Below are 72,089 nucleotides of genomic sequence, written 5' to 3' on the forward strand. Positions count from 1 at the left end.
TACAGTTAATAGGAACATCAACTGGCAGTTTTTGGAATCCTCTCACATGATAACCTAGAAAGATCAAGCACCCAAGATTCTGGCTAGATGGCAGATGATATCCACTCCCTCACCTGCTGAGGAGCTATTTGGTTGGGGAGGGAAAATACACCCTTTTTAATGGTTGTGGCCTCCTACTGGTTGATTCTCAGGCTCCAGTGGATGGCCTCTTTGCACAGCACTAATCCGACTTAGTGGTTTATATATAAGAAAAAAAGACATGAAGTTGAAAGGGACACATGTTGAAGGAGATATAAAGAGGAATTTCAGGGGAATGGTGGATAGATTTGCTTCTATTTCATCGTATGTATATGTATGAAATTCTCAAGAAGAAAGAAATAATCTTGGAATTATTGTAGATATATAATTATGTCTGCATTAAAAGAAGGAAGCTTGACTTTAATGTGATGACCTGTGAAAAATCTCTTATATAAAATGGATGGTCTTTAATTTACAAATCATAATACTGTGTGTACATCTTTGCTGCCAGTATTTAGTTCTTTCATGAAGAGTTAATGATTGTTGTGAAGAGAGTTAATGTTTAAAAATCTTGTCATTAATCTAACTGACTTATGGCCTAGGAACTTTGAGCTTTCACCATTTCATGTCAGATAAGGACAAGGGCTGCCCCTGACCTGTTTTCACAAACAGTGTAATTTGTGGATACTTGCCTTCCATTGCAAGAGTAGAATTTAAGTGTGTCAATGCAAGCTACAGTGAAAATCTTAGAAAATTATTTTAATAGCTTTTCTTGTAGAGAAAAAATTCCATATGATTTCAATATTGAATATAGATAGACATTAGTGTGTCCTCTGTGTCTTTACTGGGGGAGGTTTATGAAAAAAATCTCTTTCATTTTTTGCTAGTTTAAATTTTTTTGAGATTATTATGCTTATATATATGTTTCTCTCTTCTTTTTTTTCCTTTTAAATCTTCCTAATGCTGTGGCCCTTTAATGCAGTTCCCCATGTTGTGGTGACCTCCAAGTGTAAAATTATTTTTGTTGCTACTTAAAAACTGTAATTTTGCTACTGATATAAATCATAACGTAAATATCTGTGTTTTCCCATGGTCTTAAGCAACCCCTGTGAAATGGTCATTCATGTCATGACCCACAAGTTGAGAACCATTGCTCTAAACCCTACAACACACCCCTTCAGCTGTCCTCTAAATTCATGTCCTTTTTTCATTAATTCTTATTGCATGCATGTATGTAGTACACATATAGTCTTTAATATAAGCCACTTTGTTCATATAATGTTACTTGCATACGTGCGTATATATACAAGTGAATATACAAGTTTTCACTTGACAACCTGTTGGGGTGCTCTTTCCTGGAGAAGACCAACTGTCAGTCTTCCATCTTTTCGAAGTTGCTTATACTTCTTTTTGTACGGTTGAGCTTCTTTCTGTCTAGTTTAGTGTATCTATTGGCATCATCCTTGTTCAGCTTTTGTTTAGGCAGTTATGTTGGTGAGACTTTATAGGTATATCCTCTGATATTCCTGGGAGACACAATCTCACGGAAATCTTCCTGATCCTCTAGCTTTTAAAAATCTCTTTGTCTCTTCTTCCACAATGCTTCCTGAGCCTTAGGTGTTGGTGTGTTTATATGTATATGTATTTTGTGTATCATATGTATATATATAAAGTCAACTGGTACTGATATCCACATTTCTTGGAATTGGTTGTAGTTTAGTGGTCTCTGTCTATTGTAAAAAGAATTTTAATTGAAGAGGGGATCAAAGACAGACACATAAAGATAACAAAAATCTCTATTGAGAGAACTTCCCTATTGCTGAAGATATAAAGTACTCATGTCATCAAACATGAACAAATCAGCTGGTGCTCAACTAAGAACATCACCTCTACTGACTATCATTCAGGGTACTAGAATGTAGTTTGGATCCTACTAGAGATGAACATAAACATCAGTATCACCTAGCTAAATCAGTGACCTACAAACAGTGACCAACTACTTTTCAATATTGGGTTTAAGACCCACTCTATGAGATGGAACCCACACTTGGCTTTGTAAAAATGGAAAAGAACTTTTGACTAGATAGGTCAAAGGCCCTAGGGGAAATTCTACTATTATTGTTAAAGGACATAGCAATAAAATGACTCCTAATGACAGATTTCTATGCTTAATAGGTTAGTTCACCAAGGAGCCTTCATCAGAGATTCTTTTTTCTTTCAGCAGTGTGATTTTTTCCTTTATTTATTTGTTTTTTTTTTTTTTTTTTTTTTGAGGCAGTTCTGCAACTTTATTTGACATTCGGTAGGTTAGCTCTCATCTACATTGACTGTCGATTTTTGAGTGTGGTAACAGGCACATAAGTTACCAATGTGTAGAGCTTGTTGGATGAATCCTCATCTTTTTTACATTTTCTGGACAAATGTACTTGGATGTGATATGGAACATTCCTTACTCCTTTGGCCCAGACACTTTTATTGAGACTGGTATCTATGGGCACATTTGGAGTCTCCATCTCCTTCATAGCATACTTCTGAATTTCTTTGTGCCCCAGGAACATGCTTCTTGAAGCTCACTACATGGATGTGCTTGTGAATGTCGGTGGTGTATTCTCAGGTCACCACGTCGTTGAAGGCAGAATGACCCTTCTTCTCCACCTTTTTTTTTTTTTTGAGGGAACCACTCTGATTGGCTGACACTGGAAAGGACTGGTGTGAGATTGTGGGAAACTATTTTTCCTTTACTTACTAGCAATATCCACTTTTAAGTGAATTCACATAATGTTTGTCCATGGTTTGTGGTTGCCTCACTCTGGATGATTTTATTCTAGTTCCATCTTTTTGCCTGTAAAATTCATGATGTTGTTTTTTCTTAACAGATGAGCAATACTTCATTTTGTAAATGTACTCCATTTTCTTTATTCACTCTTCAGTTGAGTGACACCTAGGTTGTTTCCTATTTCAGGCTCTTATGAAGAAAGCCACGATGAACATACTTGAGCAAGTGTCCTTGTGGTAGGATGGAGTGTCCTTTACGTATGTGCCCAAGAGTGGTATAGCTGGTTATGGAGGTAGATTAATTGCTAATTTTCTGAAGAACTAGATATTGATTTTCATAATAGGTGAATGTGTTTGCATTCCTTACAGCAATGGAACAATGTTCTCCTTGCTACATATCCTCGTGAATATAAGCTGTCATTTGTGTTATTGACCTCACCCATTCTGACAGGTGTAAGAGAGAATCTCAGGATCATTTTGATTTGCATTTCCCTGATGGCTAAGGATGTTGAACATTTAAGTGTTTTTCAGTCACCTGAGATTCTTTTTTTTTTCAATGCAGTTTATTCAGGAACCTTGAACAATCATCTGACCCTGGGGAAAGCCAGCCCACAGCTTAAATAGCCTCTGGGTAGCCAACCCAGGCGTGCCATGTGGGCAATGCAGATAGGTCCACATACATGGAAGCAAGCCAGATCCTCAGCCTTAGCCAAATGTGGAATTGTTCGTGACAGAGAGCACTCATCATCACCTGAGATTCTTTAGTGAGAACTTTTGGGTTAGAGTTGTACCCTATTCTTTAAGTTAGATTGTTTGGTTTGTTGATGTCAAGTTTCTTGAGTTCGTTATGCACCTTGGATATTAGCCCTGTATCCAATGTAAATTTCGTAAAACTCTTCCAATTTGTAGGCTGCTGTTTTCTCCTGCTGATACTCTAATTTTCCTTACAGAAGCTTTTCAGTTTCATGAAGTCCCACTTTGTGCCTACACTCTTGGTGTTCTGTTTAAGAAATTGTCTTCTGTGTTGATGCATTCAAGGTTATTCCCCACTTTCTCTTATATCAGGTTAATTGTCTTGTTTTATGTTGAGGTATTTGATCCACTTGGACTTAAGTTTTATATAAGGTTCTAGGTATGAATCTATTTGCATTCATCTATATGAGGACATCCAGCTTGATCAACACCATTTGATGAAGATGCTTTCTTTTTCCATCATGTATTTCTAACTATTTTTTAAATATAAAAAACCAGATGTCCATAGGTGTGGATTTACATTTGAGATTTAATTGAATTCCACTGATCAACATGTCTGTTATTATACCAATACCATGATGTTTTTATTACTATAGCTCTGTAGAAGAGCTTGAAATCAGGAATGGTAATACTGTCAGAAGTTTTTAAATTGTTTGTTATTGCTTTAGCTATCATGGGTTTTTTTGTTTTCCCATAAGAAATTGAGTATTATTGTTTTCAAAGTCTGTAAATAATTTTGTTGGAATTTTTAATGGGAGATTGCACTGAATTTGTAGATTACTTTTAGTAGAATGGGATTTTACTGTGTTAATTTTTAAATTTTTATATTTATTACAATTTATTAACTTTTTATCCCAGTTGTAACCACTCTCTCATCCCCTTGCAATTCTGCCCTCCCTCCCTCTTCTCCTCCTATGCTCCCCCTTTTTTACCAGTCCATGAACATTGGAGATCATTCCATTTGGTATCTTTTTCAATTTCTTTAAAGACTTGAAGTTTTTGTCATAAAAGTCTTTCATTTTCATGGTTAGGGTAACTCCAAGATATTATATATTTAAAGGCCTTTGTGAGAGCTGAATTTGAAACAGGAGAATCATCATGAATTAGAGGCTAGCTTTGGTTATAGAGTGGACCCTTGACCCCATAATATAAAATAAAATTAAAAAAAAAAAAAACACCAAGGAAGCAATCTCGTGAATGGACTTCTGTTCTTTAAATTTTATACACAGAGAAGTTTTTAGTTATGTGCTTTGTAAGGCAAGGTTGCCCACTCTTTTCATATCTCTTCAACATAGTACTTGAAGTCCTAACTAGAGCAATAAGACAACTAAAGGAAATCAATAGGATACAAATAAAAAATGAATAGGTCAAAGTCTCACTACTCGTAGATGATATGACAGTATACATGAGTGACTCCAAAAATTCAATCAGAGAACTCCTTCAGCTGATAAACACTTTCAGCAAAGTAGCTGGATACAAAATTAACTCAAATAAAAAAAATCAATAGCCTTCCTGTATACCAAACACAAAAGGGCTGAGAAAGAAATTAGGGAAACAACACCCTTCACAATAGCCACTGATAACATAAAGTACCTTGGTGTGACTCTAACCAAGCAAGTGAAAGACCTGTTTGAAAAAACTTCAAGTCTTTGAAGAAACTGAAGAAGATATCAGAAGATAGAAAGATCTCCCATGCTCATGGATAGGTAGGATTTACCTATCCATGAAAATGGCTATCCTGCCAAAAGCAATCTACAGATTCAATGCAAATCCCATAAAAATACCAACTCAATTCTTCACAGACCTTGAAAGAAAAATTCTCAACTTCATATGGAATAACAAGAAACCTAGAATTTCCAAAACAATCCTGTACAACAACAGATTGTCTGGAGGTATCTCCATCCCTTATCTCAAGCTGTACTACAGAGCAATAGTAATAAAAACTGCATGGTTCTGGCATAGAAACAGAGTGGTGGATCAATGGAATTGAAAAGAAAGCCCAGAAATAAACCCACATACCTACAAATACTTGATTTTTGACAAAAAACCCAAAACCATACAAAGCAAAAAAAAGACAGTATCTTCAACAAATAGTGCATGTCTGACTGGATGTCCACATGTAGAAAAATGCAAAGAGATCCATATTTATCACCCTGCACATAAGTAAAGTCCAAGTGGATCAAAGACCTCAAAAACAAACAAACAAACAAAACAAACAAACATTGGTGAAGAGCCTAGAACTCCCTGGAACAGGAGACAGCTTTCTGAACAGAGCACCAACAGCACAGGCTCTAAGACTAACAATCAGAAATGTACCTCAGGAAACTGAAAAGCTTCTTGCTATGGCTGTATCCAGATTTTTAGGCCCAACTTCAAAGGCCTCTGATCAAACAGGTAAGATCAATAACACTGAAACTTTGGTAGAGTTGAGCAATATTTCCTAACAGTTTAGTTTTGGCAATCATCATATGTTATGTTTATGTTAAAAAAGAAATTTTCAGGACACTGTTTGAGAGGGGGAAAGTTTTCCACTACTGAGACTCTTTAGGAAGCATTTCCCTATGTAGATACAGTGAATACTCATTTATTCTTCATGTCTCAGTCAACTATAGGCAAGCCTTCTCAAGTTTCTTTTTATTTTACATTCTTATTTTGATGTTAAGATCTCCAGAGAGTGTCCATGCCTTTGTCCATCAGGGCATTAACCTGAAGAGCAGGACTGGCAGCCATAGGTGTGTATGTAGACCAGGTAGATCTGCATGGACTTAGCAGGTTGGGGCAACAGATATAAAATAGAAATGGATTGATAACTAGGAGATTTAGGCCCAATCTGTGAGATAGCAGATTGCTTTCCTAATGTTTTTCAGAAATATTTTCAGAAATGAACTGGAAGTCATCCAATATTAGTCATTATGAAGTCATAAACACTCAAGTGTGTTTACGGAATTTCGTGAATATCATTACTAGATTCCTATTCTTTCACAGATGTTGTGAATTTTACTTGGTAGAAAAGTGCTTTGGACCCAGACCTCAGCTCCTGGTGGAGATTTGCACTGCACATTTGTAAGAACTGCACCTGTGTCCCTGAGTATTGTAATGAGTTGTGCAAAAAGAAGATATACTATGCCCTTTGCAAATGGGCTAGTTCAGTTGTCTATATTTCTTAAGTTCTAACTTTTGAGGATAATTTATTTTAATGTTTAGTAGTATATATATATATATAATATAGTACATATAGTAGTATACACACATGTATATCTACAGAGACTAAATATATTACATGTACATACACATGAACAAGCTTGTTGTATAACATAGATCATTGTGTTAAATATCAAACTTTATAACAACAACCACCACGGCAAAACCAACAAGCAAACAGGTATGTGGCATTTCATAGGTTAAGAGGTTATTAGTAATAGTTCATCTATTTGAAACAATTTAACGGAATATATGAGTCTAATAATGATATATGATAAAAAGATTAGTCTTTTCTGAATCATCATGTAGCCTGCTTCCTTCCATTTCCTTTCTCCCCTCACCCTCTGCTTCTTTCCATTTTCTCTCTCTCTCTGTTTTTTTTTCTCTATGGTGGTTGGAATGAACCCGACATCATACACATGATAAGCAAGGTTTTTGCCACTGAGCTGTACTCCCAGCTTTTAATTATCTTAAGACTTTCTCATTTACTAAAAGTTGGAGTTGGAGGGATGGGTCAGAAATTGAGAGCACTCACGGGTTTCTATTCCAGAGGACCTGGGTTTGATCATCAACACCTTCATGGCAGCTAAAAACTATCTATAACTCCATTTCCAGGGGCTTGTATGCATTCCTCTTACCTCCGTGGGCACCAGACATACATGTGGTGCACACATATATCATATATGCATATATGTGTCTAAGTATGCGTATATGTATATATACACGCAAAATACCCATAAACATAAAATAAGAATAAATAAGTCACAACGATTTAAAGTAAATGAACTTGTTTCAGTTTCCTCTTTAGGTTGCAGAGCTGATTTCATTTATTTTCTCAATTTGCATTGGTTATTCATTACAAGAAAATCTGGGGCTAGGCCAATCATTTATTTGCTGTCCTGCAAGAGAAGAAGAAACGGTAACATCTTAGTTGGAGGACCGAGAAGCCATGAATTCTTTTTTTTTTATTATTTTATTTTATTATTATTTTTTTTATCAGTTACATTTTATTAACTCTGTATCCTAGCCGTGTCCCGATCCCTCATTCCCTCCCAGTCCCTCCCTCCCTCCCTCATCTCCACCGTGCCCCTTTCCAAGCTCAGTAACCAAATGGTTTCCCAAAGTGAGGGGAACAAGGACTGTTTCTAACAGGAACTCAATGACTGGCTCTTTGGTCTCCCCACCCCCGAAGGGAGGAGCAGTCCTTTTAGGCCACAGAGGAGGGCTTTGCAGCCAGTCCTGAAGATACCTGATAAAACAGGATCAGATGAATGGGGAAGAGGTCGCCCCTATCAGTGGAAGCCATGAATTCTAAGCAGCAGACAGTGAGACTAAGTGATGGCCACTTCATCCCTATTCTGGGCTTTGGTACCTATGCACCTCAAGAGGTAATGGTGGAAGCTGGGCTGGAGGGTCCAAACAGAACGAGAGCTTGGATGGGTGGGTCTGACATGGTGTGTGCAGTCATTTGGTTTTGAGTGATCCTATGGGGCTAACCTGTTCCTCTGTTTTACTGTACTTGGCAGACAGTACTCAGCATGCGGGGCTGATCCAAAAGCTTGCTTCCAGATTATTGTGGGCACTAGTTTTTTTTTTGTTTTGTTTTGTTTTGTTTTTTTTCTTTAAGTCATCTCTATTGCAATTAGGCAGAAAGACTGAAACCAAGCTAGGGAGAGCACTGCTTGATGAACACTGATACTGAGGATGTTTTTAAAAAGTGCTTGTCAGTCACTTGCAATTCTTCTGTTGAGATGTGTGTTTGTATATTTACTCATTTTAAAACTGCACTGTTCTTGTTCATGTGCTGGTTAGTTTCATGTCAACTTGATACAAGCTAAAACCCTCTGATAGGAGAGAACATCAATTAAGAAAATGCCTGCATAAGATCTAGTTGTAGGGAATTTTCTAAATCAGTGACTGAGTGGAAGTGTCCAGTCTTTTGTGAATGATACATCACTGATTTTGTAGTCTTTGGTTCCATCAGAAAGCAGGAAGAGCAAGCCAAAAGGAAAAGCCAGTAAACAGCACTCCTCCATGATCTTTGCCTCACCTGCTCCCTGCAGGTGTTTCTTGAATTTCTGCCTTGACTTTCCTGAAAGATGGTGTGTGACCTGAGATTTATAAGATGAAATAAACCCTTTTTTCTACAAATTATATTTTGTCATGTTGTTTTATAATAGGAATAGAAACTCTACGTCAATGAATATTGGAGAAAAATATTCTACGTTTGCCTGAATTGCCTTCAATTTTATGTAGTAATATAAATGTTCTTATAGGTTTACTAAATTTCCATTTCCTTTTCATCCTTTACCTAAGGACGTTCTATATCTTTAATTCAAATTTATTCAACAATACAAAAAAACACCTTAATTTCAACTTCAATCACAATTCCCACAAAAATTAAGAAATTGTAGCTTAAAAGAGGGCGTGCCCCTGAATTTTTTTTTCAGTACAGTGTTCTTAATTTTCTACATATGGATTTCTGCCTTTGAATACATATCTTGCTGATAGTTTTTATTTTTGTTATGCAGATAAAATGGCTGTGTGAAAAGACTTTACATCATACTACTCAACTGTATACTCAAGTTCCTTTTGGGAAACTGAACTTTAGATGATCCTTAGAAATACTGATATCTTTTGATTTCATGATAGGAATGAAAGCTTTCCATGAACTGCCTGTGCAAAATGTAGAGCTCATATGTGTGTATATGCTGTCATCTGTTATACATTATATCAGGGTGTTTATGTAACAAGATACAAATGGACATCTTAGAAATGAAGACTCTAAAATGTTTTTGTTTAAACACTTGCATCATTGCAAATTCGGTGTTAGAGACTTTGATGTATTTTCTGGGAGAAGGGTCCTAGAAGCATCTATAGTGTTTCTTCTTTCTGTGGTCTCATGCGCTTTTGCCTGCGTAAATTTTGTGGCTTCATCTACCTAAGAATTCTTCCAGCAAATATCAGTTCCTAGGGTGCCAGTGGAAATCCCTGATGCCAAAGACTAATCTGTAATTGACTAAAGTGGTTCCTGGGGTGTCCTACTATTGTGACTCAGTGGGGCAGGTACAGGCAACCTTGATTGGATTCTTCACTGGAAATGGACACCTCACAGAAGGCATAGGGATACTAGATGCTGAACAAAGGTGTTTCCCTTGTTGTTGTTCTTTAAATTTCTACATCGTATCTATCTGTAAATGCTGCTTTTGGGTGTGATTTTAGGTACCGAAGAGAAAGGCTACAGAAGCCACCAAAATAGCTATAGAAGCTGGTTTCCGACATATTGATTCTGCTGCTATGTATCAAAATGAAGAGGAAGTAGGACTAGCCATCCGAAGCAAGATTGAAGATGGCACCGTGAAGAGGGAGGATATATTTTACACAACAAAGGTATTGGGCATATGGTGTGCAATGAATGGGCTGTGTTGTGTCAAAATAATCTTTCTCTGATTAGGGCAGTGAATGTTGGTGAAATGCACAAATTAGCTCATATTGTTGCATACAATGCTAAACACAAAGAAAGCTGGTAGCTTTAGTTTTCTCATCAGTGTCTTTATATTCATCAGTGGAATGTTAACTATCTTCTTTTATGAGTCTCAGTTCACCAGAGATTGATTCAGAATGAACTAGAAAACTCTTATTTTTTTCCCTTTTGATTGCCTGAGTACTATAAAAACTTCTCATTGCTCTGAACACTATTTCTCTCATTCATCAAGAAGACACAATATTATATGGAAGACTTTCAGTGTTAAATAAGATATAAGTAATGTTTCCTCTCCTATATCTAGGAAATAAATGGATGTTCAAAGTACTTTCCATTCAGATATATAAATTAGACATGATTTCTTCCAAGTTTTGATTGGTTAACCACATTAGAATTTTATTTTTCTTAGCAAAGATTTTGTTTTCATACATAAAAAATAAATACTAGAAAAATATGAAAATGCATTCATAAGTTAGCAGTTATAATCATTATTTATTATTAGATGCTGTATATAATTGTGGTCCCATACTTTTCTGTGACTGGGACCATCACCACAACATGCTGAGTAATATGTTGTGCTACAATGTTATGCTGGCTATGAAGTCACTAGGCAATGGGAATAATTCAGCTCAATTTTTAGTCTCATAGACTGCCACTGTATTTGTGATTCATTGCTATCCAAAACTTTGTTATGTAGCATATGATCGTGTGTTCTATCACTGTGTTTTGGTGTTTCTTTCCTAAGTGGTTTCCTATGAAAAACAAAACATCATTTTTTAAAGCCTCACATTTATAAATAAAGTAGATATTAATTTTTTTTGTTGTTACTGGAGGACATGATTTCAATGTGAGAAGGCAGAGCAAGTCAATATGTTGATTTTTAATTATTCTTACTCATTTAAAGAACCTTGGAGAGACACTGTTCATTATGTCCCTTTAGTAAAAAGAAATTGGAACATAGAAACTGGAAATACCTACATCTTAGTCTTAGCCTCCAATAATATTTCACATTCTTCCTAAATGCAAGTTCCCTGACTAGCAAAGTTGCCTAACCCAATTTATAGCTTGTATTTTCTTCTCCCATGTGTGATTCAAAAAATTACTTTTTTATTGTAAGTGTATTAGTGTCTTGACTACATAGATGTATGTGTACCATGAGTAAGTCTGGTACCGGAAGGGAACATCAGTTCCTCTATAACTAGAGTTAAAGAAGATTGTGAGCTATGATGTGTGGGTACTGGGAAGCCAAGTATGGGTTATCTATAAGAGGGGCAAGTACTCTCTGGCTAACACATCTCTAACTCTCCATGAGTTATTTTAAGTTTGTACACTTTGATTCAGCTTCTCTCTATATAGACATAGCTGCATTGTTTCCTGTTCCTGTGAAAGTTAGTGAAGCTTGAAAGCACACATGGCAATCAATCATTGCTACCTTAGCCATTTTACTAAAAAGACTCATGACTTAAAGTTAACACCAACCAAGAATTCAGAGTCAGAAAATGCAGGCCACCCAATTTTGCTGCTGGTAATACACTTTGTTATTCTAGAAAGAGTTCAAATGGCCATTTAGACCTAGAGGAGCACAAAGCATTATATTGTAGAGAACAATTCCTTCATTGCTGCTGTTTTTTAGTAAAGTGGCTTTTCCCATAGTATTCTTGGAAAGCCTGGGACATCCCCAAGATACTCAGACAGGGGTAGTGAGATTATTTACATTGTAAACAGTAGTTCAGGGTGAGGTAAGAGTTTTTACATATACATTAACCAAACACAACACATCATAATAAATTATATGTATGAATAGTAATAGTATATTAGACTCTTTAAGTCTTTTATACATTATGAAATATAATGTTGATGGTAAACTATTATTACTTGATGAAAGTTTTGAGACTTGAGTAGTTTTCTAGAATAACTCACAAAAAATAAATATTTAGGAAAGTTCATGGCTTTATTGGACAGAAAAAATTCAAAAGAAAAATGATTTTTTTTCTCCCACAATTGGCAATGTCACACTATTCTCTGTGTTAGTAAAGTAATACTGAGCAAACTCCTGAAATTTGATGTCAGTTCCATGTTTTTAATTGTTGTAGCTTTGGGTTACTTTTCATCGTCCAGAACTGGTGCAAGTTTGCTTGGAACAGTCACTGAAGAAACTCCAGTTGGAGTATGTGGACCTGTACCTCATACATTTTCCAACATCTCTGATGGTATGTAGTTTTAATCACCAAAAAAAAAAATCATCTCTAATGTTAGCATTTAATTTTCAAAAATACTTCAAATGTTTTACACAAAGAGTTGATAGGATTATATAAATGAAAAGTCTAAGCCATGAATAGTGTGGTACTTTAAATAGTCTTAAAGATGTCTCTGCTTTTCAATTCCTGACCTATGTATTACTAAAAATTTGCTTAGTTTTTTTATTAATTAATTACTTAATTAAATCACTTTACAGCCTGATAGCAATCTCCCCTTTCCTCTCCTCCCTGTCCCACCCTCCTACTCCTCTCCCTTATTCCTCCTCTCCTTCTCCTCAGAGAAGGAGAGGTTCCTCATAGGTACCAACCCACACTGGCATATCAAATCACAGCAGGACTAAGTGTATCCTCTCCCACTGAGGCCAGACAAGGCATTCCAAGGGATCCAAATGCAGGCAACAGAATCAGTGAGAGTCTCACTCTAAATGTTAGGGGACTCACATGATGACCAAGCTGCACATCTGCTACATAGATAGAGGGACTAGGGTTGGAGGTTCAGTCTCTGTGAAGCCCCTTTATGCCAGGTTAGTTTACTCTGCAGATCTTCTTGTGGTGTCCTTGACCCCTGTGACTCCTTGGTCCTTCCTCCCACTCTTCTGAGCTTGACCCATTGTTCGTCTGTGAGTTTCTGCTCCTGTTTCTCTGTTGTTGTTTTTTTTTGTTTGTTTGTTTGTTTGTTTGTTTCATTTGCTAGATGAAGCCTCTCAGTAGACAGTTATGATAGGCTCTTGTCTGCAATTATACCAAAATACTATTAATAGTGTCGGGGGTTGGCTCTGTCCCATGGGTGAGTTTCTAGTTGGGCCTATCATTGGTTGGCCTTTCCCTCAATCTCTGCTACACTTCTTGTAGGCAGGACAAATATTTGGTTGAAAATTTTATGGATGGGTTGGTATCTTCCTCCATCTATTAGAAGTCTAACCTGGCTATAGGTGGTGGCAACTTCAGGCTCTTTATCTCCCACTGCTAGGAGTCTCAGTTAGGGTCACTCCCATAGACCCCCTGGAGGATCCCCCATCTTGCTTAAGGTTCTTAAAAGTTGTTTTTGTTTTATATATGTGAGTGTTTGGTATGCATGTGTGTTTTGTACCATGCCTGTGTTTATTCCATGAGCAAAGAAGATGGAATTGAATCCTCTGGGATAAGAGTTATAAACAGTTATGAGCTGCCACATGGGTACTGAAAATTGGACCTGTGTCCTTTGGCAGGACAGCAAATGCTCTTAACCTTTGAGCAATCTCTCCATCTCCATATTTGCTTAGTTTTTATTCCAGTCAATTCTATTGGTGACATATTTACCCTTGATATAGTTTGAAATTCTAGTTCTTTGATATGTGTTGGCTTCTTTGTACTTCACATCAACTAAGTAGTTTTTAAAATAGAGCAGTCTAAGGTTGGAGAGATGGCTCAGTGGGTAAGAGCACTTTATGGTCTTGCTGAGGACATAAGTTCAGTTTCCAGCTCCCACTTCAGGTAGCTCATAATTGCCTGTAGCTCCAGCTCCAGGGGACTTTACTCCTTCTTTTGGCCTTTGTCTGCTCTTTCATGGTTGTGATATATACAGACACAGAGACACAAAGCCATACACACATACAGAGAAAGAAAACAATGAAACAAAACCAAGCAAACCTGTCTTCTCACCATTTGTTTACTTGCTAGGTCTGAAGCACCCACAAGTGTGTGGAAGACTGATTGTTTGCCATGGGCCAATAATGGAGTTTGTTCATGGTGGAAATCACTGCCATATTCTTGCCAAATTCCTAAGTGAAAGTGACAATGAATAGAAATTAAAGTTAAATTAAGATAGTCTAAGTACCTTGAAGTAATTTATTAAGTTATTAAAAATTAAATTAAAAAACACTAGGATCAGAGGAAAGGGGAGGAGGACCTCCCTTTTCAGTGGACTGGGAGAGGGACACGGGTGGGGAAGGGAGGGTGGGATTGGGATGGGAGGAGGGAGAAAGGTGCAGGGGGGATACAAAGTGAATAAACTAGTTAATAAAAATTACAAAAATAAAAAACACTATGGCACAGAAGGACTTTCTTTATTCTTTACAACTCTACATTGAAAACATATGCCAACTGTTAAATGCAGTATATGATTCACACATCTGCTGCTGAGTTCTATTTACAGCTCGGTCTTTCTCAGTGAGCTTTGTTAATGTGAGGAAATGCATTTGTTGAGCGATTACTTTAACATTTGTCTCTCTACCAGCCAGGAGAGAATTATTTTCCAAGAAATGAGGATGGCAAGTTCATCCTTGACACAGTGGATTTCTGTGCCACCTGGGAAGTGAGTACTTGGATTAGAGAGCACACCCCAGAAGTGCAGAGAGGGTGTGGAGGGTCAGAATTTGAGAGAGCAAGGTGTGAATCTATGTTGTAAAAACTAATGGTTTTTATAAGGGCTTAAGATTTGGGGACCATGCATGACTGTGATGTAATAGAAATGAAGGGGTGTTTGCCTAAAATGATGATAATGAGTCTAACTAAAGATAGCTCAGGGTCCTCTTGATAGTTGATACTATCATTTTCCTTACTGTTCTCATTTTTACTAAGAAGTAATGCCAGGAGGTTTAATTTTTGTTTCCTTACAGTGTTCCTTCTAGCATTATAGTTTTTCATTTAATAATTTAACTATTTCTGTTTTATGTTCATTGGTGATTGCCCACATGCCTGTGTGAGATATGTCTCTGTGAGATCCCATGGAATTAGAGTTACAGATAGTTGTAAGCCACCATGCAGGTAGTGGGTATTGAACCCAGACCTTTGGAAGAGCAGCCAGTGCTCTTAACCCTCAAACCATTTCTCCAGCCCCTAGATTTTTCAATTACATTAGTTTATATTTTGGCATATTTTTCCTCCCTAGGCCATGGAGAAGTGTAAGGATGCAGGTTTGACCAAGTCCATCGGGGTGTCCAACTTCAACCGCAGGCAGCTGGAGAAAATCCTGAACAAGCCTGGGCTCAAGTACAAGCCTGTGTGCAACCAGGTGGGGATTCTCAGCCACTCACCTTTTTTCATTCCTTTCTTCTTCTGGCTGCTGCAGGTACCAATTGGGGAGAAGAATAACACTAAAAACTTTGAGTGAAGCTTAGAGGTTACATTCTTCATCAACATCCTTCAATTTCTCTGGTTTCTGCAATCAAGTAAAGCATGAAAGCACATTTGTTGTGTCCACACTTTGCCCCCAGTTCATTTTTCAGTAACATTAAGGGAAATAGTAAAGTTTCTTTACCATAAACTGTCATCTAAATCATCCTCATTTTTGGTATATGTGTCACTACCAATTTTTCATGTCATATTTGAGTATCCATCAATGACTTTTCTCTAAGTTAATCATTTATTTGTGGTTTGGGAATCATATTTAATTTTTAATTACTTTACTGACATTTCTTACCTGAGACATTCTTTGAAAAATTTAGTTTAGTAAAATTATTCTGACAAGGCAGAGTAAAGTTTAATGGTCTCCATAATCAGTGTTTTGAGAATGAAAGCTACTATAGTGATTGGCAATGACTGGGGGTATGATCTTTGCTTTTTATGTGTGTTTTTCACTTACATCTTCCATTTCCTTTCTTTCCTACAAATCCTTTCATATACCCAACTTTATCTCTTTCAAATTCAGTTCATAAAACTTTTTTTGATTATTGTTCTATACACACATATGTGTGTGTGTTTGAACATACACATATGTATATGTAAATTAATAAGTACAGCCTGCTTAGTCTGTGTAATGTTACTTGTATGTTGTAAAGAGTGTTCGTTTGGCATGCAATGCACAGGAGAAGCCTATTTCTCCTACTCTCAGAATTCCTTAGTTGCCTGTGGTTCTTTTTGGGCTTTACAAATAAATAATTTATTTATTTATTGCATGTATTGGAATTGATTTTTCTTATTTTTCCCCTTAATGTGGAGATATGAGTAAATGAAGCTATTAGGACGTTCACACAACTATTTTATTTTGTTTGGTTTTTCTGGGGTTTTTTTTCTTTCCTTTATGGATAACTATCAATTGTAGTTTTAGGGTTTTTTTTTTGTTTAAATAATCAAAATACAGTCCTACATGTAGAATCAGTCATGACTCACCAAAGGAAAAACATATATTTGCTTCATCAAGCAGTATATAAAGCTCACTCACCTCAGGAATGTTACTTCTCTGTTCCCTGCAATATAAGTACTGATTTTAGCTGTGAATCTGGAGCCATTAATGGGAGTAATGGGTGAGGAGGAGGAAGCAGATGAAGGATAAATATGCTCAAAATATGTAACATACCTTATGGAAATGTAAGTGAAATTGCTCACTGTGTGGAATGAATATAAAACAATTAAATTATCTAATCAAGGAACTTCCAAGCCAGCTCAGTTGGTGAAGTGTCTTTTCTTCACGCCCTTTCATTCCTGGTACTCACACATGTGGTCTTTTGATTATTAAACATTCATTGTGATATGCACACAAGCATCAACCTCTCCACAAAATACACAAAAATATAAAGTGTATCTTACTATGAAGACATTTATATTTTTTCTTTTTCCCTCATCTTTTTCTTTCTTCCTCATATTCTGCTGGGTATTTTTGTTTGTTTGTTTTTGAAGACACAGTCTCTCTCTGTAGCTCATGTTTGCCTGAAGCTTATTAGAACCTAGAATGGCCTCAAGTTTATTGCAACCTTCCTACTTCAGCCTCCTAAAATGCTGGGTTATAGGGATGAGTCACCACACCAGGCCTGATAGTGACATATTCAATTCAGAGTTCATCACGTGGGCTAAACTAACTCACCTTTTAATATTTTTAACATTTCTTCTTTACATTGAATGTGGAATTTTATATGATTTTTGTATATTTCTATTTCATCCATCTATAGGTAGAATGCCATCCTTATCTCAACCAGGGAAAACTTCTGGATTTCTGCAAGTCAAAAGACATTGTTCTGGTTGCTTACAGTGCTCTGGGAAGCCATCGTGAAAAACAATGGTAATATAGACAATGAGAAACAAACCAAAGGAAAATAGTGAATAATTAAAAAAAAATCTTACAACACAGTTTTTTGTTTGTTTGCTTTGCTTTGCTTTTGTTGTTTTTCTCTTCTTTCTTTCTTTCTTTCTTTCTTTCTTTCTTTCTTTCTTTCTTTCTTTTTGCTTTGAAGACAGAGTTTCTATGTGTAGCCTTGGCTGTCCTGGACTCACTTTGTAGACCAGGCTAGCCTCGAACTCACAGAGATCTACCTGCCTCTGCCTCCCTGAGTGCTGGGATTACAAGTGTGCACCAACATGCCTGGCTACAACACCATTTTTTATACTTCATTCTGAACATGAACTGAAAACAGGAAGAAGTTTCATTACAGGGAGAGTAAAAAAAAATCATAATGGCTTTATAATTCTATGCATTTAATTTGGAAAACACTGACCTATATATCAACCTGTATTAGATGTATTAAAGGTCTTCTAACAAACTAAATATTTGGGAGAAGGAATTTAACATTCCTTTCTTTCTTGTAGGGTGGACCAGACCTCCCCCATTCTTTTGGATGACCCAGTCCTTGGTTCCATGGCAAAAAAATACAAGCGAACTCCAGCCCTGATTGCCCTTCGCTACCAACTGCAGCGTGGGGTTGTGGTCCTGGCCAAGAGTTTCACTGAACAGAGGATAAAAGAGAATATGCAGGTGATGAGATGCTGTGGATTTTATGGATCTACACAGAATTGTCCTGTGTACCTTGTTGTTAGTCCTATAACCCAAGCCAGTATCCTTTACATTTCCTGTGCGTCCATGCTCTAAGGGCATCTCTGGAGGGCTTAAATCCTGTTCTGCAGAGACCACACTTATTACAGTTAGATTTTTATCTAGCCTCTCATTGGTAACTTACCCTTAAGTGAGTGGATGCTCTTTTCTTCATTTTCTGAACCAAGGCCACTGAGAGTAGGAGAGTTTCATTCTTCAAATTACATGTGGTTCACTTTGTATTTTCCTGTGCAGACTTACATGTTAATAGTCAGGAAATATTCAGTTTGAATGTATTTCCTGTCAACTGGTTTTTCACATCTTGGCTCCTTTGAGAGTGCTTGTCTGCTCAATTCAAATAAGGGATCATTAATGGCATGCCACTGATCATGCTAAAATCTACCCACCCCTACTTACAAAGTCTTCATGAAAAGTCACTTATCAGTTCATTAGTTTAAGGTTAGAGATATGTGTAGATTGATCGATCTGAGTCAGGTTGTTCTATTCTTGGCCAGGCTCTTTCCTGTTTTGTAGTGAAGTTGCCTGTGTATTTGATGAACAGTGAGATGTCTGCTCCAGGATACAGATAGCACTGTTCTTAGATGAGCTGGTTTCTCCTCCCAGTATTGTTATCCTCCTGCTGATCACCTTGTATAATCTCCAGGTAGTTTCTGAAGTCTATAGAGTTTCTTTTCATGTCTAATCTTAATATCAGCCACACCATTCCTTCTTCTAAATATAACTGAGTCCCTAAGATATGCAGCAACAATTTCTTCCACATCCTAATAACACCAGCTCTAAATTACTGAAGACACATGGAGGTGGAGATGTTCTTGTGGTCTGTCTATATCATTTTGTATTCTGTAAAGTAATTGGTCTTCCATTTTGCTTCTGTTGAAATACCTCATTCCCGAATCTATATTTTCCCCATTATTTTAAACACCATCATGATCCCTTCTCTACATTATTCAGATTCTTCTTGGCTTTCTTTTTTTATTAAATGGTGTTACACTTTCCTGTGTGAAACACATCCAACTTCTTCTCCAGTATCTTCAAAATCATCTCTCTCTATCCTTTCCAGCTTATCTTTAAGTTCATCAGAATTATACTTGTATAATTTCAAACACTGAATACAACATACACTAGGACAAAAATTTATTATCAATGAGCCCATTTCTGTAGTTACTCCTATCACCAATTAATGCATTTTCCTTTGTTTAAAAAGTCCATCTTTCAGATATCCTAACTCTCATTTTATCCTTTATGGATTATTCTATTATAAGAACTTCTGATCAGTTTGCTAGTTTCCGCTCAGAGTAAGGATTTGTTTGACAAGAATGATATTGCATTGAAGTTGTTTATTATTTTGCAGACAATAGCTTTTTGGCAGTACTGAGGTGTTCCATCCACAATGATAATAGAAATTTCCATTCACTGAAGTGGTTTTCTTAATGCCTTGCCAACTTCTAGAAGTTACAAACCAAGGATTTTGTATTTATTCTGTTCTTTATTATTGAGTCATAAAAGCATATTTTATTACTGATAACTTTCTTTTATTATTTTAGTAGCTTCCAAATGTGCAAAAAAAACCCGAATTTTGCAAGATGGGTCTGTTATTTAATATTATTGTTATTATTATTCTTTTCAAGACAAGGTTTTTCTGTGTGGCCTTGTCTGTCCTGGACTTGCTTTGTTGACCAGGCTGGCCTCAAACTCACAGAGATCTGCCTCCCTCTGCCTCTGTGAGTGCTGAAATTACAAGCATGTGCCACCATACTCGGCCTAACACAATTAATTTAAAGGTAATTTTAGACATTTTCTCTTGGCATTATTATTCAGAGAACTTTTGGTTTCATGAGCCATTTGTTTCCATTTGTCAACAATAGGAGATGGTCCTTTTTATTAAGTTGACCACACTTTATATAAAGCGATTTTCTTGATGACACTTCTCTGAAGATTAATTATTAATATTTGTAGAAGTCTTACTTTGAAGTACATTTAAATGACATTTTTATATTCTACTTGCTTATGTTTTAGACAAAAACATGTGTCAATGATACTGTTTAATTAGAGTCAGCCAGCACTTCTTCCTCTGACAATCTTTCTGCCTTGTCCTTCACAGAGAGTCCTGAACCTTGAGGGGAGGGGTTCAAAGAAGATGCTGTCATGTAGGCTTCCGTGCCCTAAGTCTTTTACTGTCTGCACACTTTATAAGTCTGGGTCTTATGATAATTACTAACTACTTCAAGAAGAAGCTTCTCCCATGAGGGCTGAATGATGCTCTGATCTATGGGCACAGAAATATGTCATTATGAGTCACTTTTTGCCATATTCCGGACACAATTGGGCTGTTATATGTATATGAATCCATATATCTATGAATTTACAGAGACTGTGGCAGCATGTGAAAGATCTGCAAGTCTAGGCCAAATACAAGAAAACCAACCAAAAAAACAACCCTTCAGAATTAAAATGGGAAAGTGGACACAAAGCCCCACTCCTAACCAGTCAGAAGCTTTGTGCAACTGATAACTGCTGAAAAAGAGAAAATCAGTTTTCTTCAATGACTGTCACTGAGTGAATCACCTACACTCCAGGGCAGGCCCCATGCTCAGGAGTAGTTGACCAACATAAAATGAACTCAATATCTTTTTTCTGAGATGTGATTCATTTTGTGTTGATATATTTTGTCTTATTTATCTTTAGTTTATTTTGATCTTTTATTTATTTATTTATCTATTAAAAAGATGAAATTCGGAGGTAGGCAGGGGAGAGCATTCTAGAAGGAGTTGGGAGATGGTAAAACATGACCAGAAATATTGTATAAAAAATTTAATTTCAAATCATAAATTTATCAATGAAAATTACTGAATTACATTAAACATTTAAACGACTGCTTAGTTGGTTTAGGACCTTTTAGAATCATAATTACTGTCATATTTGGCATCATAGTGTATTTGTTTCTACTTCTTCAGGTTATTTGTTAATGCATTTGTGTGTGAGAGTGACATTTCAATTCAGGAATTAATTTCCAGAATTTTCACACCTGGCATTCATCACTTACTTAAATGTTTTGTTGTTGTTGTTGGAAAACCTTGTAAAATTTTTATTTATATAGTTCTTTATTACAATTTATTCACTTTGTATCCTCACTGTAGCCCCCTCCCCCTCCCTTGTCTCCTCTCTGTCCCACCCACTCTCCCTCTCCTCCCTCATGCCCTTTACCTAGAACCCCTATAGGGGAAGACCTCCTTGCTTTCTACTGATCCTAGCTTATCAGGTCTCATCAAGGCTGGCTGTATCATCTTCTTCTGTGGCCTGGGAAGGCTACACACTTCTTCCCAGGGGGAGGTGATCAAAGAGTTAGCCACTGAATTCATGTCAGAGACAGCCCCTGTTCCCCTTACTAGAGAAGCCACTTGGAAGCCTTATGGAGGAAGAGGGAGACTGAAAGACCTGGAGGGGAAAGAAACTCCACAAGGAGAACAGTAGAGCAAAAAATACCTGGGCCCAGGGGGGCCTGCAAAGACCAATACTCCATCTAAGGACCATGCATGGAGAGGACCTAGACCCTTTGTTCAAAGGAAGCAGACTGGCTTCTCAGTTTCCAATTTACTTAAATGTTTTGATGAATATGTTTTTGCTTTCTTGATTTCTTGAATACATTAAACATTTTATCTTTTCAGTGTTTAGCACTTGGAATTGATAGACTGGCAAATATGCCAGGTAAATTTAACAATGCAGTTTCTATTTGTGTGACAGGTCTTTGAATTTCAGTTGACTCCAGAGGACATGAACGTCCTTGATGGCCTGAATAAAAATATCCGATACATAGCTGCTTCTGAGTAAGTAATTTCAGTAAATGTGTTTTACTCAACTCTTTTTTTTTTTACAAGGTAAATATAACATCATTTTTAGTAGTTCTTTTTACTGAAGCAAAAAATCCAGAGGACATGTTATATCAGGGAAGAGACAAAAGCTTTAGCAAATATTTCTGGCCTTTTGTGAATTCTGTCCTCTGCAACAGAACAGGAGGAGTGCCCCATGGCTCAGAATGAGCTACTACCAAGGTTACTGTGCAAATCCTATTTTATGGAAAGCTCTGTGTCATCAGTGTTGAAAGATTTATATGGGTCCTGAGAATCCAACTCATATCACATATTTGCACTGAAAGTATGTTCTCCACTCATCCATATCTCTAACATTATTTCTAGTTCTGAATCAACACTAGTATAGTGTATGTAGAAGACAGCTAACGAGTAATAGATCAATTAAGGAAGCTGAAATGAAATTGAAACCATGTGTCTATACCACACTGAAGTATTTCTTAGCACAGAGTGTGTAGCTTTGGTGTGCAGAGGTTTGTTCTTTTCAAAGCAAGGTAATCTGTTTTCATTGAAATTTAAAGAACTGATTATCTTTTTTGTTTATTTTTTGATAGATATATATTTGACCATTTGAATCTCTGTTTTTGTTTTTGGTGTGTGTGTGTGTGTGCGTGTGTTTAAGTCATAGGGAAGGAAGCATGATATGAACTATTTAGTTTTTGTTTAATCATTTATAAAACAATGCTTAAGGTAGACTATGAATTGCTAGCATATCAATTTTTGTATTTTTACACTAAGAAAAACTTCAGAGGAGTAACTCAAAACTAATATGTTCTATTTGTCTTTCTAGCTTTAAAGGCCACCCTGATTTTCCATTTGGGGATGAATACTAACATGAAGGCCTGTGTCATGCCTTGTGTTAGAAGTCACTGCATATGAATGGTAATGAGCAGGGCTGTTCAAATGGTGATGACTCTATATGTCACCTTGAGCCATACTTCTGAACAATTCTGGCTCTGGGAATCTGAGTCACAGGCAAGCAAACAAAAGAAGTAAATATTTCTTCCTTCTGATTAGAAATAAAAGAATAATTTTCTTCAGCATTTATCTGTGCTAGTGTTTATTATTCACAATTTTTACTTTCTCCTGACCCAGTTCGGTCCCAAAAATTTGCTTAGAAACATATGTGCAGGGGACACAATCATAAAAGACATTTTACCTATATATCTGTGATGGTGAATGGAATTATCATTATCTTGGAAGTAAGAGTTAGCAAATATTTATTAATAGGTTTCTCTCTAGCATAGCAAGGAATAAGGAAGCATATTTTGTGTAGTAGAGAAAGTGAACCATACATAGGAAAGGTGAGCTTGAATCTCAGTGTTTCTCCAGGAACCTAGACATTGAAGTATCCTTGTGAAAGGGTTGATGGGAGATGAGGGGAAACCACCCTTCAAGGAACATAGACTCTGATGAAGGAAAGATCTAGGAAAGACATGCTGAGCAAATCTCTTCTTGGAAAATATAGATCAATAACCTTTGGAAAGCATACCTAATAAAAGTGTGAGTTGCATTCAGTATACCCTCAGTCTAGTGATTTACATCAAATCCAGAGACCAGAATGTGCCCAGGAAAAGCAATCATGTGTAGGAACCCTTATTTAAACTATTTAATGTCATTTTTAAGTTTTTTGAATTTGTCAACTTATTGAAACCCATTTTTCAAGAGTTTTTTTTTTTTTCTCGAATGTGTCAAATCAGCTTACATGAACAAAAGGAAACCCTAAACTTCAGAGGATAATGAAAGCAATGAAATAATAAATATATAACAAACCAGGAGCTTTATGGTCTATCTAATTTAGAGTTGCTGGACCTCCCTGATATTCCTGAAGAATTCTTCAGACACCAGAAAAAGACAGTTCCAGTCTGAAGTTCAGACTCAAGGAAAGAACAGTGAAGATCACATATCAGCAGATGGCCAAAGGTAGGCGTAAGAACTCACCCAACAAAAATCAAGACACCATGGTCCCTTCAGCATCCCCCAAAATCAATAGATATTTTAATTCAGTCGTGAAAACACAGGAAAATGACTTTAAAGCTATGCTTATGCAGTTATTAAGGAAACATAAAGAGGAAATAAGCAGAGCTCTAAAAGAAATACAGAAGACTATAACTGCCCACATACAGGAACAATTAGAGAAATAGAGAGAGGAAACTAATAAAAACATAGGAAACACATTCACTTAAATGAAGGAAGCAAAACATGAAAACAGAATTTCATGAAGCAAAACATGAAAACAGAATTAGAATCTATAAAGAAAACACAAACAGAGAAAATCCTGGAACTGGAGAACTTAGAGAAAAGATCAGGAATCACAAAGGCTTACCTTTGTGATTCACCAATAGAATACAAGAGATGGAAGAGAGAATCTCAGGTGCTGAAGATGCCTTGCTGAAATTGATTCCTCCCTCAAAGAAAAGTAAAATCAGAAAAGTCCCAAACACAAAACATCCAAGAAATCAAGGATGTCATGAAAAGACAAAATCTAAGAATAATAAGAATAGATTAAAAAGATGACTCCAGTCTCCAAGGACCGGAAAATGTATATATATATATATATATATATATATATATATATATATATATATATATATTTAGGGCAAAGATCAAATTTATTTATTTATTTATTTATTTTTTCAATGCAGTTTATTCAGGAACCTTGAACAATCATCTGACCCTGGGGAAAGCCAGCCCACAGCTTAAATAGCCTCTGAGTAGCCAACCCAGGCATGCCACGTGGGCAATGCAGATAGGTTCACATACATGGAAGCAAGCCAGATCCTCAGCCTTAGCCAAATGTGGAATTGTTCATGACAGAGAGCACTCACCATCGGGAAGGTGGAAGGTGGAAACCAGCTCCATCTTTAAGGCACAGCATTCTGCAGCTCTCTACAGTTCCCCCTTTTTGTTTTAGACGCATCAGGCAAGAGTAGAGGTCTGATCTCTGATATTAGAAATTGGGACTTTGTACCGATGTTCATTTAGGTGTCATACACCCAAAGAGCATCAGACCCGTCTGATACCTTTTTCTCAGAAGCGGGACCTGGGGCATCAACCCGCATGCAACCAGACATGCTCTTCTCTGGGTCCAAAGCGGCTGACCCTGAGTGCAGTGCTTAGCCTCGCATCCTGAGCGTAACATTTTAGCTTTTTATGGTATCCAACCATGCTTGGGGAGAATGTCCTGCTTCAATGGCTGTAAAGGCCTGAATGATCATGGCTGCATCACACTGTTGTGAGACTCTAATCTTGCATATATACCACAGGCAAACCAAAGAGACCAACACCAGAAGGCCTGCTAACGCTCCCATGCCCGCCCATTCCTTCAGATGATTCATGGCTGCAGCAATCTATGATGATAATCCTGTGGCTAGTCCTGCGTCCACTCTGGTAGAATTTACTGTGACAATGGCCACTCTCAGCTGCTCCATCGTAGTATCGAATTCTCCAGTCCAATTACCTAAAATATAGCTCGACAATTGTTTAGACAGATTTGCAGCACAGGAAAAATTCTCATGTTATATGCTAGTGACTCAAAGTCCAGCATATTTTGATTGACAGCCAAGTTGAGCGATTTGCCATAGGGTATCAATTTGCTCCTGCACGAGGTCAAACCTCTGATTGAACACCATCAAGCTTCCTTTTAGTTGAGCATTAATTCCTTTATGTACAACTAAGGCATGAGCGTGGACCCTAACTAAAATGTCCAATCCCCATCTGGAAAGGCAAAGAGGATGGACATCAGAAGAAGAAGAAAACAGGAAACAACCTAGGAACCTACCACAGAGGGCCTCTGAAAGCCTCTGCCCTTCAGACTATCAAAGCAGATGCTGAGCCTGATGGGCAACTGTTGGGCAGGTGAACGGAATTTTAGGTAAGAACTGGGAAATAGTAAGAGCTGGAGAGGACAGGGTCTTCACAAGGAGAGCAACAGAACAAGAAAATTTGAACACAGGGAACTTCCCAGAGACTCATACTCTAACCAAGGACTATTCATGGAGATAACCCAGAACCCCTGTACAGATGTAGCCCAGGGCAGTTCAGAGTCAAATTGGGTTACATAGTAATGTGAAGAGGGACTGCCTCTGACATAATCTGATTGGCCTGCTCTTTGATCACCTCCCTGTGGGGGGGAGCAGCCTTACCAGGCCATAGTAGAGGACAATGCAGCCACTTTTGATGTGAACTGACAGACTAAGATCAGAAAGGAGAGGAGAACCTCCCCTATTAGTGGACTTGGGGAGTGGCATGCAAGCAGAGGGAGGAGGGAGGGTGGGACTGGGAGGAGGAGGGGCTTATGGGGGCATGCAGAATGAATAAAGTGTAATTGATGAAAAATTTAAAAAAAAAGCAAAAAAATAATTTAAGAACCTTAAATGACTTTCAAAAGTGGAGGAAAACATGGAGTTAGTCAATTGGCATGGAGCACGTCTTGCCCCTGGGGGCAATGGTCTCCTGAACCTACTCAGACCTCGGACACCACCACTGCTAGTTCTAGAACTGACGCAGGATGTTTCAACGAGGTGGTTAAGGCTTCTCATAATATTTCCTATAAGCCCACACCTGTTTGTCTATATCCCCCATTTTTATTCATTATTAGCCACATAGAGCCAAGTAATTGTGGTAATGATACTTGCTTTTTTGCCCAATGCTGGAATGCTAGTAAATTTAGGTATGCCCTGGTTACTCGCATGCCTCATAGGGTGCCTGTGCCCGTTGATGCCCCTCACGCTATGACTCTCTTCAGACAGAAAAGGGTTCTTGGAACTACAGCCACCATTGTTACTGCCAACTCATTGGCGGCTGTTGGAGCTACCACCGGGGCATTAGCCATGAGTCATACTGGGCAGACTGCTCAGACCCGGAAAATATTTTTAAGAAAGTCATAGAAGAAAAGTTGCCCAACTTAAAGAAAGAGATGTCCATAAACATACAAGAAGCCTACAGAACACCAAATAGACTAAACCAGAAAAGAAATACTTCATGTAACATTATAGTCAAAACACTAAACCTACAAAACAAAGAAAAGCTATTAAAGGCAGCAAGGGAAAAAGGTCAGGTAACATATGAAGGTAGACCAATCAGAATCTCACCAGACTTCTCATCAGAATCTATGAAAGCCAGAAGGGCCTGGGCAGAGGTCATACAGTCTTTAAGGGAACACAGATGCTAACCCAGACTACTATACCCGACAAAGTTTTCAATCAAAATAGATGGAGAAAACAAAATATTACATGATAAAACTAAATTTAAGCAATGTCTTCACAGCAACCCAGCCTACAGAAGATACTAGAAGGAAAACTCGAATCCAATGAAAACAACTAGACCAAAGAAATTATAGGATACAAAAAATTTCCACCAAAAATTAAGAGAAAAAAACAAACAATGAATCACAGTGAGACCACCAACTCCACAATGAAAGGAACTAATGTTTATTGGTCTCTATTATCTATCAACATCAATGGTCTCAACTCTCCAATAAAAACACAGACTAAGAGAATGGATGTGGAAACAGGATCCAACATTCTGCTGCGTCCAATAAACACACTTATGCAAAAATGATAAATACTACCACAGAGTAAAGGGCTGGAAAATTGTTTTTTTCAAGCAAATGGACCCAGAAAACAAGCTGGGGTAGCTATCCTAATATCTAATAAAAGAGACTTTCAACCAAAATTAATCAAAAAAGAAGAGGAGGGCCACTACATTCTCATCATAGAAAAATACCAACAGGAGGACATCATAATTTTGAAATTTATGCCCAAATAAAAGACCACCTACCTTTTTAAATGAAACATTATTAAAGCATAAATCACACATTGATCCAAACACCTTAATAGTGAGAGACTTCAACACTCCACTCTCTCCAAAGTACAGGTCATCCGGTCAGAAGCAAAACAGGGAAACCAGGGCACTTACAGAGGGCCTCAATCAAATGGACCTCATAGAAGTCTACAAAAATTTCCACCCAAACTCCAAAGAGTACACCACCTTTTCAGCACCTCATGGAACCTTCTCCAAAATAAACCATATTGTTGGTCACAAATCAAGCCTCAACAGATACAAGAAGATTGAAATAATCCCTTGTATCCTATCTGATCACCATGGACTAAAGCTGGACCTCAACAACAACAGAAACAGCAAAAAGCCTGCACATACATGGAAACCAAACTACTTGTTACTCAGTGAGAGCTGGGTTAGGGAAGAAATAACGAAAGAAATTAAAGACTTTCTATAATTTAATGAAAATGAAGATACAACATACCCAAACTTATTGGACACAATGAAGGCAGTGCTAAGAGGAAAGCTCATAGCATTAAGTGTCTTCAAGAAGAAATTTGAAACATCTAATTCAAGCAACTTAATGGCCCAACTGAAAGCCCTAGAAAAAAAGAAGCAGATATACCCAAGAGGAGCAGAAGGCTGGAAAAAAATCAGACTCAAGGCTGAAATCAAGCAATTAGAAACAAATAAAACTATTCAAAAAATCAAAGAAACCAAGGGCTGGTTCTTTGAGAAAATCAACAGGATAGACAAACCCTTAGCCAAACTATCTAAAAGGCAGAGAGACACTGTCCAAATTAACAAAATGAGAAATGAAAAGGGGGACATAACAAAAGACACTGAGGAAATCCAAACAATCATTAAGTCTTACTACAAAAGCCTATAAGCCACAAAATTTGAATATCTAAAAGAAATGGACAATTTTCTTGATAGTTTCCATCTACCTAAATTTAGTCAAGATCAGGTAGAAAGACTGAATGGTCCTATATTCCCCAAGGAAATAGAAGCAGTCATCAAGAGTCTCCCTTCCAAAAAATAGTCCAGGGCCAAATTGTTTCACCACAGCATTCTAACAGACTTTCAGAGAAGAGCTAACTCTAATTCTCTTCAAACTATTCTACAAAATAGAAACAGAAGGAAGATTATCAAACTCATTCTATGAAGCCACACTCACCTTTGTACCTAAACCACACAAAGACCCAACAATAAAAGAGAACTTCAGACCTACCTCTCATATGAACACTGATGCAAATATACTCATCCACCATGACCAAATGGGCTTCATTCCAGGCATTCAAGGGTGGTTCAATATAAGAAATCCATCAATGTCATCCACCATATAAACAAACTGAAGGAGAAAAACCACATGTTCATCTCCTTAGATGCCAAAAATCATTTGACAAAATCCAAACCCATTCATGTTTAAAGTCTTGGAGAAATCAGGGATACAAGGCACATACCTAAATGTAGTAAAGACAATATACAACAAGTTTATATCCAACATCAAACTCAATGGAGAGAAACTTAATCCCACTGAGATCAGGGACAAGACAAGGCTGCCCACTCTCTCCATATCTCTTCCACATAGTACTTGAAGTCCTAGCTAAAACAATAAGACAACTAAAGGAGATCAAGGGGATACAAATCATAAAAGAAGAGGTCAAAGTTTCACTATTCCCAGATGATAGGATAGTATACATGGGTGACCAAAAAAATTCAACCAGAGAAATCCTTAAACTGATAAACACCTTCAGCAAAGTAGCTAGATACAAAATCAACTAAAAAAAACCCAGAAGCCCTCCTGTATACCCAAGACAAAAGGGCCGAGAAAGAAATTAGGGAAACAACACCTTTCACAATAACCACTAATAACATAAAGTACCTTGGGGTGACTCTAACCAAGTAAGTGAAAGACCTGTTTGGGAAAACCTTCAAGTCTCTGAAGAAAGAAATTGAAGCAGATACCAGAAGATGGAAAGATCTCCCATGCTCATGGATAGGTAGGATTAACATAGTGAAAATGGCCTTCTTGCTAAAAGCAATCTACAGATTAAATGCAATTCCCATCAAAATACTAACACAATTCTTTAGAGACCTTGAAAGAAAACTTCTCAACTTTATATGGAGAGAAAAAAAAAAAACAAGAATTACCAAAATGGTTCTGTACAACAACAGATCTTCTGGAGGCATCTCCATCCCTGATTTTAAGCTGTACTACAGAGCAATAGTAATAAAAACTGCATGGTATTGGTATAGAAACAGAAAGGAGGATCAATGGAACAGAATAGAAGATCCAAAAATAAACCCACACACCTATAAATACTTGATTTTGACAAAGAAGCCAAAATCTTTCAATGGAAAAAAGACAGCATCTTCAACAAATGCTGCTGGTCTAGCTGGATGTCTACATGTAGAAAAATATAAATAGATCCATATTTATCACCCTGCACAAAACTAAAGTCCAAGTGGATCAAAGACCTTAATATAAAACCAGACACACTAAATCTGTTAGAAGAAAAAGTGGGGAAGAACCTTGAACTCATTGGCACAGGAGACAACTTCCTGAACAGTCCACCAACAGCACAGGCTCTAAGAGCAACAATCAATAGATGGGACCTCATGAAACTAAAAAGCTTCTGTAAAGCAAAGGACACTGTCTTCAGAGCAAAACGACTCACTACAGGTTGGGAAAGAATCTTCACCAACCCTAAATCTGACAGAGGACTATTATTCATTATATATAAAGAACTCAAGAAGTTAAACAGAAACAAATTAAGTGATCCAATTAAAAAATGGGGGAGAGATCTAAACAGAGAATTCTCATTAGAAGAATATCAAATGGCAGAGAAACACTTGAAGAAATGTTCAAGGTCCTTAGTCTTCAGTGAAATGCAAATCAAAAAGACCCTGAGATTCCATCTTACATCCATCAGAATGGCTAAGATGAATTACTCAAGTGATAGCACATGCCGGAGAGGATGTGGAGAAAGGAACCTTCCTCCACTGATGGTGGGAATGTAAACTTGTACAACTACTTTGGAAATCAACCTGGCGCTTCCTCAGACAACTAGTAATAGTGCTTCCTCAAGATCCAGCTATACCACTCCTAGGCATATGTCCAAAAAATGCTCAAGTACACAACAAGGACATCTGCTCAACCATGTTTGTAGCAGCTTTATTTGTAATAGCTAGAAGCTGGAAACAGCCAAGATGACCCTCAGATGAGGAATGGATATAGAAATTGTGGTACATTTACACAATGGAATGTTAATCAGTGATGAACAACAAAGAAATGATTAAATTTGTAGGTAAATGGTGGAAAGTGGAAAAAAAATCCTGAGTGAGGTATCCCAGAAGCAGAAAGACACGCATGCTATACATTCACTTATAAGTGGATATTAGACATAGAATGTAGGTTAAACAGACTAAAATCTGTGTACTTAAGGAAGCTAATCTGGAAGGAGGATTCTGGCTAAGATGCTCAATCCCCATTCAGAAAAGCAAAGAGGATGGACATCTGAGGAGGAGAAAATAGGGAACAGGACTGGAGCCTACCACAGAGGGCCTCTGTAAAGCTCTACCCTGCAGGATATTGAGGCAGATGCTGATACTCATAGCCAAATTTGGGGGAGAGTGCAGGGAATCTTATGAAAGAAGTAGGAGATAGTAAGACCTGGAGAGTACAGGAGCTCCACAAGAACAGAAACTTATCGAAAAAGTCTGGGCACAGGGGTCTTTTCTGAGACTGATTCTCCAGCCAAGGACCACTCATGGAGATGGCCTGGAAACCTTGCACAGAGGTAGCATATGGCTGCATATCCAAGTGAGCCTCCATAGTAATGGGGACAGGGACTGTCTCTGACAGGAACTGATTGGCCTGGTCTTTGATCACCTCCTTCAAGGAGGAGCAGTCTTGCCAGGCCACACAAGAAGAGCCACTTCTGATGAGACCTGATAGACTAAGATCAGAGGGAAGGGGAGGAGGACTTTCCTTGTCAGTGGACTGGGAGAGAGACAGGGATGGGGAAAAGAGAGGGAGAGTGAGATTGGGAGGGGAGGAAGGAGAGAGGTACAGGAGGGATACAAAGTGAATAAACTGTAATTAATAAAAATGAAAATAATTAAATTAAAAAAAATTATACATCTCCTACAAGAAAATGTTCAAGTTGTGGGTCAACCTTTAATCAACTGTTGATTTTTTGTGGAAACTATGAATACAATTTGTTGGTTTTTTATACAACAAATTAAAAAAAAAACTGCATTAGTTAGCAGAAGCAAAACAAAAAATTATTCTACATCTCCAGATACCACTTCTTCTCTTTCAGGTGTAAGGACACTCACTGACTTACCAGGGAGGAGTCTGTAGTGTTACTCTCAGTCTTTCCATATTTGGTATGACATTCCCACTGAAACATAACCACTTCCTGTTATTTGCTGTACAGTATCACTCTATATAATTGTCAAGCTCTTCTACACAAGATAAGTGTGGACTCAAAGTTCAGGAAATAAATCACTTATCATACAATTAACCAGTCAGTGACCAAAATTGGATTCTAAAAGTATAAATCAGCGAATGGAGCAGACCATCTCCTACCACTTCCATTTATGAACACCTCTGACCTTGTACTATGAATAAAATATTATTTAAATATACTGATTATAGTAACCTTTACTAGATCATGTTTACTATACTTAAATAGTTTTTCTAATAAAACACACTGACCGCAAATTATTGATTTTCAAATCAGGTAAATAAGAAGATAGTAAAGAAACAATATTAAAATGTTCAATGAAAAAGTTATGTCAACATAGAATTCTGTGTCTAGGGAGTTGATTTAAATACATCCTTTTATAAGATTTCAAATAGCTTCCATATTCCAATGTAAAATTCTTCACTTCTGCAAACCCCAGAAGCTTCATTTCAGTTGTTCTATTGTTTTTTCTTGTATCAGTGTGTCAAGTTTAACAAAGTATCTCCAGGTCTAGTAATTTTAAAGGAGTTTTCCATGGCTTGGAATAATGTTAAACAATTCTACAAAACATAGAAAGTGTCTCTGTGTTCCTCCAAAGAGTAAGGTGAATATAGATCAAAGTAACCTACTAAATATAGTGTAAGGCTGCAAAAGGAACAGATATCATTAACAGAAAATTTTAATATGTTAGTAAAATAAATTCTAATTTTACACGTGATAAATATGGTTATTTCTGGAGGAAAAAGATGGGAGAAAAATATATTTTATATTGTAAATATATTTCATAATATCCAGAACGAAATCATTAAAAGAAAGTTTGAGCAACTTATTAGCAAAGGAAAAGTTATTTAAGTTTAAGAAAGCATGATCTAGTAAAGGTGCCTCTACATAATCTGTGTACAAGTAATATTTTATTTACAGTACAAGGTCCAGAGGTTGTCAGAAATTAGTGTAAGTGGTGATTGTTCACTCCACTCACTGAATATTTTTAGAATCCATTTTTGGTCACAGACTAGTTGATTGTGTGATGAGTGACCTATGTCCTGAACTTTGAGACCACATTTATCTTTTGTACAACAGCTTGATAATTATATAGACAGCTATTGTGAATATAATAAAAGGAAGTGGTTACATTTAGTGTAAACATCATGCCAAATAAGGAAAGATTGAGGGTAACACTTCAGTCTCCTCCCTGGTAAGTCAGCAAGTGTCCTTACACCTGAAAGAGAAGAAGTGGTATCTTGAGATGGGAAATAATTATATATTTTGCCTTCTGCTACCTAATGCAGTTTTCTAAATTTTGATGTATAAGATGTCAATTTCAAACTTTATTCTATTTATAGTTTCCACAAAATAGAATTAATTGCTTAAACATTGACTCCAACTTGAACACTTTCTTGTAGATGTATAACTTCTTATGTGTGGATCAGTGCCTTTGAGTATACGCATTACTGCTAGTGTTGATGTCTTATGTAGAGAGAATGGTGCCACTGAAAAGTTGACATCATACAAGCTGTCTATTACAGTTCATAACAACACACTGAACCTTAGATGGCACCTGGGACCATTGAGTCCTCCTCATTCCACAACATAAGGACTGCAGATGTCTATGGGTTTGCCACATACTGAGGGTCATCTTATATGCTTTCCTTGGAAAGACTCAGGATGTGTTAAGCCAGGTGCTTGTGTAATAGCCCATGAATTAAAGACTTGGGTGTCGAGGCTCTAAACAGGTTCAACTGAAACAGCTTCATCACAGATTCTGTAAAGTCGGTGCTTTGGGAATTTAGTGCATTTTGTATGACTTCACTGGGAGAAGGCTCATAGAAGATTAGACATTGATTCTTCTCATGACCATCCCTCCCATATTTTCATATATAAATTTCATCCTTTCAAGTTGTATAAAATAAGTACTACCTGATTATAAGTCCTTTGAGTCCTTCTAGAAAATAATAATGAATGTCATAGGAAACTACAATGACAATGGCTAACCCATTCTTCTCTGGGATTGAAAAGGTCCCTGGGTTGTTCTGTTCATGATATTCAACAGGAATCGCCTTGCCAAACAAGGATGAAATCTTCACAGACAACCCACCCACATTATAGAAAAAGTTGGCATTTGCGAAGTTTTTTTTTTTTTATTGTGTGTGAATGATTTCTCAACATTTGAATGTATAAATACCAGGAATATGGCAACACAGGGACCAGACTCCATGAGATGCTGGAGTCCACCATATTTATGCCATTTATTTGTATGAGATGAAGAGGAGATAGGACTGGCCATCTAAAGAATGTTTGAAGGTGACACAGTTCAGAAAAGACACTGTTCTATACATCAGAATGATTGCATTTTATGTGTGCTGAGTAATGATACGTTGAAGTGAGGTTTATGAATTCAGATTAGTAATCGTTAGTGAACAGTGGCATATTTCTTATAGCAATCCACATATTGCAAACTGTGTTGAAGAGAAAGATGACAGCTTTCTCATCAATATATTGAAATATATTCAGTTCCTGCTTTCTGAGCCTGATTTCACGAGAATTACAGAAGATATCAACTTTTTTCATGTCCTAGATTGTTTTATGAAACTTTTCTTTGTCCTTTAAATTTTGTGTCTCCTTATCAATGTCTACATGAAACAGAACATTGTAAACAAACACTTTTGCTGTTAAATAAAACATAGCTAACTTGCCTTCTATCATGTTCAGAAGCTAATATAATGCTCAGAATATCCATCCAGTTATATTAGAGTGAGACACTAATTCTTCCAAATTAAAGTGAGTATACTGGACCCTTTAGCTACTTTGCCAGTTCAATGAAATATAACTCAGATAATGACATTATTATTACTTGGACAATGTATAAGAGAGTTTACTTATGTAAACTAAATTAAAATATTTCTGGATATTTTGATCTGTGGCCATCAATTTCTAATCTGTTGAAAGATACCTATTAGAAAAAATAAGCTAACAACATCTTATTATTTCTTAATTAACTACACATCATATTCTATAACCTCTGGAAGCTTAAGTCTGCTTTCCATCATGAGGAACTATTAGGTTTTTGTTGAGAATGATCACTGAAGACACCTCATTTGCCCCTAGTGGATTGACCCTTGCATTTTTTTTTTTTTTTTTGCCAATATCACGGAAAGTAGGCCACTTGAATTTTCAAGTATATTTCAACTCTGCCATCAGATAAGCTTCCATGTTCCTGATTGGTTGAATCAAAGTTCTACAATTTTTTACAGACATAGTTGTTTTAGTTTTAGGATGATATCAGCTCCTTTGTACAAATGAGTTGATTGCATTATGTGGAAGAAACATCGAAACCATTACTAACTTTGACATAAGTAGCTTTGATTCATTATAAGTTTTCACTACTTATTATCTTCAGATATGTCTGCTTATTAATTCCTTCTTCTACAAACCATTTGTGGTAGGGGAGAGGTATCATTGGACACTGGATTAGGCAACCAGAGCACCCACCCAGGATGTTAAATTTAATTTGTGAGACAGTATATTTTCAGTAAAAGGCAAAGGGTTTTTTATCTCATGTTTTTCTGTTAACATAATCAATTACATTCAGTTTCAAAAAACTGAGACGCATGAGGAGGACATTTTTAAAACTCAACCAAATTTTTTCAGTTCAGAGAGAATTATGACTCATACTTTCTATGTGATCCTTTTATACTGCACATCCCTATTGCACACATATCTTAGACTACTTTTTCTGTGTTTGCAATTTATTTTTATTAATTATAGTTTATTCACTTTGTATCCCCCTGTAGCTTCCCCCCGCCCCTCCCAATCACACCCTTCCTCCCTCTTTCCCACCCATGTCCCTTCCCCAGTCCACTGATGAGGAAGGTCTATCAGTCTCAGGAGTGGCTGCATTGTCTCCTTCTGTGGCCTGGTAAGGCTGCTCTTCCCCCAGGGGGAGGTGATCAAAGAGCAGGCCAATCAGTTCCTGTCAGAGACAGTCCCTACCCACATTATTATGGAACCCACATGGATAATGAACTGCCATAGGTATCCTCTGTGCAGGGGTTCCAGGCCATCTCCATGAGTGGTCCTTGGCTGGAGTATCAGTATCAGAAAAGCCCCGTGTGCCCAGACTTTTTAGATCTGTTGCTGTCCTTGTGGAGCTTCTGTACTCTCCAGATCTTATTATCTCCCACTTCTTTTATAAGATTCCCTGCACTCTCCTCAAATTTTGGCTATGAGTATCAACATCTGCCTTGATACCCTGCAGGGTAGAAACTTTCAGAGGCCCTCTGTGGTAGGCTCCTGTCCTCTTCCCTATTTTCTCCTCCTTGGATGTCCCTCATCTTTGTCTTTCTGGATGGAGATTGAGCATTTTAGCGAGAGTCCTCTTTCCTGATTAACTTTTTTAGGTGTGCAGATTTTAGTCTGTTTATCCTATATTCTATGTCTAAATCCATTTATGAGTGAGTATACAACATGTGTGTCTTTCTGCTTCTGGGACACCTCACTCAGGATGCTCTTTTCTAGCTGCTCCCACCTCTCTCATTCTCCAGATTCATTGCTTTCCATTTCCTCTTCAGAAAAGAGCAGGCCTCCATGTGAGAACAGCCAAACCGGGCAAAACAAGATATTGGTGCAAAAGAGAAGAAATGGAATATGTTTTCTCAACTGGAAAATAAAACTGGACTTTTTCTTTACTTTTAATCTTTTATTCTTTTTTGTGGCTCAATCTTTGAAAAAGTGATTCATAAATATTTTGTTTCTTTTGGGTGTGGCTCTGTAAGAACTGGATTTATTGTAACAAGGAAATACTAAAATATGGATCTTAATTTTCTTCCAGTCTGAAACAATAAACAATTGTTCAGTCAATGTCTCTTAATAATTCAAAATGCTCAAAATTAATTAAGTCAAAATACTTAATTCAAGATAGCAAAGGAAAAATACAATGAAATCAGTGGACTCTGAATCATAATACTTTTCATAGGAAGTTTCATTAATATAAGGTAATTGAAGTGGCTTTCATTCTCTTATTATATATAGAAATTATCATAACTTCTCCTGGCTAAACTTTAACCAGGCATGTGGAGCAGGAACTCCTATGACTTAAATGCCCTGTGAAGGAGGACATCCAGCAAAGCTAGCTTAGTCTGAAGAGTCACAGACCATGGACTCCAAATGTCAACACATAGAATTAAATGATGGCCACTTCATTCCAGTGCTGGGCTTTGGTACTGCTATACTGTCAGAGGTAAAAAAACAATGACGTTTTGGTTTAGAATTCAAAAGAAACAGAATGAGAATGGGTAGATGTTCACCTGACTTGTAAAGTCCCTCACTTTCTGGTGACACTGAGATCCCTGGGGTTTTCAGTGTCTCAAGCCTAGAACTGTGTACTGTAAGAGAGAAAGACTATTGGAGACTGGTTATGATCTCACACTGCTCGTTATCCTAAGCTCTGTTTTCCTTTTGTTTAAATCATTTTTTTCTCTTTCGCTGCCTGAAAATGAACATTATAGAGTCTGTACAGATTTGTTTACAATGTACTTCTTCTTTGTTCAGATAATCTACCCATACTTTAAAAAGTGAACTACGTGATTTTTACTAGTTTTTAATTTCTTACATAGTGTAATTCAGATATTAGCCCTGCATGAAACAAGATTCTCCTACTGGCAAATCTTTCTTCCTATGCTGTAGACTTTTCTGATCTTCCAAATGATTATTTACAAATGAAAAGCAAAAGTACATTTTATGAAAGGCAACCTGCCTTCATAAATAGAATACCCTGCCCATTCTTCAAGCACATTTATAATTAATAAAGTTTTAAAGATTGAAGTGAAAAAATACATGAAATTCAGTGTGTTCAGTATGAATAATAAACAAATGGAAAATAAAATCAGTAACTTTTGGAGTGACAGATAAAATAGGTATAGCTAACATGGATGGAGACAGCATGGGCTACTGGGAGTCTGACTCCCCAGGTAACTCTGTTGGTCTAGCTTGGTTTTCTGTTCCACCAGGATAGAACATGGAATACCATGTAGTTAAACAGAATAAGACTGGACCTGTGATTAGGAGGTAAACATTTCATTCTATAAGTGATGCTTTTGTTTGCTCTTTTAGGTACCCAAGAGTAAGGCTACAGAAGTGACCAAAATAGCTATAGATGCTGGGTTCTGCCATATCGATTCTGCCCATATGTATCAAAATGAAGAGGAAGTAGGATTAGCCATCCTAAACAAGATTGAAGATGGCATTTTGAAGAGGGAAGATATATTTTGTACCACAAAGGTACAGTGCATATGGTATCCAAATGAATTAACTGTAATATCTGAAGGGACATTTATATGATTTAATTGGTAATTGTTAGTGATCTGTATATTTAACTCACATATTGCATGTAGAGATGAACTCAGAATAAGACAATGAATGTTTTCATCACTATTTTGTTTAGATTTAAGAATTTAATTTGATGCCTCTGGACTTTTGTGTCTCAGTTCATAGGAATATGATGCAACACAGACTATGTAATACCTTCCTTATGTCCTGAATAACTCTCAAAACATTCTTATTACCATGGAAATATTTAGTTGTGTTTTTACCAATAAGGGAGATATTCTTTTTTTTTACAATGTGAATATTTATTTTTTAATTTAATTTTAGTTTATTAATTATACTTTATTCACTTTGCATCCCCCCCCATAAGTCCCTTCCTCTTCCCCTCCCAGTCCCACCCTCCCTCCCCCTTCTTCACGCTTGCCCCTCCCCAAGTCCACTGATAGCGGAGGTCCTCCTCTCCTTCCTTATGGTCTTAGCCTATCAGATCACATCAGGAGTGGCTGCATTGTCTTCCTCTGTGGCCTGGTAAGGGCCACAGAGTGAGGTGATCAAAGAGCAGGCCAATCAGATTATGTCAGAGGCAGTCCCTCTTCCCATTACTATGTAACCCACTTGGACATTAAATTGCCATGGGTGACATCTGTACAGGGGTTCTAGGTTATCTCTATTCCTGGTACATGGTTGGAGTATGAGTCTCTGGGAAGACACCTGTTTTCAAATTTTCTCCTTGTGGGGTTCCTGTCCTCTCCAGATCTTACTATTTCCCACTTGTTGCATAAGATTCCATGTACTCTACCCAACAGTTGGCCATAAGTCAGCAAATAGTACTGGTCTAACTGGATGTCTACATGTAGAAAAATGCAAATAGATCCATACTTATCACCCTGCACAAAACTAAGGTCCAAGTGGATCAAAGACCTCAACATAAAATCAGATACATTAAATCAGTTAGAAGAAATAGTGGGAAAACCCTAGAACTCATTGGTACAGGAGACGACTTCCTGAACAGAACACCAACAGCACAGGCTCTAAGAGCAACAATCAATAAATGGGATCTCATGAAACTGAAAATCTTCTGTAAAACAAAGGACACTGTCATCAAAACAAAACAACTGCCTACAGATTGGAAAGAATCTCCACCAACCCTTTATCTGACAGTGGGCTACTATCCAGTATATACAAAGAACTAAAGTAGCTGAAAAGCAGCAAACCAAGTAATCCAATTAAAAAATGGGTACAGTGCTAAACAGAGAACTCTCTGTAGAGGAATATCGAGTGGCAGATAAACACTTAAAGAAACGCTCAACTTCATTAGCCATTAGGGAAATGCAAGTCAAAACTACCCTGAGATTTCACCTTACACCCATAAGAAGGGCCAAGATGAAAAACTCAAGTGACAACACATGTTGGAGAGGTTGTGGAGAAAGGGGAACCCTCTTCCATTGCTGGTGGGAATGTAAACTTGTACCACCACTCTGGAAATCAATCTGGCGCTTTCTCAAACAACTAGAAATAGCTCTTCCTCAAGATCCAGCCATACCACTTCTAGGTATATATCCAAAAGAGGCTCAAGCACACAATAAGGGAGATTTTCATAAGCCAAAACTTTTAGTGCTTAGAACAATATAACTAATGCTGTTTGAATCATATACAAAATATAATGAAATGTTCAAAATAATTACAGTTGTATAAAATAAAGTTTTCATAAGGAAGAAAAATATATCGCCTGACACCAGGATCAACATATGGTCTCTACATGCACATGATCAAGATCAGCCAATAAAATGCACACACACACACACACACACACACATACACACCCCAAAGAGAGTCAGAGAGAGAGACAGAGACAGAGAAAAAGAGAATGACAGAGAATAGTTTTCCATCATGAGTTTATTAATTCAGTGAAAGATAATTTTAATGGTAAACATTATTAGTCATTGATAAAAATTTTGGGTTTTGAGCAATATCCTATTTAATTCATAATAAATACAATCCAGTTTACATAGCTAACTGAATTTAAAACATTTAGGAAGAAGTGGAATATTTTCCCCTTAATGAACCAGTTTCTAATAAATGGAGAAGATAACTTTGTATCAAGTAAAGTAAAAAAAAAACAAAATTGTTACAGTTTATAAATCCAAACTAACTGTCATTACTTGACTTTTGTAGCTTTGGTGTATTTTCCATCGCCCAGAGTTGGTTCAGTCTTGCCTAGAACAGTGATTGAATAAACTTCAGTTGGACTATGTAGACCTCTACCTCATTAATTTCCCAGTGGCTCTGAAGGTAGGTGATTTGCATCATCAAAAGTACTTAATCCTCTCCAGCTCTTGCTATTTCCCACGTCTTACTTAAAATTCCATTCACTCTGCCCAACAGTTGGCCATCAGGCTCAGCATCTGCTTTAAATAGCAAGAGCTGGAGAGGACAGGAACTCCACAAGGAGAGCAACATAACAAGAAAATTTGAACACAGGGAACTTCCCAAAGACTCATACTCCAACCAAGGACTATTCATGGAGATAGCCTAGAACTCGTGCACAGATGTAGCCCATGGCAGTTCAGTGTTCAAGTGGGTTACACAGTAATGGGAAGAGGGACTGCCTCTGACATAATCTGATTGGCTGCTCATTGATCACCTCCCCCTGAGGGGGGAGCAGCCTTACCAGGCCACAGAAGATGACAATGCAGCACTTCTGATGAGAACTGATAGACTAAGATCAGAAAGAAGGATAGGAGGACCTCCCCTATCAGTGGACTTGGGGAGGGGCACACATGCAGAAAGGGGAGGGAGGGTGGGGTCGGGAAGGGAAGAGGGAGGGGCTTATGGGGGGATACAAAATGAATAAAGTGTAATTAATAAGAAGAAGAAGAAAAAGAAAAAAGTACTTAATCTCTGATGTCAGCATGATTATCTGTGCTCTGGGCTGGTTGAAGTAAGATTCTGTAAATTTCTATAAACTCAGATTTATTGTAGAAATTACTTTATTTTAACAAAGACTCCAAGCAATGACAAGATTTTGGCTTTTAAGTATACTTGATAAATGCTTATGTTTGTTATTTCTTACCTATATATTATTCCATGTTGATTTAGTTTTGTGAAGACAATTTTTCACTGATGTTGGTTATGTCTTCAGTGCAGGTTGCACTTTTAGGTCATCAATAAATCTCTGACTCTGTATTTTAAAGCATTAGAGTTAATCTTAAAAGAGTCTTGTTCAGATTGAGTAGAGAGTTCACTTGGTAAAGTACTTGCCCTGAAAACTTGAGAAGCTCAGAATCTGCATGTAGATGTGCAAGTGCAAAATTCTAGTGCTGGGGAGGTAGAGGAAAGAGGAATCTCTGTATCTTTCACAGATTAGCTGGCTTAATGGAAAACACAGCTTCAAGGCCAATAAGAATTCCTGTCTCAAAAAATCAAGGTAGATACTTTCTTGAGGGACAAAATCAGAGACTGATCTCTGTCCTCCCCACTCATGTACACACTCATATACACACAAAAACCTGCACAAACTACAGCACACACATACACACACATGTACATACTGAAAACAGCAAAAATAACTTTGTCCACTGCTTTCTTAATTGCTTGATGACAACCATTCAGAAAAAAAGTAAAAAATAATGATAAAAACACCAGTTTTGCATCTTGGGTTCCTTCTTGCTGCCATTAATGGCAACATTGTTGTCAACTTTCAAAGTGTGAGGAAGTACACAATCCCACAGTTCAACTAGGACAACCCACTAAAGATCAGAGATGTAGTAATTACGAACACCAATAATATATGTAAGAAAATAGAACTCTATCACACAAGGACATTCCTTTCAATTCTATATCTACAATTCATTTCAAGTATAATTTCAGAATGATCCTTATAGCTGATGGAATACTGTTTCAGTCACTTCTCTAGCTGGGGATCCCTGTTGTTTCTGGGGAAATGTATCTGTCAAAAGATTAATATTTGTTTGTTTTCCAGCGAGGTGAAGAGTATTTCCCAAGAGATGAGCATTGAAAAGCTGTATCTGACACAGTGGATCTCTGTGCAACCTGGGAAGTGAGTGCTAAAATTAGACAACAACAAAAAAATGTACAGAAAGAAAGAGTGGTCACAACTCCACTTATGAGAGTGGAGTGTGCCTTCTGTGATGTAACAAATCTTCAAAATGAGGGATGGTTTGATTCAGAGCTGGGGGAACATGCATTTTTTTAAATATAATTTTTATTTTTTATATTAATCACAGGTTATTTTCTTTGTATCCCAGCCATAGCCCCCTCCTTCATTCCCTTCCAATCCCACTCTCCCTCCCTCATTTCTTTCCTGTCTCTTTCCAAGTCCACTGATAGGAGAGGTCCTGCTTCCCTTCCATCTGACCCTAGCTTATCAGGTATCTTCAGGACTGGCTGCAATGTACTCCTCTGGGCCTAGCAAGGCTGCTGCTCCCTTGAGGTGTGGGGGGATGTCAAATATTCAGCCATTGGGTTCATGTCAGAAATAGGCCTTGTTCCCCTTACTAGGACACCCACTTGGATACTGAGCTACCATTGGCTACATCCGAACAGGGGCTCTAAGTTATATCCATACATGGTCCTTGGTTGGAGAAATATTCTCATAGAAGACCCCTGTGCCCTGGTATATTTGGTCCTTGTGGGGATCCTATCTTCTCCAGGTCAGAGTAACTCCAGCTTCTTTCATAGGATTACCTGCACTCTGCCCAAGGTTTGGTTATGAGTCTCAGCATCTGCTTTACTACACTGCTAGGCAGAGTGTTTCAGAGGCTCTCTGTGGGGAAATTATTATGCAGTAAAGAATCACATGGTATATACTCACTCATATAAACATACAACATAGAATAAACCCACTAAAATCTGTACATCTAAACATACTAAGCAAAAGAGAGGACCCTAACTAAAATGTTCAATCCCCATCCTGAAAAGCAAAGAGGATGGACATCACAAGAAAAAGAAAACAGGAAACAACCTAGGAACCTGCTACAGAAGGCCTCTGAAAGCCAGAAGAAGACAACAGGAAACAACCTAGGAACCTGCCACAGAGGGCCTCCGAAAGCCTCTGCCATGCAGACTATGAAAGCAGATGCTGAGCCTGATGGCCAACTGACAGGCAGAGTGAATGGAATTTTATGTAAGAAGTAGGAAATAGTAAGAGCTGGAGAGGACAGGATATCCACAAGGAGAGCAACAGAACAAGAAAATTTGAACACAGGGAACTTCCAAGAGACTCATACTCCAACCAAGGACTATTCATGGAGATAACCTAGAACCCTGACAATGCAGCCACTTCTGATGAGAACTGATAGACTAAGATCAGAAAGAAGGAGAGGAGGACCTCCCCAATCAGTGGACATGGGGAGGAGCATGCATGCAGAAAGTGGGGGAGAGGGTAGGACCTGGAGGGAAGGAGGGAGGGGCTTATGGGGGGATACAAAATGAATAAAGTGTAATTAATAAAAGTTAAATAAAAAAAATAAAGGCAAAAAAGAAAGAATTTGCTTTTCTAAGTAGAGCACAAGGTCCTTTGGTTAATGTTATTATTTTCTTACAACTTTTATTCTTCCCAAGACTCAATTCCTGTTAGCTTCTTTTTCATTTCTTGGCAATGTGATTTCTAACAGTAAAGTGTTGCATTTATAAGAATCTGTCTCCAGTTGTTTATTTTATCACTACCCTCTTCCTCCCCAGGCCATAGATAAGTGTAAGAAAGGATTGGCCAAGTCCATTGGGGTGTCCAACTTTAACCACAGGCAGCTGGAGATGATCCTGAACAAGCCTGGACTAAAGTACAAGCCTGTGTACAACCAGGTGAGAATCTTCTCTTTTCGTTCTTTATTCCCATCTTCCTCCTTCGTGTTAGTGGTTGGTAGGCTCTCCTGTATTGCTCATTTTCATTTTGTAAAATATCAGACACTGGCAGCAGAGTGTTCATTCATAGGCCATACACAACACTGGGTTGTGTTTTGCTCTGTGAACTCTCAGTAGAATTATTGATAGATTCTTTTCTTAGTTGGGTGTAAGATTTTAGAGAGTGATGGATGGTTATGTTAGACTGTAGTGACTGATCAAACTCCAAAAGGACGATGAACTTATCAGACATGGGAAGAATGTACAATAATTAACAGGCAGGTGTTCTAAGGACCTGTGCTTAGATAGGACTGAGAAAGCCTGTATGGCTAGTAAACAAGGATGCTGTGAAAGGAGCATATGTTGTTGTTTTCAGTTTCCATGAAGTTCAGTTTCCTGACTGAATTTACTTACTTGATATCTGACTTGTCCTGTCTTACTTGGTTTCTAACTTGTGGAGCAGGATTTGGCTACATTAAAATTTACAGTAGACTTTGAAGCTCATCCAGGCTAGAGGTAGGGTACTTCCTGCTTGTGATACTATTTAGGTATATGAAATTAACACCCAAGACTTCTGAGTAACAATTCAGCTGACTTTGTTCCTGAGCATATTTCAATTTCTTCCCCTGGTATGAGGCATCAAATACATTGAGAAATAGCTCCTTTGTATATATTTAAAAATATCTATATCTAAAATACTTTTAAAAACTTGCATTGGACAAGTTAAGAATTCTATATAGGAAAAAAAAACTTATGCCCATATTTGGAATATGGTGACTAAACACCATAGGTATTTTTTAATTTTAAAAATTATTGTGCTCACAGTAATAAAATCTGTATGGTACTGGATTAGAAACGGACTGGTGGATGAAGAAAATCAAACAGAAAACTCAAAAATAACACATCCATGGATACCTGATTTTTGGCAAAGATGTCAAAACCATACAATGGAAAAAAAGAGACATATAGCCAAACTTTTGGCAGCGTGCAGGGAATCTTATGAAAGAAGGGAATTATAGAAAGACCTAGAGGGGTCAGGAGCTCCACAAGAGAACAACAGAAGAAAAAAATCTGGGCCCAGGGGTCCTTTCTGAGACTGATACTCCAACCAAGGAACATGCATGGAGGTAACCTAGAACTCTGGCACAGAAGTAGCCCATGGCAGCTCAGTGTCCAAGTGGGTAGCCTAGTAAGGGTAACACGGGACTGTCACTGAGATGAACTTAGTGGCTGGATCTTTGATTACCTCCTCCTGAAGGGGGTGCAGCCTTACCAGGTCATAGAGGAAGACAATGCAGCCTGTTCTGAGGAGACCTGCTATACTAGGGTCAGATAGAAATGTAGGAGCATGTCCCTTATCAGTAGACTGGAGGAGAGACTTGAGGAGAGAAGAGGGAGGCAGGTTTGGGGAAGGATGAGGGAGGAAGCTACACCTGGGATACAAAATGAATAAATTGTAACAAATAAAAAAATAAAAATTATAGTTTTCTCTATCAAAAATTTTATTTCTGTAATTTTATTAAAACAAAGCAATCTAAAACACTCATAAAACTTGAATTGCTGCTACAGATCATGCACATTTCTTCACCATGTTCAAAATGTTTATATTTCACCTGGCTGCAAAGTTCAGGTTCTTACATACAACAAACAGGTTGTTTAGTCTTTCAAAGTTGGTTGCAGGTATACGACCAAACTCTACTTTTTAAATATTTTGGGTTGACCAGGTATGTGTGCTTTAACAGAAGATCATTGTTTTATTATAAGCTTGTACAATTACAGTTTAAGTCTGAGAGGTATGTTGCACTAATAGTAATAATTTTCCCTACAATAATGTCATTATTGTGCTGTGATCCCCAAATTAGACTCAACCATGCAGCATGCATTTATGAGTTATCCCACTCTTGATGCCCATTTGACTGTGTGGCAATGCTGGTCTTAGGAATATCTCTTCTGTTAAAAATGTATTTTCCTCCATTGCACTCATTGTGACATAGATGCATGAGAGGGATTTGTATTTCATGGCTAATTTTCATATAATAGTTGATAACTCACTGGTGATCTTGCCAGAATTGGTTATTATGTTGGGATTTGGAAATGTTAATGATTACTTTTACCTACTCTCTTTATATTTCTCACTGATTGTTTAATGAAAAAACTCATTGTGGAGTATAAATAGATACACTACAGTTTTCCTTAGAAGTTAGATAAAGTTAATGCTTTTGGTTACAAGTGTTCTAGGAGACATTGTAATTATCATCAGCAGTTACATAAAGTTTTATATTCTCTCTCTGTCATATGTGTGTAAGTGTCTTTCTCATGTACTAATTACTATGAATTTTTTATTTGCTTCATACATATAAAGTGATATTTATTTTTTTAATTTCCTAATGTTTTTAGTTTTTTTAATTCTTTATTAATTATACTTTATTCAATTTGTATCCCTCCTGTGGTTTGCTCCCTCATCCTTTCCCAGTTCCTCCCTTCTTCTTCCCCTTGCATGCATGCCCCTCCTCAAGTCCACCGATAGGGGAGGTCTTCTTTTCCTTCCTTCTGATCCCAGTCTATTAGTTCTCATCAGGAGTGCATTGTCTTCTTCTGTGGCCTGGTAAGGCTGCTTCCCTCAGGGGGAGGTAATTAAAGAGCAGGACAATCAGTTCATGTCAGAAACATTCCCTGTTTCTATTGGATACCTAAGTGCATGGGATACATCTGTGCAGGGGTCTTAGGTTATCTCCATTCATGGTCCTTGGTTGGAGTATCAGTCTCAGGAAAGACACCTGTGCTCAGATTTTTTGCTTTTGTTGCTCTCCTTGTGGAGTTCCTGTCCTCTCCAGATCTTATTGTTTCCCCCTTCTTTCATAAGATTCTGCACTCTGCACAAGGGTTGCCCTTAAGTCTCAGCATCTGCATTGATAGTCTGCAGGGCAGAGCCTTTCAGAGATCCTCTGTGTCAGGCTCCTGACTTGTTCCCTCTTATCTCCTTCTTCCGATGTCCAGCCTCTTTGCCTTTCTGGATAGAGATTGAGCATTTTAGCAAGAGTCCTCCCTCTTGATTAGTTTCTTTAGGTGTACAGATTTTAGTAAGTTTATCCTATATTATATGTCTATATGAGTGAGTATATACCGTGTGCATCTTTCTGCTTCTGGGACACTCACTCAGGATAATCTTTTCCAGATCCCACCATTTACCTGCAAATTTCATGATTTCCTTGTTTTTTTATTGTTGAGTAAGATTCTATTGTTAAGATGTACCACAATTTCTGTATCCATTCCTCCACTGAGGGGCATCAGGGCTGTTTCCAGCTTCTGGCTATTACAAATAAGACTGCTCTACAAACATGGTTGAGCAAATATCCTTATTGTGTACTTGAGCCTCTTTTATATATATGCCTAGGAGTGGTATAGCTGGATCTTGAGGAAGCACTATTACTAGTTGTCTGAGGAAGCGCCAGGTTGATTTCCAGAGTGGTTGTACAAGTTTACATTCCCACCAGCAATGTGGGAGGGTTCCCCTTTCTCCACAACCTCTCCAGCATGTGTTGTCACTTGAATTTTTGATCGTAGCCATTCTGATGGGTGTAAGGTGAAATCTCAGGGTCCTTTTGATTTGCATTTCCTTTATGACTAAGAACCTTGAACATTTCTTTAAGTATTTCTCTGCCATTTGATATTCCCCTATAAAGAATTCTCTGTTTAGCTCTGTACTCCATTTTTTAATTGGATTACTTGATTTCTTGCTGTTTAACTTTTTGAGTTCTTTATATATACTGGATATTAGTCCTCTGTCAGATATAGAGTTGGTGAAGATTCTTTCCCAACCTGTAGGCAATCGTTTTGTTCTTAAGACAGTGTCCTTGTCCTTTGCTTTACAGAAGCTTTTTAGTTTCATGAGGTCCTATTTGTTGATTGTTGCTCTTAGAGCCTGTGCTGTTGGTGTTCTGTTCAGGAAGTTTGCTCCCTGCATCATGATACTGACATAGAAACAGACTTGTGGATCAATGGAATTGAATAGAAGACCCTGACATAAATCCACACACTTATGGACACCTGATTTTTGACAAAGATGCCAAAACCATTCAATGGAAAAAAGATAGCATCTTCAACAAATGGTGTTGGTCTATCTGGATGTCTACATGTAGAAAAATGCAAATAGATCCATACTTATCACCCTGCACAAAACTAAAGTCCAAGTGGATCAAAGACCTCAATATAAAACCAGACACACTAAACCATTTAGAAGAAAAAGTGAGGAAGAGCCTTGAAATCAAGTTCTTCTTTTATTGCTCTATTTAATACATGAAACTCTGAATACTCAAAACTCTCTCCGAAATCAGTGTACTCTTTTTTAAAACTATCTATTGTGTAATAAGATGGAGCTTTGTATAATATAGCAAGCATCTTTCCACCATCCCTCTGCAGGTGGAATGTCATCCTTAACTCAATCAGAGCAAACATCTGGATTTCTGCACGTCAAAGACATTGTTCTGGTTGCTTACACTGCTCTAGGAACCCACCGGGATTAACCCTGGTAATATGGACATTGGAAATTAAGTCCCAGGAAATAATTGCTGGCGTATTTTCAGTCTTGCAATTCTATGTTTCTTGAGTTCACACTCAAATGAACTGCAAGCAGGGAGACTTTTCTTTTTGTAGAGAATGAATGATGGTAATGGTTTTGCAGTTAGGGACAATATTTGGGTACCCTCGTCTCAGAAGTTCTTGAGAAGCTAAATACATAGACTGAGGTTTTCATTGTTACTCCCCTCTTATTCTAGGGTGGACCAGAGCACCCCTGTTCTATTGGATGATCCAGTTCTTGATTCCATGGCAAAAAAATATAAGCAAACTCCAGCCTTGATTGCCCTTCGGTACCAACTTCAGCGTGCAGTTGTAATGCTTGTGAAGAGTCTCAATGAGGCGAGGATCAAAGAGAACATGCAGGTGATGTCAGGATGTGGGTTTCTTTCACTCACACAAATTCACTATATGTAGTACCTCTCCAACTCACGATGCTTGTCTAAACATAGTGCTTCTATCTTGTATTTTTCAGCATGTGCACTTTTAAAGCATTCTATCCTTTGTAGAATCACCTTTGTTTGCACTGTTACACTGAATAAGGATTGGGTTGAAAAGGAGACCTTGGTCTCAGCATTGCATTGAATTGTTCTGCTTAGTTTTAACTGTGAACTTGACCTAAACTAGAATTGCCTGTGAAGAGAATCTTCATGTGGAATTATCTAGAGCAGGCAGGCCAAGGGAAAGTGTTTTCATGTCTAATCTTAGATCAAGAACAACATCCCATCTGGAAAATTCAATTAGCAAATTGAACTTTAGGAGAGGGAAATATCAACTGTGCATTCACAAAAGAGAGTGTGGGTACTCTTACATTCTTTTCTGTCTTTCGTTTTTCAAGACCAAGTTTCTCTGGTAGCCTTGGCTATCCTATTGAACTCAATTTGTAGACCAGGCTGCTCTCAAACTCATATCAATCTGCCTGCCTCTGCCTCTCTGATTGCTGCGAATGAAGGCATGCACCACCACTCCTGGCTACACTCTCACACTCTTACTGTCAGTGCATTAATTACTCTTTATACTTAGGGGAATCATTGGTTTCACCTTTTGATGTGTTTGCTGAAAGATCTTACAAACTCTATTTCTCTTTTTTATTAAATATTATCATGCAAAAGAACTTCTTTTCCACGTGTTGAGATTTCCCATGGGTATCTTTCGTTGTTAGTTGCTATTGTGTTTTCCTTTGTGGAACACACCAATACCGTTCACCTCTATCCAATCATTGTCTTTCCTTTCCAGTTATGTGTTGACTTCAGGTGTGAATGAAAATATTTCCAAAGTTTCAAAACTGACATTAAGGTATTTCATCGGCAAGTTCATGTCCGTTCTCATTCCTGTTGTCTCTTAACCTATATATTTTGTCTAATGTTTTATTATTTGGTAATGAGTCTAGCAGTACTGAATGACATCTCTTCTCATGTCAACTTTTACTTAAACACATTTTGGGGATAAATACTTTTGTGTACTTGTTGAGTTGCCTTTTTTTGTATTTTCATGAGAGACCTTATGTTTTGTTTTCTAATAAATAGATCCATATATTTCTACATTAGGAAGGTCAACCATGACATTGATAATCTACTTCTGCTACCGTATGCTATTAATGAGAAGTGAGAAAAATGGATATCACAAGTCTTGGCTAATTTTAGTTTCATGTACACTACAGGTCGCAGGTGTTTCCTGACATTTTAGTTTTGTGTTTGCTCTGTGTTTTGGGGGGCATGTGGTTCATTCTGTAGCTGTTGTGTATTTTCTGATCTGAGACAATCTAGTGTTCATGTTGCTATGCAGCTAAAGATAACTTTGGATTACTAACTTTCCAATTCTACCTTTCAAATCTGGGACGATGTGCATATGTCTCAAAACATGGTTTGTCTCGATATTTTTCTGTCATAAAAAGTAATGTGCCAGATTCTACCCAGAGTGTTTAGTTTACATGTTTGTTTAATATTTTTGAAGCTCTTAATCAGTTTGGAGATCATGGCCTTTTAACAATATTGTGGTGTCTAATTCATGATTATGATAATAATTTCGTGATATGTAGATGAGCTTTTACACAATACACTAAATTTTATAATTTTCACAGGGAATTTTGTATAACTTCTGTTTCATTTATTTATAAAAACACATTTTGTTTTTAAAGAATATTTTCAGTTGTTTTTAAATGTAAATTTCAAGTATATAGGGAATTTAAGGATTTGAATAAATCATGACTTATTTAAAATTATCAGTTGCAATATGATGAATATTTTATTGTCTAATTTATTCTTTCCTAGTACTGGTTTTAGATTAATACTAGTGATTTATGGACCAATCTTTTCCATATGTTATCAATTATAAACCTCCTGTTAATGAAACTGCCCACACTATATAAAAGGTGACCTCATAGAAGCCAGTTCTTAGTTCCTTTGAATAAGACATTGTTAATAAGAATAGAATTACCATTTAAATTATGTTCAAATATTGTTGTAAGAGGTTATTAATATTTACTATTGGTTTATCTTCTAGTAAAGCTTGTTGTTAACCTTAAACAGCTGTATAACCAAATCACCACACAGAGACTGGGTTTTAGTTAACCTAGAACAGAATGCTGGGCAATGTTTACTCCCTCCTAAACCTCCAAGCCCTCAGTTTCCTAACATTTAAATTTTCCACATATACTTGCTTTTTGTGAAATCTTAGGTCTGGTTCATGCTCCACATCCTCCAAGATCTCTCCTCCAGCTCTGCTTTCCTAGCTCTCCCTCTTGCCCCTTCTCATCCTTCTCCTCCCACTCCTCTCCTGCCTTCTGGCTCCTCCCTTCTTTCCTGTCCTCTGGCTCCTCCCTGCTCAACATTGTCTCTATTTGCTTTATTTTGTTCCTGTTTACACAAGAGTTGAGACAGGATGCTTAGAATGAGTATCACATTGCAATATCCTGATTGAAACCACAGAGTTGGGAGTGTGGTGGGGGAGGAATTAGTATTTAAATGAACAAGGGTAAGGTGTATACCTTAAAATAAAAACAAACATTATACCAACATTTCCCCCTTTAAGTCCAATAAAAGGCTTCTTTTCTTTCAATACAATAATAATTATGAAATTATGAAAACTGTTAGGTAAAATATACATGTGCAATGTCCAGTCCATGTGTATTTAGCACATAGAGAGGGTATCTTAGGAGAAAGTATCTGATTATCCTATCTATCCTGACAAGTTTAAAATTGTATATCTAAATTAACTTTTATCCTTATTGGTATTACCTATATGAAAAAATTTCTTAACTTCTAAACAACTTAAGCTTAAATGCGGTACTGTAACTATTTGCTCTTCCACCCCATCAGAGACTTGAGAAGGAATAAAATTAGTTATAAGAGTAAATAGGAAGTGCATGTTAGCAGCTTCCAAAAAATAAAAATTGACAGTTTGGTACGGAACAGTCACCCATAACTCTCTATAATGTTGGAGCATAATCTTCAGCCTTCTGGCTCAGAATATTTTGACAGACATGTATGTGAAGCAGGATCATTTTAGGACTTGCTTACCCTGTCTTGGCAGAGTTCTGCAGTCGCAGTCGACTTGTCCTGCATTTAAGCTTGCCCATTTTAGGCAGAATTTGTCTGTTGTGAAGGGAGGGTATTTTCTTTATCCGAGTGTCTTGTCTGCCACATTGGAAGCCATCTCCATATGGAGGTTCTTCAATGTTCATTATTTTCTTTCAGGTAGGTAGGATGTTTCCAGGAAATGACTTGTCTCATTGTCAAAGAATCTTTAAAATAATAAGAACATTTTAAATGCCGTATTCTGTAGTTATCTGAAGTTTTTGAAGACTACCTATCTTTATGTAATCGTTTTGTATACAAAATCATATCTATCTGTTAAACCTATGATGTCTGCTCCTGTGATAAATTAGACTAGTCTCTGACATGACTATGAGTTGAATAACAATTAACTTGCATAACTAATATCCTAACCACCTTTTAATAGTAGTTTAAAAGTATTGGAAGTAACCTTGACTTTCTATCAATATATTAAAGATTATACCAATGTATTAAAAATACTTATTTTTGTATCAATATGCAAAATCCTATACCAGAGTTAAAATTAACCTTATTTGGGAATAACAAATAAAACGTTAAGTTGAGTAGATTCAATAATCTATCCTTTTTCTATTTATATAAAATATTCCTGTATATTCCTTGTTTTATTTTGAATAAGACCATTAATAATAAACATCTCCCAATGACAACAAAATTTCGTAGCCATAGCAAACAACCAAAAACATACCCAACCCCCTTTAAAGGAAATTGGATGCCGTTCTCATGAGTTTGTTCTAGCTGACATTTTGGACATGTAGAAATCCTGTAGGGGGCCCAAATAAAAATGGTTAATTAAGCAAGCAATAACATTTGTGGTCTAATAACATTTGAATGTTGAGAAATTTCAGGCTTGATAAAAGTCCTTTTTGGAACAGTCCAAAATGCTGGACCAGTTAAAATTAGTAGCTTTCTTTAAAGTTTTTTTGGGAGCAGGCTTTGATGAGAAAACTGCAATTGAAGCAGCAGAATGCTGGAACATGCAAGATGCTGGAACAGATGTGTCAATGTCTCAGCATGCTGAAGAATAATTCTGTTAGGTTTGATCCAGCATCTCTGGTATCTAGTTCTTTGGTTCTGCAAACATAATTTTTCATAAGCATTATAGAGTTCTAAAATATAAATGTATGAGATGTGCAGGATGAAACTAAACTCTAAGCCAATTTAATCTATATCAATGAAAATGTTAGCATAATACATGTTGAAGATATTATAGCCAAGGATTTATTGGCCAAGTATTATTGAAGTTTTAGCTGGAGACACATTTTTATGTTTCAGTCAGTTTTAGAGTTGTTCCCATGTAAAAGAATTAGCAATATAAGTTACCATTATTATTGAAAATACAATCATTATCATGTTGAAATCAAAACAAGGTTGGATAGATTAAAATATCTTTTGGGGCTCTAGCATGCCTATTGTATTAGGCCAAGCAAGCTGCTACCTATTTCCCTAGAGAAGCCTCCCAATAGAGAGACAAGCTGGTTGCCTTGAGCAATAGAAAACACATGTTTTAAGTAAACTTTATATAAATTCATTTTTAATTTAGAATATAAGCATACCGTATATATCTTGTACCTGTTCTGTGGTTTAGTCCTGGATTTTTATATATATTGTAGCCATATATAGAACAGGCAGTTATGCCTTTATAGCCAAATTTATTTAAACTCCCTCTTACCTTTAGCATTTAAGCATACCCTAGGCATCTTGTATCTGGGTTTCACATTTTTTGTGGCTATTTTTTGGCTTGTCCCTTATTTATACAGGACGGGTAGTTATCCCTTTATAGCCAAACTATATATAAACTCTCTTAGCATTAGCATATAAACTCTCTTACCCTTAGCATTTAAGTACATCCTAGGCATCTTGTACCTGGGTTTTACAATGATAGTGGCTATTTTTTGGCTTGCCCCTTTTTTATACAGAGTGGACAGTTAGGCCTTTATAGCCGAACTTTATTTAAACTCCCTCTTATTTTTAGCATTTAAGCATATCCTAGGCATATTGTACCTGGGCTTTACAGTGATAGTGGCTATTCTTAGGCCTGCTCTCTTTTTAATATGGGATGGACAATTTTGTTTTTTAAGCATATGAATATAATTTTTGAGTTTTTAGGACTAAACTAGGTTGGCATGTACTTTGCCATCTTTAAGCCTCTTGTGACTTTTTTACATTAAGAATGACCAACATTTTTTCCCCGTGAAAATGTCTCACGTTTAAAAGGATAAGGCAGTTTTCAGAGCAGTGTGACATTATCTCTCTTTATATAAACCTAAAATATATGTGAATCCAACTTTTAGAGCAGTAAGGACATACATCTATTATTAAGAAAAAAGAATTTACATGGTAATCTTAAGGAAAATTTTGTCATTTTGAATCTTAGACTATCTCTGTAAGTGGCTAAACAGCAGGAGTTGCCATCCTGGCTTTTATTATGTAAATAAGCTTGATCCAGAACTCAGAGATCTGCCTGTTTCTTTTTACTTTGTGTTGGGAAGAAAGGCATGTGCCTTCACCAACTTGTTCAGATATATATGGTTTCAAATCAGTATATTTGTAACTCAACGCCTTTAAATGAAAATCAAACAAAGAGACAAGAAATTTTTAAGTTTGGAATCAGTTGTGCCAATTTACGCTGTAACAAACAAAGTCCAGTTGGTTATTTTAGTTCATGTTTCAATAAATTGGCGGACCCTTACCAGAAAGAGCTGACAAATACCTTGCAGCCAGAGAGCTTTGAAGTTTAGCCATTATTAATCTAATTATTAGGATGAGTACTACTGTCTGTAACTTAGTACCCCAATCCTTGGCTTTTTCCCCATTTTCTCCTTGAACTTTCTTGGAAATGGCATGGAGAAGAACCAACACCATTAAACATATTGCAACCAGATCCATGAATACGACAGCCCAAATGAAGCCAAAAGAGATTAATACACCCTCTGCCATGGCAATTTTTTTTATTTTACATGCAGTTTAGGCCAAACTCTGTCTAGAGGGCTGTCTGCCTCCAGTTCCTTTCTTTCCTGCCTTGGCTGTGGAGCTGAGCCTGTTGAGCCAGCCACAGTATAAAAGAGCCCTGCTTGTTTACCCCTTAGTTAAATGGCAACAGCAGCCAGTTTTGTTATGGAAGTCTCAGGTCTGCCCACAAGAGGCTGTCTTTTGCTCCTGGCTGGATTTAAGTGCCTCTCTCAAAGAGACAGTAACTCACCTGGTAGTTTTTAGATTTTAAGCTTGGGTTTTATTACTGTGAGCTTATTCCCCCCTCCAAATTATGTTTAAATATGATTTAAAGGGTGTGGATTCTTAGATTAGTTGGGTGCCATTTGTTAGGAAGTTATTAATATTTACTGTTGGTTTATCTTCTAGTAAAGCTTGTTGTTAACCTTAAACAGCTGTATAACCAAATCACCACACAGAGACTGGGTTTTTAGTTAACCTAGAACAGAATGCTGGGCAATGTTTACTCCCTCCTAAACCTCCAAACCCTCAGTTTCCTAACATTTAGATTTTCCACATTATACTTGCTTTTTGTGAAATCTTAGGTCTGGTTCATGCTCCACATCCTCCAAGATCTCTCCTCCAGCTCTGCTTTCCTAGCTCTCCCTCTTGCCCCTTCTCCTCCTTCTCCTCCCACTCCTCTCCTGCCTTCTGGCTCCTCCCCTCTTTCCTGTCCTCTGGCTCCTCCCTGCTCAAAATTTGTGTCTATTTGCTTTATTTTGTTCCTGTTTACACAAGAGTTGAGACAGGATGCTTAGAATGAGTATCACAATGCAATATCCTGATTGAAAACACAGAGTTAGGAGTGGGGTGGGGGAGGAATCAGTATTAAATGAACAAGGGTAAGGTGTCTACATTAAAAAAAACACTATACCAACAAAATATCATATTTATATATTAACTGTTCTTTTTTCAGACATGAAAATAAAACTGTATAAATAATGATTAATTGATTATGTTTCACATTTAGACATTTGGACTTTTAAGTCTTCTAAGAAATAATTTTTCACTTTTGAATTATGTCAGATTTCCTTTTTCTTCTTCACATCTTCCATTCAAATCAACCTTGCCTATAAGTTGTGGACGAATTCAATATGTGGAGGGATTTTGCGTGAGGCTGTTCCTGCTATTCTCTTCTCACTTGGGTGTTTTGTTGAGTATCGTTGTAATCTGTAAGAGCTGAAATCTTTGAAACATTTTTTTTTCTTCACGCTCTGTTGCATTTTCAGTGTACTGCTAAAAAAACAGGAAGTCTAAATATATAAAATACTTCCTCTCCGTGTTAGGTTTTTGACTTCCAGTTGAGTTCGGGAAGATATGAAAATCCTTGATGGCCTGAACAGAAATCTGCAATATGGAGCTGGGGTGATGTCAGTAACTTTTGGTCACATTTTTCACTTATTTTACAGCTTTTAGGGTTATCTCAGTAAATATAAAGAAGGCAGAGGTAACAGTACCCAGGATTTAGTATCCAAGTGTGTGTTCACTAGTAAGGGGAACAGGGACTGTCTCTGACCTGAACTCAGTGGCTGGCTCTTTGACCTCCCTACACCTCACCCCTTGAGGGAGGAGCAGCCTTGCCAGGCCACAGAGGAGGACATTGCAGCCAGTCTTGATGAGATATGATAGACTAGGGTCAGATGGAACGGGAGGAGGACCTCCCCTATCAATTGACTTAGAGAGGGGCAGGGAGGAGAAGAAGGAGGAAGGGTGGGATTGGGAAGGAATGAGGAAGGGGGATGCAGCTGGAATACAAAGTAAATAAATTGTAATTAATATTAATTTTTTTTAATACAAAAAGAACTTCTGCAATGTTTTGTAATCTGTTCTGAATTCTGACCTTATTCCCAGCAGCAAGGAGAGAAGTCTCAAAGGCTTCCTTGGCTTTCTGTACCTGAATATTTGTATTATTTCATGCAGTAGAGTGGAGTGGGTCAGCTTGCAACACTGCTGAGCCTGCACCTTCCCTTCAGCCATCTGGATCTGCACGTCTTGTGCTTTTGCACTCCAGGCATTTTAAGGAGCCCGTTGAAACATTTCTGTTATCAGGGTTTCAGAAATTTTTCCCATTACTTAATTGCTGATCATATTAAATGCAAGACTATCAACCTTGTTTTCCATAACCTGAATATGAAATTATTCACTAGATTCAGGTAATAATTTTAATAAGTTGTAAAACTTCCCTTATTTCCTGCAGTACTTTTCTTCAGAAACTAAAACCCTCTCATTTTGAGATTTAATGTATCCGACTGAAAAGTTTGTAGCAATTTTTTGAAAAAGAAAGATGTCAATTCAAAAAATTAAGAAATTATAGAAAAGATGTTTAAGTCTGAGGAAAACACAGAAAGGCATTTGATTTGCAAAATGTGGACCTTATTTTGCTCTCCGGAAATAATATCATATTAAATTACTATTTCTAATAAATCACTTTTTTTCTCCCTTGTGTGGTTGTTCCTGTATGGAGATCCTTTACATGTGTCTTCTTAGATATGGGATTTTATCTTATACAAAATATAGTTTCTATTTCTGAGTGAAAGCCTTTATGTTATGCATGGTAGGCAGTTAATACAGGATTAATTAATTAATTCAAAAATTGAAACATTATTGATAGTAGCCATTTCATCTCCTAAAACCACTTGTTAGTACATAATATGCACCTTAGCTTCTTCATTTCAAGGCAAATATTTTTTTCTTTTTTTTTTATTTGAGAACTATAATAGAACTGTCTAGTTTCTCTCTCTCTCTCTCTCTCTTTCTTTTTCTGATAGATGCATTTTTAATTGCTTGATTCTGCATTTTGAGAGGAGTTTCAAGGAAAGGAAAATAAATAATTTGTCTATTTTTCATTTGCAATTAGAGAACATTTAAGAAATTAAGAACAGACACAATGCTTTACCAGAAATGAAGACTGTGTCACATTCTAAAAATAAATAAAGACACTTTCTTTAACATTTGTCAATGTTAGTATATTAAGTGAATGTTTGGCCCATTATGACCATATATTTATTTGCCAAGAAATTTATATTCAAGGAAGATAGGTGGTTAGTGTCACTTCACAGGCAATTCTTGCAAAACGGAGTAGGTAGTGTTTGCATCCTCTGAGGAGTTGCAGTTATCAGATGTTTCCTAATCTGTGTTTCACCAGCTTAAAGACAAAGAAAGTACACCTAATGTAGTATGAAAGATGATGTGTACATAACAAGAACATGACCAATAAGCCCAGGGCTCCTGTCCAGCAGCTTGAGGAATCAAAGCTCTAAAATTTGGAGACATCATGTCTGGTATGTGTGGGTTGTGGGTTGTCGGTTGTCGGGGAGGTGAGAAGTGAGCCAGCCTGAGATGATCATGAGGTCTCATACCACAGTAGATTGGAGAGGGCTGAGAGTTGATCATGCTCTGTGCGGGTGTTTTTCTATTCATTGTGTATCCCAGCTGTAGACCCCTCTCTCATCCCTTCCCAAACCCTCACTTCCTCTTTTCCTCCCATGTCCCTCCCTAAGTCCACTGATAGGGGAGGTCCTCCTCCCCTTCCCTCTAATCTTAGTCTTTCAGTCTCATCAGGACTGACTGCAATGTCTTCTTTTGTGACCTGGTCAGGCTGCACCCCATCTCTTAAATATTTAGCAGTTTATAAAAATACATACCCATATATATTTTTTCATCAGCAAATTTAAATTAACCATTTTGTTAAATATATGTCTTATTATAACATTCATTTAGAAAATGACTTTAAAGCATTAATCTTTTGCATTTATATGATAGCTAAAGCAAGATAAAGTCCCAAAATCAGGCTTTCAATCTCTAGAGTTTCAATCTCTAGCACCAATTAAGAATGCTGGACATAATTTCAAAACTAGGGAAACTAAGACATTGTTAATTTTTGTAATCCCTGAGCACCCAATGTAATCTATTCAGTGGGTTACAAGACATTTTGGCACCATTTCTTAAACTAATAAAGCTATCTTTATTTTTAATCAGATTATTATTTTTTATTATTATTGGAAATGAATGAAGAAAGGGAATTAAAAAGGAGGAAAACATTAATTGAAGCATATAGTAAAGAATAAAAATACAGAGAAATTGGATAGCAAAAGAGCAATTCAGAAAAGTAAATATTGGAAAGCCAAGTAAATTAAAATATGCAAACAAAATTAGATAGAGAGAAAAAAGTTCAAAAGATTCTTTGTTGCTTTGGTTTGTCAGTTTCTCCAGGTGTCTGATCTCATGTCCCAGGGCTATGGAGCAGCCTTAGCTGCTCTGGAATCCTGAGGTGTTGCTGTCCACAGGTATAGAGAGACTGGCAGCACAGCCTGAGGATCTAAGCACCCCTTTCTGTGACCACAGAGGGTGGCACCCAGGGGAAATGAAGAGCTAAAGGGTGGGTACTCAAGGAAATATACAGCAGGAGGCAAGAAGCAAAACTTGAAACAGAGGTAACTGGCTATTAGAGGTCCTTAGCAGGAGTCCAAACACTTTCCTGCAATGTATACAAAATATGCAAAGCAGACAAAGGGAATCTGGCAGAGAAAGCCAACATTTCCCACTTTTCTGTTTACTGTTAAGCAGTCAGGGCTGGGAAAGTGGTGAAACTGAGAAAGCAGCAGCATCTGAGGACTCAGGTATGGCTGCTGATAGGTAACTTAAAGGGAGAGAGGTTTCTTCAACTAGAACTAGTCTGGGAGTAGAGGCAACCACCCCAGGATTCTTCCCTACTCTCCTGAATTCATCCCTCCAATAAATATCTTTTGGTAGAGAAAGTCCATTCTTTCTACCAAAGTCCATCTCTGTGTCCTCAGGACCAGGACAGTGGTGTGAAAACACAGATGATGACACTATGTTATAAATCCAAGAGTTGGGGTTCTGGGCTTTGGCATAAGTAATAAAAATGTGTCCTTCTTTGGGAAAAAAAGAGGGAGAGATTCACTGCCTAATTGAAGAAGGAGCAGAGGTCAGGTCCTAAGCTCCTCAGCTCACTGGGGTTGGAGAGCCCTCCTCTGGGTGCTGCAACAGCTGGAGAAGAAGCCTGGCTGATGCTCCATAGCTCCTCAGCTCATCATGGGTTGGGGCAATCCTGTCCTGAGGGCTGCAACAGCTGGTGAAATAGTGGGGCTCAGGCTCTAAAGCTCCTCAGCTCACCAAGTTTTGGGGTAATCCTCCCTTGGGAGCTGCATCTGTTGGAGAAAGAACAGAGCTCTGGCGTCTGAGTTCCTCAGCTAATGAGGGGTTGGGGTACCCTCCCTTGGGAGCTGCAAGGTCTGGAGAAGGGGCAGGGCTCAGGCTCTGAAGCTCTGAAGCTTGTCAGGGGTTGGGGTAACCCTCCCTGGGAGCTGCAACCTCTATGCTGAGGAGGCTTCCTTTCAGAGCTGTGTGGTTCCTGGACTCTTCCCTTAGGGCACTGCCCCACCTCAAAGATGGGATACCTTCCTAGGCCATTCGTGAAGCAGAAGGGGCAGAAGCTCATTTGATCTTCATTTTTCAGGATGACTACATGTCATAAAAGAGGGGCTTCTTCCCTCTATCCAAAAGACAGGATGTACACAAATTTAGCACAATGAGAAATTTTAAGCCTGTACTTAAAAGACAACCAAGTAAATTTAAAATCTTGAGCTTGCAACCATTACAGTGGATTGTATAGTAGAATGTTTTACCAGAATTAAGCTAATAATTTACCAGAATTACACTGCTGACTGTTAAAACTCTGGACTTTGAAGTCTTAATACCATGGTAGCATAATGAGGGAAGAAACCTCAAGTATTTTTCATTCCTTTTATATGCCTTAAATCACTTTCTTATCACTATTTAAACTATCACCTGAATTTGTCAACCTTAAAAAACCTTTATAGACACTCAAACACTTTCTTATATTCTCATAACTTAGGCTCTCTTAGAGCCTCGTAACTTTACATAAACTTTCATTACTTTTTCTTATCCAATTATTCACCATGAGACACAGGTGAGATTACTGGGAGCAATCACTGTAAGCAAGTTTCTGTAGATAAAGAAAAAGTTAAAAAGTTACTAAGAAACCTGTTTTCAGAGTCTGGTAACAAGGTAGACGGTGCCTAGACAGAGTAGTAGCAACTGTAGAATTAGGCTTAAGGCCTGTTTTTACACATAAAGAGGACCAAGAAGGCATATGAAACCTTTGTCTCTGCCATTAAACTGATAAATCTTTCTCTAGTCTAGTCTTTAAAACATTGGAGATCTGAAAAAGATAAATACGACCTGAGTAAGCAGGAAACACAGACCAAGCTGCTCCTGAATCTGGAAAAAAAAAAAAAAAACGACAAAGGATCCAGGCATGGTAGTGCATGACTTTAATCCCAGCACACAGAGAGACTGAGGCAGCTGGATGGCTGTGAGTTTGAGGCCACCCTGGTCTTAAAAGAGAGTCCAGGACAGCAAAGGCTACATAGGGAAAACTTGTCTTGAAAAAGAAAACAAACAAAAAACAACAGTCACCTATCATTCCTCTGTATCAGTGGGGTATCCATCTTCAGCCACCGGTCCCAGAAGATCTGACAGACTTTTTGTGAAGCAGAAACTTGGAGGGGCTGTAAAACATTTGTCTAAGCAAAGAAACACAGTCAACTTCCCAGTGTCCTGCCTATCTATAGTTTGGTCAGTATGCTGTCAGAGGTCAAGGCAAAGGGCAGTGTGCAATACAGTGGCCATCTTTGCCACATTTAGAGAAAGTTTCAGATGGAGGTTCTTCCATGCCCATCATCTTTTTTGGATAAGATTAAGAGTGCTGTCAGTAGCTGACATGTCTACCATGAAAAGTATTTTTATTAAACATTTTAAGTGCCATATTCTGCAAATCTCAGGAGTGTTTAAGGACCACTTGTCTATGTAAAGTATATCTAAATAGACAAACTTTGCTTGTTTCTAGTTACTTACTTTCAGACTTGAGACCCTGGAAAAAAAGCTTAGGTGCCTTTTGAACCAAGGTGGACCTGTCCTCTGGTTTTTCCCGGCATCCCTCAGTCCATGCCTGTACAGGACCCAGCCCTCCATGGGCAGGTTTTATTCCAGGACAAGACTAAGCCCCAGGATGAACCCAAAACCCACACTCCCATAGAACAAAGACCAATGCTGCAACTGCAAGGAGAAAGGACATTGGGAAAAGGAATACCCCAAGAGAACCCAGGCCAACAAGTCCAAGGTCCTGGAGTTAGAAGATTGTAGTGATTGAGAGCATCAGGGCTTATGCTCCCTCCGTGAGCCCTAGGTAACACTAAAGGTGAAAGGAAAGCAGGTGAACTTTCCAGTGGATACCAGACTTCACCATTCAGTTTTAAAAGCAGCCAATGGGCCAATTTCAGACAGGGAAACATGGGTTCAAGGAGCCACAGGCACCAAACCCTACTCATGGACTACCTGAAGAAAGGTGGACTTAGGAAAAAGATGGGTAACCCATTCATTTATGGTCATACCAGGGTGTTCCTATCCTCTCCTGGGGCATGATCTCCTGACTAAAATGGGAGCCCAAATCCATTTTGGACTTGAGAGGGTACAGGTCATGGATGAAAACGGTCTGATACGTGTTCTGACCCTGCCTCTGGAAGACAAATATGGATTATATACTCCACCACTAGAGATCCTGGGCTCAGATGCCCTCCTACAGGAACTAAGACTAACTATCCCTGAGGTTGAGACTAACTCAGATGGACTGGCCAAACAGTGGCCACCTATTAGAGTACAATTGAGAGTTAATGTCCTGCCTGCCAATTAAACAATACCACATACCTTGGGAGGCCAGGACAGATATATGCCTCACATAAACCACCTCTGACAGTCAGGAATTTTGCTACTTTGGCATTCAGCTAGGAACACCCCCACTCTCCCTGTTGCTCGTAAAAAAGCCCTATTCCAATGACTATCACCTCATGCAGGACTTGAGTGAAAGTCAACAGAAGGGTAGAGGAATGAACCCTACAGTGCCCAATCCATATACTTTGCTCTTAGAGACTGTGCTGTTGGTGTTCTTTCTATTCAGGAAGTTGACTCCTGTGCCCATGATTTCTAGGCTCTTCCCCACTTTTTCTTCTAACCAATTTAGTGTATATGGTTTTATGTTTATGTCTTTGATCCACTTGGACTTTAGTGTTGTGAAGGGTGATAAACATTGATCTATTTTTATTTTTCTGTATGTAGAATTTGTAGACATTTTAATTGAAATATTATTATAACACTTTCGTACTCCTCTTTCCTTCTTCCTTCACTTTCCAAGTTACCTATATCTACTTCTATTCTGCTCTACTGTCCAATCAATAGTCTCTTCTTTCCCACTTCTTGTTGTTACATATATATGTATGTATCTGTTTACATGTACAATTATATAAATTAAACACTCTAAATCCATTTTGTTGGTGATGTGCACACGGCTTCAGGGCTGATAACTTTGTATTAGACAACCAATTAGAAGTATCATCCCCAGGAGAGGCCAAATCTTCCCCTGCATCCAGTCCTGATGAAACTTGATAAACCAGCATCAGATGGAAGGGGAGGAAGATCCCCACTATCACTGGACTTAGAGAAGGACAGGAAGGAGATGAGGGAGGGAGGATGGGGCTGGGATGGAATGAAGGAGGGAGCTCTAGCTGGGATACAAAGTAAATAACCTGTAATTAATATTAAAAATTAAAAACATAAAACGTAAAAATGCAGAATTTTAAAAAGTGTAGAAGAACGTGTATATTGTGCCTTCAAGTGTCCACTCTCTATGCTGTGAAGGTAGAGCAATTTGCATTAGGATGTGGAAGAAGCTTTTCTAGTTGCTTATACTGAACTTTGCCAGTTGAATGTGCCAAAAGCAATGTTATTCCTGATCTACACTAGAACAGAATTAGACATAGAAGCACTTTCCAAGAATTCAAAAACTGACTGGGATTAGGGCAAAACAAAGAAATGAAACCAAGCTTGGAAGGATGAGAAGAGTTCAGGGAATCTTATGAGAGACAAGGGAGTTAGTTTGACCTGGAGAGGACAGGAGTTCCACAAGGACAGCAACAGAACCAAAATATCTGGGCACGAGGGTCTTTTCTGAGACTGATATTCCAACCAAGGAACATGTATTGATATAACCTAGAACCCCTGCTCAGATGTAGCCCATGGCAGCTGAGTATCCAAGTGGGTGCCCTAGTAAGTAGAACAGGGACTTACTCTGACATGAAGTCAGTGGCTGGCTCTTTGACCCTTCCCCTAGGGAAGAACAGTCTTGCTAGGCCACAGTGGAGGACATTGCAACCAGTCCTGATGAGACTTGCTAAGCTATGGTCAGATGGAAAGGGAGGAGGACTTCCCATATCAGTGGACTTAAGAGAGAGGCAGGGAGGAGATGAGGAAGAGAGGGTGGGGCTGGGAGGGAATGAGGGAGGGAGGTACAGCTGGGATACAAAGTAAATAACCTATAATTAATATTAAAAATTAAAAACATAAAACATAAAAATACAGAAGAGAAAAATAAAAGCCTACAAATTTTAAAGAGTATAAGAACGTATATATTGTGCCTTCAATTGTCCAAGTGTCCAAGTGGGCTACATAGTAATGGGAAGAGGGACTGCCTCTGACATAATCTGATTGGCCTGCTCTTTGATCACCTTCCCCTGAGGGGGGAGCAGCCTTACCAGGCCACAGAAAATGACAATGCAGCCATTCCTGATGATATCTGATAGACTAAGATCAGAAGGTAGGAGAGTAGGACCTCCCCTATCTGTGGGCTTGGGGAGGGGAATGCGTGAAGAAGGGGAGGGAAAGTAAGATTGGGAAGGGAGGAGGAAGCAGCTTATGGGGGGATACAAAGTGAATAAAGTGTAATTAATAAAAGTTAAAAAAATAATTTCAAAAACAAAAAATAAAAAATAATAATTAAGGTAAATTAATAGTAACTTATTTCCCTAAATATTATGAGAATGTTTTCTTTCTTTAAATCATCATTATGTAAATATAATAAATCAATTTTCATATCATCAAAAATTTTATAACCACAAACATGTCTTTATCTATGTAAATAAACAAGCTTAGTAGATAATTAAAAAAAGAAAGAAACACAAACTCCAGAAAAGTCTCTTTACCTGAAAAGCACAGCAAACAAAACTGCCAAGATGTTTCAAGTACCTATTCCTTTTCTACCCAATAACACAACAAAAAATCAACCATTGCTCATTAAAATAATTGCATAGCTTTTCTAACCAATAACACAACAAAAAATCAACCATTGCTCATTAAAATAATTGCATAAAACATAAAAATACATGCCACGGACCGGCCCAGTCGGGCTCCCATCGTCCGCGGGAGAACAAGGCTTTAGACAGGAAGACACGGTTTCAGCGAAGAATTGACAGACAGAGACACCTTGATGGTTTTGACTCTGCTGCAACTTTACTGAAATCAAGCTAGTATTTTTATAATGATTTCACAAAAGGCACCTTAAAATTGGCATACTTCCCAGAACATTTAGACTTTTACCAAGAATACAAAGTTTACATTTTAACTCAAAATGCAATCAAACATAAAGCAGTACCCACAAATAATCTTGGCCTAAAAACTTTTTGATCAGAGCAAACAAAGGAAAAGAAACCTCAAATATAGTTTCATTATTTCTAACCAATGAAGAGGAAAGTCAGGAGCTAAGTCAGATGCCTGCCAAAGTCCTTCTCTATATCAAAATCTAACTACACCTTTGTTAACCCTCCTCCCATATGTCCTGCCCAAGATTTATGATCTTCTCTAGAAACAAGGCACTGAAGGGAGGGGGAAACTCCCGCCAGCTGCACCTCTCATGCTATTATTTCTTAAGAAGAAGCCTATTATTATTTTACTATTTTTAATGCCTATTAATACTAAATCTAATTCATTATTTTCCTTAAACTTATTTTTATTAAAGCCTTTAACAATCTACTAATAATAAATTTCTTTATAAAGTTAGTTGTGCTGTTTCAGGTGTCACAGGGAAAGATCAAAGAATTCATTATTCCAGCCCCAGAGCCACAACTGAAAAAGCGTAGAAATCTCAGAACACGTCTCTTTTCCAAGTGGGATGAGTTTGCCAGGGACCTTCCAGGGGGCATTATTTCCGGGGAAATCATATCCCCCGCCCTGTAGCTTATGCTACTATGGTGACACTGGCGTGGGTGTGGCAAATACAGAAGAGAAAAATAAAAGTCTACAAATTTTAAAGAGTATAAGAACGTGTATATTGTGCCTTCAAGTGTCCACTCTCTATGCTGTGAAGGTAGAGCAACTTGCATTAGGATGTGGAAGAAGCTTTTCTAGTTGCTTATACTGAACTTTGCAAGTTGAATGTGCCAGAAGCAATGTTATTCCTGATCTACACTAGAACAAAATTAGATATAGAAGCACTTTCCAAGAATTCAAAAACTGACTGGGATTAGGGCAAAACAAAGAAATGAAACCAAGCTTGGAAGGATGAGAAGAGTTCAGGGAATCTTATGAGAGACAGGGGAGTTAGTATGACCTGGATCGGACAGGAGCTCCACAAGGACAGCAACAGAACCAAAATATCTGGGCACGAGGGTCATTTCTGAGACTGATATTCCAACCAAGGAGCATGTATTGATATAACCTAGAACCCCTGCTCAGATGTAGCCCATGGCAGCTGAGTATCCAAGTGGGTGCCCTAGTAAGTAGAACAGGGACTTACTCTGACATAAAGTCAGTGGCTGGCTCTTTGACCCTTCCCCTAGGGAAGAACAGTCTTGCTAGGCCATAGTGGAGGACATTGCAGCCAGTCCTGATGAAAGCACTCACAGAATCCCTAAATCAAATGGACCTAATAGACGTCTACAGATCATTTCACCCAAATTCAAAAGAGTACACCTTTTTTTCAGCACCACATGGAACCTTTTCCAAAATAGCCCATATAGTGGGCCACAAAGCAAGCCTCAACAGATACAAAAGGATTGAAATAATCCCTTGTATACTATCTGACCACCATGGACTAAAGCTCGACCTCAACAACAACAGAAACAACAAAAAGCCGACGCGCACATGGAAACTGAACAACTTACTACTCAATGACAGCTGGGTTAAGGAAGAAATAAAGAAAGAAATTAAAGAATTCCTAGAATTCAAAGAAAGGAAGGCACAACATACCCAAATTTATGGGACACATTGAAAGCAGTGCTCAGAGGAAAATTTATAGCACTAAGTGCCTACAAGAAGAAATTAGTAACATCACATACAAACAACTTAATGGCCCAACTGAAAACCCTAGAAAAAAAAAAGAAGCAGATACACCCAAGAGGAGCAGACGGCTGGAAATAATCAAACTAAGGGCTGAAATCAATCAACTAGAAACAAATAAAACTATCCAAAGAATCAATGAAACAAAAAGCTGGTTCTTTGAGAAAATCAACAAGATAGACAAACCCTTAGCCAATCTAACTAAAAAGCAGAGAGAAACTATCCAGATCAGCAAATCAGAAATGAAAATGGGGACATAACCACAGACATTGAGGAAATCCAAACAATTATTAGGTCATACTACAAAAACCTATATGCCACAAAATTTGAGAATCTAAATGAAATGGATAATTTTCTTGAAAGATTCCATCTACCAAAACTAAGTCAAGATCAGGTTGAAAGACTGAAAATAGCCCTATATCTCCCAAGGAAATCGAAGCAGTCATTAACAGTCTCCCCTCCAAAAAAAGCCCTGGACCAGATGGCTTCAGCGCAGAATTCTACAAGACCTTCAAAGAAGTGCTAACTCCAATTCTCCTCAAGCTATTCCACAAAATAGAAACAGAAGGAACACTACCAAACTCATTCTATGAAGCCACAGTCACCTTAATACCTAAACCACACAAAGACCCAACAAAAAAAGAAAACTTTAGGCCTATCTCTCTTATGAACATTGACGCAAAAATACTCAATAAAATACTTGCAAACCGAATCCAAGAACACATCAAAGATATCATCCACCATGACCAAGTAGGCTTCATCCCAGGCATGCAAGGGTGACATCTCATACAAGCAACTAATAGGCCAACTGAAAGCCCTAGAAAAAAAGAAGCAAATACACACAAGAGGAGAAGATGGCTGGAAATTCTCAAACTCAGGGCTGAAATCAATCAATTAGAAACAAATAAAACTATTCAAAGAATCAATGAAACCAAGAGCTGATTCTTTGAGAAAATCAACAAGATAGACAAAACTTTAGCCAAACTAACTAAATGGGAGAGAGAAACTATCCAAATCAGCAAAATCAGAAATGAAAAGGGGGACATAACTACAGACACCAAGGAAATCCAAACAATCATTATGTCATATTACAAAAGCTTATATGCCACAAAATTTGAAAGTCTAAAACAAATGGACAATTTTCTTGATAGATTCCATCTACCAAAATTAAGTCAAGATCAGGTAGAAAGACTGAATAGTCCTATATCCCCCAAGGAAATAGAAGCAGTCATCAACGGTCAGTCTCCCTCCAAAAAAAAAAAAAAAAGAAAAAAAAAAAAAAGGAAGCCCTGGGCCAGATGGATTCAATGCAGAATTCTATCAGACCTTCAAAGAAGTGCTAACTCCAATTCTCTCCAAAGTGTTCCATGTAATAGAAACAGAAGGAACATTACCAAACTCATTCTTTGAAGCCACAGTCATCTTGATACCTAAACCACACAAAGACCCCTCAAAAAAGAGAAATTCCGATCTATCTCTCTTATGAACAATGATGCAAAAATACCCAAAAAAGTACTTGCAAACCAAATCCAAGAACACATCAAAGATATCATTCACCAAGACCACGTAGGCTTCATCCCAGGAAGCAAGGGTGGTTCAACATACAGAAATACATCAATGTCATCCATCATATAAACAAACTGAAGGAAAAAAAACCACATGATCATCTCTTTAGATGCTGAAAAAGCATTTGACAAAGTCCAGCATCCATTCATGTTTAAAGACTTGGAGAGATCAGAGATACAAGGCACATACCTAAACATAGTAAAGACAATATACAGCAAGCCTGTAGCCAAAAATAAACTCAATGGAAAGAAACTAAAATCAATCCCACTGAAATCAGGGACAAGGTAAGGCTGCCCACTGTCTTCATATCTCTTCAACATAGTACTTGTAGTCCTAGCTAAATCAATAAGACAACTAAAGGAGATCAAGGGGATACAAATTGGAAAAGAAGAAGTCAAAGTTTCACTCTTCGTAGATGATATGATTGTAAAATGGGCGACCCCAAAATTACAACCAGAGAACTCCTTCAGCTGGTACACACCTTCAGCAAAGTGGCTGGATACAAAATCAACTCAAAAAAATCAGAAGCCCTCCTGTATACCCAAGACAAAAGGGCCAAAAAGAAATCAGGGAAACAACACCTTTCACAATATCCACTAATAACAATAAAGTACCTTGGGGTGACTCTAACCAAGCAAGTGAAAGACCTGTTTGAAAAAAAAAACTTTAAGTCTCTGAAGAAAGAAATTGAAGAAGATATCAGAAGATGGAAAGATCCCCCATGCTCATGGAATGGTAGTATTAACATAGGGAAAATGTCCATCCTGCCAAAAGCAATCTAAATATTCGACACAATTCCCATCAAAATACCAACTCAATTCTTTACAGACCTTGGAAGAAAGATTCTAAACTTCATATGGAGAAACAAGAAACCCAGAATCTCCAAAAGTATCCTGTACAACAACAGATCATCTGGAGGTTTCTCCATCCCCTACCTCAAGCTGTACTACAGAGCAATAGTAATAAAAACTGCATGGTATTGGCGTAGAAACAGAAAGGAGGATCAATGGAACAGAATAGAACACCCAGAAATGAACCCACACACCTATGAATACTTGATTTTTGACGAAGAAACCAAAACCATTCAATGGAAAAAAGACAGCATCTTCAACAAACGGAGCTGTTCCAACTGGATGTCTACGTATTGAAAAATGAAAATAGTTCCATATTTATCACTCTGTAGAAAACTAACGTCCAAGTGGATCAAAGACCACAACATAATACCAGATACTCCAAATCACTTAGAAGAAAAAGTGGGGAAGAGCCTAGAACTCATTGGCACAGGAGAAAACTTCTTGAACAGAATACCAACAGCAAAGACTCTAAGAGCAAAAATCAATAAATGGGACCTCATGAAACTGAAAAGCTTCTGTATAGCAAAAGACACTGTTGTCAGAACAAAATGACAGACTACAGACTGGGAAAGGATCTTCACCAACCCTATATCTGACAGAGGGCTGATATCCAGAATATATAAATAAGTAAGAAGTTAAAAAGCAATAAATCAAGTAATCCAATTAAAAAATGGGGTATGGAGCTAAATAGACAATTCTCTGTAGAGGAATATAGAATGGCAGAGAAACCCTTAAAGAGATGCTCAACGTCCTTAGCCCTCAGAAAGATGCAACTCAAAATGACCCTGAGATTTTACCTTACAACCATCAAAATGGCTAAAATCAAAAACTCAAGTGACAACACATGCTGGAGAGGTTTTGAGAAAGGGGGAACCCTCCTCCATTGCTGTTGGGAATGTAAACTGGTACAACCACTTTGGAAATCAGTTTGGCACTTTCTCAGACAATTAGCAATAGCAGTTTCTCAAGACCCAGCTATACCATTCATAGGCATATATCCAAAAGTTGCTTAAGTACACAACAAGGACATTTGCTCAATCATGGTTTTAGCAGCTTTATTTGTAATAGCCAGAACCTGGAAACAAATCAGATTTCTATCAAGGAGAAATGGATACAGAAATTGTATCCATTTGTTTACATAATGGAATACTACTCAGCAATCAAAAACTAGGAAACCATGAAATCTGCAGGCAAATGGTGGGATCTAGAAAAGATTATTCTGAGTGAGGTATCCCATAAGGAGAAAGATACATTTGGTATATACTCACTTATATAGACCTATAAGATATAATAAACATAATGAAATCTATACACCTAAAGAATATAAACAAGAAAGAAGACACAGAGTAAGATGATCAATCTGCACTTAGAAAGACAAATGGGTTGGGCATTGAAGGTACAAAATAAGTAACAGGACAGGAGCCTACCACAGAGGGCCTCTGAAAGACTCTACCTAGCAGTGTATCAAAGCAGATACTAAGACTCATAACTAAACCTTTGGCAGAGTGCAGGGAATCATTTGAAAGAAGGAGGAGTTATTATGATGTGGAGAGGACAGGATCTCCACAAGGACCAAGTTTATCTGGGCACATGGGTCTTATATGAAACTGTTTATCCAACCAAGGACCATCTATGGATATGATCTAGAACCTCTGCTGATCTAGAACCTCTGCACGGATGTAGCCCATGGTAGCTCTGTAAGCAAGTGGTTCACTAGTAAGTGGAACAGGGTATGAACTCAATGGCTCACCTCCCTACCCCAAGGGAAGAGCAGCCCTGCTAGGCCA

General features: G+C 37.7%; 1 protein-coding gene and 2 pseudogenes across 2 annotated transcripts; 2 read left to right on the forward strand and 1 right to left on the reverse strand.

Annotated features, from left to right (window-relative positions):
* Positions 1–2,336: 2,336 nt before the first annotated feature.
* On the reverse strand, positions 2,337–4,571 carry LOC110544381 (large ribosomal subunit protein eL31-like; annotated as a pseudogene).
* A 3,294-nt stretch (positions 4,572–7,865) lies between these two features.
* Positions 7,866–23,141, forward strand: LOC132649307 (estradiol 17 beta-dehydrogenase 5). 2 transcript variants are annotated; one of them, XM_060372954.1, is made up of 9 exons: positions 7,866–8,135; positions 9,970–10,137; positions 12,325–12,441; positions 14,705–14,782; positions 15,359–15,481; positions 17,355–17,464; positions 17,989–18,154; positions 21,974–22,056; positions 22,889–23,141. In XM_060372954.1, exons 1-9 carry the CDS (start codon positions 8,019–8,021, stop codon positions 22,929–22,931), a joined length of 1,005 nt encoding a protein of 334 aa, XP_060228937.1. In that variant the 5' UTR covers positions 7,866–8,018; the 3' UTR covers positions 22,932–23,141. The 2 variants fall into 2 exon arrangements, with proteins under 2 accessions (XP_060228937.1, XP_060228938.1); XM_060372955.1 differs by lacking the exon at positions 14,705–14,782 and having other exon boundaries at positions 7,911–8,135.
* A 14,365-nt stretch (positions 23,142–37,506) lies between these two features.
* Positions 37,507–58,114, forward strand: LOC132649308 (estradiol 17 beta-dehydrogenase 5-like; annotated as a pseudogene).
* Positions 58,115–72,089: the final 13,975 nt, after the last annotated feature.

This window comes from Meriones unguiculatus, chromosome 19, assembly GCF_030254825.1.
Source record: "Meriones unguiculatus strain TT.TT164.6M chromosome 19, Bangor_MerUng_6.1, whole genome shotgun sequence".
NCBI lineage: Eukaryota > Metazoa > Chordata > Mammalia > Rodentia > Muridae > Meriones > Meriones unguiculatus.

Coding starts and splice junctions, on each gene's coding strand:
- LOC132649307 (XM_060372954.1), top strand. CDS start 8,019: ATGGGGAAGAGGTCGCCCCTATCAGTGGAAGCCATGAATTCTAAGCAG. Junction 8,136..9,969: donor GTACCTATGCACCTCAAGAG/GTAATGGTGGAA, acceptor GTGTGATTTTAG/GTACCGAAGAGAAAGGCTAC. Junction 22,057..22,888: donor CGATACATAGCTGCTTCTGA/GTAAGTAATTTC, acceptor TTGTCTTTCTAG/CTTTAAAGGCCACCCTGATT.